General features: G+C 48.8%; 3 protein-coding genes across 5 annotated transcripts in view; 1 reads left to right on the top strand and 2 right to left on the bottom strand.

The window, feature by feature from the left end:
- Positions 1-7,026, bottom strand: part of hsd20b2 (hydroxysteroid (20-beta) dehydrogenase 2) — a 39,923-nt gene extending 32,897 nt beyond the window's left edge. The window contains exon 1 of one of the 3 annotated variants that reach the window (XM_038786793.1): positions 6,909-7,026. Coding sequence is in view for 1 of the 3 variants with exons in the window: in XM_038786794.1 (XP_038642722.1) it covers positions 86-254 (169 nt within the window). In the remaining 2 variants the exon portion in view is untranslated. Of the gene's footprint in view, positions 1-85; positions 300-6,908 lie in introns of those variants that run through there. The other 2 variants (XM_038786794.1, XM_038786792.1) reach the window with 2 other exon arrangements.
- On the top strand, positions 6,788-25,887 carry LOC119958346 (eukaryotic translation initiation factor 4E type 2-like). Its single transcript, XM_038786795.1, has 7 exons — positions 6,788-6,978; positions 12,334-12,448; positions 20,009-20,143; positions 22,269-22,373; positions 22,463-22,615; positions 24,274-24,410; positions 25,130-25,887. Exons 1-7 carry the CDS (start codon positions 6,959-6,961, stop codon positions 25,167-25,169), a joined length of 705 nt encoding a protein of 234 aa, XP_038642723.1. The 5' UTR covers positions 6,788-6,958; the 3' UTR covers positions 25,170-25,887.
- A 10,069-nt stretch (positions 25,888-35,956) lies between these two features.
- chrne (cholinergic receptor, nicotinic, epsilon) lies at positions 35,957-70,822 on the bottom strand. Its single transcript, XM_038787023.1, has 12 exons — positions 70,651-70,822; positions 63,480-63,613; positions 62,183-62,227; positions 61,838-61,947; positions 60,690-60,845; positions 50,842-50,939; positions 49,030-49,230; positions 46,548-46,662; positions 43,038-43,152; positions 40,284-40,491; positions 37,942-38,075; positions 35,957-36,351 (listed from the first exon to the last, which is right to left on the bottom strand). Exons 1-12 carry the CDS (start codon positions 70,691-70,693, stop codon positions 36,184-36,186), a joined length of 1,527 nt encoding a protein of 508 aa, XP_038642951.1. The 5' UTR covers positions 70,694-70,822; the 3' UTR covers positions 35,957-36,183.
- Between the last annotated feature and the right edge of the window lie 214 nt (positions 70,823-71,036).

The raw sequence follows: 71,036 nt of genomic DNA, 5'->3' as shown, positions 1-71,036 counted from the left end.
AGGTGAGCTAGTGAGACAGCGACAAGTTCATAACACAGAAAATAATCGACAGCAATACCTGACCAGAAAACAAACCACAACTTACCAGCCCATTCCCCATAAGACACCAAGTTTATCCTCCAAAATCTGGCCAGGACATAAGTCCTGATGCCACTCAGGAGCTCCCAAATGTACTTAACAAAGTAGTAGAGGCATGTCACTGCGCCAATCAGTGCCAGAACACCATTCTGCTCAATGTCTTCAAATAGCAGCATTGTTCTGTAAGGTTTAATGGTCACAGTCTTCTCTGGTTCTTTTTGTACTGGAGTGAGCCCTGCCTCTTTCACTTCAGCTAATTGGACATCTCAAAGTGATTGGCATGTCAGTTCTGCTTTCCTTCCCTTCACTCACTGATTACGTCAGCTCTGAGATAAAAGCCACTAAATTTGGATCATAGATTTCTCCACACTTCCTAAACAGCAGCACCTTCCAATTAAATATACTTGAACTAAGGCCCTGTGAACTACATTTATAGTCAATCTCAATGTTTAATTGTCTGACTGCTTCACTAATGTGTTTTCAGTTGGTTCAACTGTGGAAGTGTTTAAAGCTTGAAGTGGTGCAAATTCAGTTGATGTAACTGAAGAGAGTCAAAGATAATAGACTCACTCACGTTACTTCTGGTAACGCAAGCAATGCGTTAACTTCTATAACGAGGTCAGCTATAGCACTACATGTACACTACACTGTACACTACACTGATATTTCTAAAGCTGACAATCCCTCTCCAATTGAATCTTTAAGTTGGCACTAGATTACTCCAATGTCATCAACACAAATTGTAAAAAGCCTAAAGTACCCTCTCTGTAGGGGGGGGAGACCCAACTGATTAACACCCAAATCATACAAAAGACATGAATCAGCTTAATAATGGTTTGTCAGGACTGTGCTGCAGAATAGTACCCATCCCAACCCTCAATGGTCGCCCCACCCCTTCCTCTAGAGGCCTTCTTTGGAAACTACCCCCTCCTTAACTTAAAGTGATTAGGTTAGTCAATCAGTCTGGTAAATCAGCAATTCATTGGTGAGGGGGCTATGCAGGGTAAAGTCACTTGGAGCTTAATTGTTTTTCCAGCTGCCAAACAGAACCGAAAATAAAAAGTCTGTCCTTTTATGAAGGGAAATGTTTGTGGCCATGATTCAAGTTACGTGCTGCATCACCTCTTATTCCTGTGTTAATGAGCTGCTGATTCATTCTTCACTCTGCCTAATGGATGTCACTGTTACAATCTGAGTTAGATGTTTCAGTGGAAGTCTCGTTGTTAAAACACAAGCTAGAGACTGACACACTGGTGCAATACTTTGGGAGTGTGTGGCTGCACAGTTAGGAGGTGTCCTCCTGTGTTTGAAACATTTTAAACAAGCCCGATACACAGAATGTGAAACGGCCCTTGGCCCTTATTTCAAGTGTGAGAAACAGCTCAGGGAGAGGCGGCAATGGAGAGTTCAGACAGTGGGAAAAGGGAGATTCAGAGAGAGAAACAGTGCAGAGCGAGGCAGACACAGAGTTAAACAGTGGGAAAAGGGAGATTCAGAGAGAAACAGCGCAGAGCGAGGCAGACACAGAGTTAAACAGTGGGAAAAGGGAGATTCAGAGAGAAACAGTGCAGAGCGAGGCAGACACAGAGTTAAACAGTGGGAAAGGGGAGATTCAGAGAAACAGCGCAGAGAGAGGCAGACACAGAGTTAAACAGTGGGGAAAGGGCGATTCAGAGAGAGAAACAATGCAGAGAGAGGCAGACACAGAGTTAAACAGTGGGAAAAGGGAGATTCAGAGAGAGAAACAGTGCAGAGAGAGGCAAACACAGAGTTAAACTGGGAAAAGGGAGATTCAGAGAGAGAAACAGCGCAGAGAAAACCATGCGCAGAGAGTTAAAACAGCAGGGGAAGATGCGCAGGTTAGTGATGAGGCTGATAGTTACCAGAAAATAAAAGGAAGGGTCCGAACCCGTGAACATCGTATGGCACCAAGGAATCAGACCAGAGCTGGGAAGTTTGACAATAGAATAAACTTAAAGGCTTGTATCTGAATGCACAAGACATTCAGAAAAAAATAATGAGTTAACAGCACAAATAGAGACAAAAGGGGTTGAGTTGGCGACGATTACTGTGACTTGGTTACAAAGAGACCAGTTCTGGGAGTTGAAGATCCAAGGCTGCTCAGTATTTTGGAAGGCTAGGCAGGAAGGAAAAGGAGGTGGTGTAGCTTTGCGAGTACAGGAAGGGATCAGCGCTGTAGTGTGAAATGATATGGGCAGCACTGGAGATCAACACGTGGAATCAGCCGGGGAAGAAATAGCAACGGAAAAACTCCCTGGTGGGAGTAATCCAAAGGTCCTCAAACAGTAGCTCCGCAGTGGGGCACAATATCAACCAGGAATACTGGGCGCTTGTAAGAAAGGTACGGCAATAATCTTTGTTTTAAATTTAAAGTACCCAATTCATTTTTTTCCAATTAAGGGGCAATTTATCGTGGCCAATCCACCTACGATAGAATTTCAAATTCAGTTTGAGGACGAGAAAGTGGAGTCCCACACTCATGTTCTGGATGTTCTTCAACAAAGGTAATTACATAGGCATGAGGACAGATTTGGCTCTAGTGGACTGGGCAGGAAGACTGAAAGGTAGGTTCTGTATATTCAATGAGACTTTGAGTTGATGAGCAGTGCCTGATGTTTAAGGAGATATTCAATTCTTCCCAACAAAAATATATTCCAGAAAGGACGAAAGATTGTAAGACAGGGAAAAAGCATCCAAAGATGTGCAGGTTAGGTGAACTGGCCTTGTCAAATTGTCCAACAGTTAGGTGGAGTTACCAGGATTGGGCGGAGGGACTGGGTAACCTAGGTAGGTTGCTATGGTGTCCTTGCCCAGTGGGCCCTGGAGAGGGAGCATGTGGTGTCCTTGTCCAATGGGCCCTGGAGAGGGAGCATGTGGTGTCCTTGCCCAGTGGGCCCTGGAGAGGGAGCATGTGGTGTCCTTGTCCAGTGGGCCCTGGAGAGGGAGCATGTGGTGTCCTTGCCCAGTGGGCCCTGGAGAGGGAGCATGTGGTTTCCTTGCCCAGTGGGCCCTGGAGCGGGAGCATGTGGTGTCCTTGCCCAGTGGGCCCTGGAGAGGGAGCATGTGGTGTCCTTGTCCAGTGGGCCCTGGAGAGGGAGCATGTGGTGTCCTTGCCCAGTGGGCCCTGGAGAGGGAGCATGTGGTGTCCTTGCCCAGTGGGCCCTGGAGAGGGAGTATGTGGTGTCCTTGCCCAGTGGGCCCTGGAGAGGGAGCATGTGGTGTCCTTGCCCAGTGGGCCCTGGAGAGGGAACATGTGGTGTCCTTGCCCAGTGGGCCCTGGAGAGGGAGCATGTGGTGTCCTTGCCCAGTGGGCCCTGGAGAGGGAGTATGTGGTGTCCTTGCCCAGTGGGCCCTGGAGAGGGAGCATGTGATTTCCTTGCCCAGTGGGCCCTGGAGAGGGAGCATGTGGTGTCCTTGCCCAGTGGGCCCTGGAGAGGGAACATGTGGTTTCCTTGTCCAATGGGCCCTGGAGAGGGAGCATGTGGTGTCCTTGCCCAGTGGGCCCTGGAGAGGGAACATGTGGTTTCCTTGTCCAATGGGCCCTGGAGAGGGAGCATGTGGTGTCCTTGCCCAGTGGGCCCTGGAGAGGAAGCATGTGGTGTCCTTGCCCAGTGGGCCCTGGAGAGGGAGCATGTGGTGTCCTTGTCCAATGGGCCCTGGAGAGGGAGTATGTGGTGTCCTTGCCCAGTGGGCCCTGGAGAGGGAGCATGTGGTGTCCTTGCCCAGTGGGCCCTGGAGAGGGAACATGTGGTTTCCTTGTCCAATGGGCCCTGGAGAGGGAGCATGTGGTGTCCTTGCCCAGTGGGCCCTGGAGAGGGAACATGTGGTTTCCTTGTCCAATGGGCCCTGGAGAGGGAGCATGTGGTATCCTTGTCCAGTGGGCCCTGGAGAGGGAGCATGTGGTTTCCTTGCCCAGTGGGCCCTGGAGAGGGAACATGTGGTGTCCTTGTCCAATGGGCCCTGGAGAGGGAGCATGTGGTTTCCTTGCCTAGTGGGCCCTGCAGAGTCTGGGGGGTTTTGTGGACCCTTTAAATCACATTTTGGTATGATGGTTTAAGTTTCATTTGCTCTTTGTTTATAAGGGGCTTCCCCTTTTATTTTGTCCCTAAGTTTGTGTAATTTAGTTTACTTATTTTCCATTAAAATAGTTGAATTCAGACAAGTCCCCAGGGCCTGGTGGCCTACATCCTAGGGTCTTAAAGGAAGCGGCAGTGGATCCATTGGTTATTGTAAGCGTCCTTCCTGTTGAATCCCTTATTTCTCTTTTATTTTTGTTGTTATCATTTTGATCCATGGATGCTTAATGGACATAACCTTTAAGCTGAGCAGGGGAAGAAGGGAATTCAAAAGTTACAACATTGTACACTCTGCTAGCTTTGTAAAACAGAACTGAGACTTTGTGGCACCCAGTGTGCCATGGGGGGCACTTGGTTCAATTGATTGGTTGGTGGCCAACAAATCAGTGGGCCAAATTTGGTAGATGGAGTTTAACGTGGAGACGAGTGAGGTTATCCATTTTGGTCGGAAAAAAAGAAAGGCAACTTATCTAAAGGGGAGAAAAACTTCAAGACTGCCTCGGTGCAGAGGGACCTGTGTGCCCTGAATCACAGAAAACTAGTATGCGGGTACAGTAGGTAACAGGGAAGACAAATGGAATTTTGGCATTTATTGCTAAAGGAATAGGGTATAAAAGTAGAGAGGTGTTGCTGCAACTGTCCACGGTCTTGGTGAGACCGCACCTGGAGGACGGTGTACAGTTTGCATCCCCTATTGGAGGAGGGATGTAGTTCCATTGCAGGCAGTTCGGTTCAATAGATTGAGTCCAGACATGAGGGGTTTATCTTATGAAGAGAGATTGAGCAGTTTAGACCTAGAACGAGACGAGAACTAATTGAGGTATAGATTGACAAAGTGGACATAGAGCGGATGCTTCCTCTTGAGGGCCAATCCAAAACAAGATGTTATTGTTTTAAGATAATGGGTAGTAGATTTTTAACAAAAATAAGGAGAAATTACTTCTCTCTAAGGCTGTGAATCTGTGGAATTCACTACCCCAGAGTGCGGTGGATGCTGGGACAATGAGTAAATTTATGGAGGAGAGTCAGATTTTTAATTAGTCATGGGTTGAAGGGTTAAAGAGAACAGGCAGGAAAGTGGAGCTGAGGCCGTGATGAGATCAGCCATGATTGTATTGAATGGCGGAGCGGACTCAAGGGTTTTGGGCTCTGTTATCGAAAAGAAATCAGTGTGGAAGGAATGCAATATATTTTTTATCTTAACAGACCGAACGATTAAATATGAGGGGAACCATGGAGTGAGCAGACAAACTGAATGTGGAAGATTTAACGAATTTTAAAATGTTACAGAATTAAACATTTCCCTCATTGGCGCTGTGAAGCAACAGTGCTAACCACTATGCTACAGTGCCACCCCCACTACACTGACGCTTATACATTTTTTTTAAAACGTTTTTCGCCCTGTCACCCCTGGTTTATTGTTCCATTCCATGGGGGCGGGTTCAGCTCAATTGGCCAGGCAGCTGGTTCGTGATGCAGAGCGAGGCCAGCAGCGCGGGTTCAATTCCCGTACCAGCCGAGGTTATTCATGAAGGCCCCGCCTACTCAACCTTGCCCCTCGCCTGAGGTGTGGTGATCCTCAGGTTAAATCACCACCAGTCAGCTCTCCCCCCTCAAAGGGGAAAGCAGCCTGTGATCATCTGGGACTATGGCAACTTTACCTTTTTTACCTGTTGTTCCATTATAACTACTCGATCCTATGAGCGGCACGGTAGCAGCAGTTAGCACTGTTGCTTCACAGCGCCAGGGTCCCAGGTTCAATTCCCGGCTTGGGTCACTGTCTGGGTGGAGTTTGCACGTTCTCCCCGTGTTTGTGTGTTTCCTCCGGTTTCCTCCCACAATTCCCGAAAGACGTGCTGTTAGGTGAATTCTCCCTCTGTGACCCGAACAGGCGCCGGAATGTGGCGACTAGGGGATTTTCACAGTAACTTCACTGCAGTGTTAATGTAAGCCTACTTGTGACAATAATAAAGATTATTATTATGTCCTCCAGTTGACTTTTTTTAATAAACATTTTATTGAGGTATTTATGGTTTTACAACAACAAGATAAACAATGTACATGAATTTTATAAACATCGTGCAAAAGCCATCTTCCTCCCTTACAGGTCCCACCTTTATTAACCCTCTACTCTGAACTAAGCTAACCTCCCTTATCCTCCAGTTGACTTGTGCCATTCCCGTTGCAACATTGGTACCTTATCCTCTTCCTCTACTGTCTGTAAACTGTGGCAGTGTTTCTAAATCTGTTCCCATTTAAGGGTCCTGCCGCAAGATGGGTGAAAGGCGAGAGAGGATATCGGCCAACATACAAAAAGGGAACAGGAAGATTGACACTGGGAGTGCGGAGGCAAAAGACTTCAAGCCAAGGGTCCCATATGTGAATAATATATGTGGGCCCAGATTTGGCTGGGTTTTTGTTTTCCTGGCCACTTTTAAAACAAAATGGAGATTTGCACTGATGTTTTTCATTTGCCCTCGCGTGTGGTTAAAACTCTGCAGCTGGAAGCAGAATCCTGATTCTTTGTTCTGCACCCAGAAGAGTTGGCCAGTTTTGAAATCGACATCTGGGTCCCTCCCAGGTTTGTCCCCAAGGGCTCGCCGTGGCGCATGCGCAGCACAGGGCCGGCCTCCTCGCTCCGAGTCGGGCAGATTGTTTTTTGGTGGGGGGGGGGAAATAATCCAATTCTTTGAAAATAAAGACCGCCGCTGACCGCAGAACCCGGGATTTTACCGAATACTCCTTTCCGGCGCCCCTTCCATCCCGGGGAGCTCCTCGGAGAGATGAACAATAAATTCCAGGCGTAAGTCCACCACCGTTTATTTTTCCTCAGCCGTCTGGAGGCGGTTGGCGGCTCGAGCCGGGCGGGCGGCCGGAAGTCCCGCCTCCTGCCCCGCCGCCGATTGGTGGATGGGCACAAGGGCGGGCGGTCGGACCCATTGATTGGCCGCCCGCACGTCAATCAGAAGCAAGGTTGCTTGTCACCAGACTGCCGGCCAGGTTTGGTTGAGGCACAGCAGGTGGCCCTAAGTTGTCGTCATCTTAAAGAGTCCCTCATGGAGAGTCGCAGGGACTGGACACTTAACTCTCTCTGTCTCTGCTGAGTACATCTGGAATTTTCTGTTTTTATATCACATTTCCAGCATCTGCTTTTTGTTACATGTGGGGAAGGATGTGCTGGGTCTTGGAAAGGGTCCAGAGGAGGTTCACAAGAATGATCCCTGGAATGAAGAACTTGTCACATGAGGAACGGTTGAGGGCTCTGGGTCTGTACTCGGAGTTTAGAAGGATGAGGGGGGATCTTATTGAAACTTACAGCATACTGCGAGGCCCGATAGAGTGGATGTGGAGAAGATGATTCCACTTGTAGGAAAAACTAGAAGCAGAGGATTCACCATCTCAGACTTAAAGGACGATCCTTTAAAACCAAGATGAGGAGGAATTTCTTCAGCCAGAGGGTGCTGAATCTGTGGAACTTTTTGCCGCAGAAGGCTGTGGAGGCAAAATCACTGAGTGTCTTTAAGACAGAGATAGATAGGCTCTTGATTAATATGGGGAGAAGGCAGGAGAATGAGGATGAGAAGAATATCAGTCATGATTGAATGGCGGAGCAGACTTGATGGGCTGAGTGGCCAATTCTGCTCCTACGGTTTATGGTGTTCTGGGATATATATATTTCATAATCGTAGACTCCCTACAGAGCAGAAGGAGGCTGTTCGGCCCATCGAGTCCGTACCGACGCTTTGAATGAGCATTCTGCCCACGCCCAATCCCCGTAACCCCATAATCTAACCTGTATATCCCTGGACACTAAAAGGGAAATTGATCACGGCCAGTCCGCCTAACCCGCGTAACTTTTGGACTCTGGGAGGAAACCAGAGCTCCCAGAGGAAACCCACGCAGACACTGGGAGAACGTGCAGACTCCACACAGTTTCCCTCCAAGTCACTCACCACCCCGACTTGGAAATATATCGGCTAGCACTGTGGCTTCACAGCGCCAGGGTCCCATTTTTGATTCCCCGCTGTGTCACTGTCTGTGCGGAGTCTGCACGTTCTCCCCGTGTCTGTGGGTTTCCTCCGGGTGCTCCGGTTTCTTACCACAGTCCACAGACATGCAGCTGGATAGATTGGTCATGATAAATTGCCCTTAGTGACCAAAAAGGTTAGGAGGGGTTATTGGATAACGTGGATAGGGTGGAAGTGAGGGCTTAAGTGGGTCGGTGCAGACTCGATGGGCTGAATGGCCTCCTTCTGCACTGTGTTCTATGAAAGGCACCATAATAATCATGGACAATTTTAATCTAAATTGGGCAAATCAGATTGGCAAAGGTAGCTTGGAAAATGAGTTCATAAAGCGTATTTGGACAGTTCCTCTGAGCAGTATGTTCTCGACGTTTCTGATAGTTGACTACTCAAACCGGGTGACACATACTTTTTCTAAAAGAGAGAGAAGGAGAGAGTGCAGCTTTTCAGCCTCTTTCCTCTGCTGAAAACTTTTTAGACATTCCCTGTGTCACTTGCAATCTCTCTGCAGTGACTGCAGCTTGACCTATTATACTTTTCCCATGGTGTATTCACGTGTGGCTTTGGGCGGGTCTCTCTGTGGCAGCCATTGTGTCAATAGCCAGCAGTTTGAAATTTAATATCTCGACCCTCGACGGTGATAAGTTCCAATGGGTTTGAGGTGTGATAATTTTCCACCTTCACCTTAGAAGGTGGCCCTACATTGTCAAGTAGTTTGTTCTGACTCATTTCAAACTGCAGAATCTCCAATCAGTTGAAAAATTGTGTTTTCAAAATTAAAGGGGATGTATGAATCACAAAGTTAGTATGCAAGTACAGCAGCTGGTCAGGAAGGCAGACCACAGAATCATAGAATTTACATTGCCGAAGGAGGCCATTCGGCCCATCGAGTCTACACCGGCCCTTGGAACGAGCACCCTACCAAAGCCCACACCTCCACCCTATCCCTGTAACCCACCTAACCTTTTTTTTGGACGCTAAGGGCAATTTAACATAGCCAATCCACCTAACCTGCACATCTTTGGACTGTAGGAGGAAACCGGAGCACCCGGAGGAAACCCACGCAGACACGGGGAGAATGTGCAGACTCTGCACAGACAGTGACCCAAGCTGGGAATTGAACCTGGGACCCTGGAGCTATGAAGCAACTGTGCTAACCACTGTGCTACCGTGCTGCCCCGTGGAGTATTGGCATTTATAGGAAGGGGAATTGAATACGGCAGTGGCAACGTTTAACTGCAGCTATCCAGGGTCTTGACGAGACCTTATCAAGAGAACTGTGTATTGGTGGTTTTATTTGAAAAGTTAAATCCATCACATTAGAAGCAGATCAGAGAAGGTTCACTCAACCCATTCCTGGCATAAAGGAAGGTTTAACAGGTTGGTCTTTACACACTAGAGTTTAGAAGAATTAGAGGTGTTCTCATTGAGGGGATTCAATAGGGTGCATACCTGGAGGATGGTTCCACTTGTGGGAGAGAGTAGAATGAGGGGACACAGTTTGAGAATAAACGGTCTCCCTTTTAAGGCAGAGATGACGTGATTTGTATTTTCTCAGAGGCTTGTTAGTCTGTGGAATTATCTTCCCCAGAGAACAGTGGAGGCTACGGCTCATTGAATATAATCAAAAGCTGAGTTAGAGAGATTTGTGATGCACTTGAGCCAAGGGGATCGACAAGTAAGTGGAGTTGAGACCACATCCAGATCAGTCATGATCTTATCAAATGGTGGAGCAGGCTTGAAGGGCAGAATGGCCTCCTCCTCCTAAGTCCGATGGTCGTAAGTGACTATAGCTATAGGGGCGGCACGGTAGCACAGTGGTTAGCTTCACAGAGTCCCGGGTTCGATTCCTGGCTTGGATCACTGTTTGTATGGAATCTGCACGTTCTCCCCGTGCCTGCGGGGGTTTCCTCCGGGTGCTCCGGTTTCCTCCCACAAGTTCAGAAGGACGTGCTCTTTAGGTGAATTGGACATTCTGAATTCTCCCTCTGTGTACCCGAACAGGCGCCGGCTTGTGACGACTAGGGGCTTTTCGCAGTAACTTCATTGCAGTGTTAATGGAAGCCTACTTGTGACAATAATAAAGATTATTATTATAGTTTTGTTTGTCACGATAATTGGCGTTTTGTCACACCCGACCATAATCCTGCACCTCGTGTGCTTTAGATATGTTTCCTATTTTCTACTCCGAAAATACAATGGTGTTTGTTTCAACCATTCCCTGTGGCAAAACATTCCACCATCCAGCAACTCTCGAAGAAATTTCTACCACCCCAGTCCTGACTTCAGTTTTGAATTGATCATCCCCTGTTCCATACTCTCCAACCTATTCTCCCGATCAGAAGTCATCATCATTTTAAAAGCCTCTACTAAATCTCCCAGCCTAGCTTGCTGTGGTGGATATAGTCCTTGTATCTTAGATCTTTCCTCATGACTATAGCTTCCTACCCCTGGTATTATCTGAGTGGACCTAACCTGTACATTCTCTGTGACTTTAATGTTCCTTCTATAATGGGGCATCAAAACTACATACAGTACTCTATAACTGGTCTAACAAAATGTTTTGTTCAAATTTATCATTAATTTTGTACTCTGTGCCCCTATTTATAAAGATCAGAATGTCTTTGGACATTTTTATGACTTCATGCAGCTCCACTCACGCTTTGAAGGAATGAGATATTTGAACCCCTACTGATTCTGTTAATCCACACCCTTCATTGTCTTTACCTTAAATGTGAGATCCAAGTATTTTACCAGCTTCATCTGCTTCTTCGGTATTTGGGTTCATAAATATCTCCAACTGTTGCCTATCTTGCCCAACTCCATCCTCATCTAAATAGCTAGTGCCAGCAGGCAATTTGCACCTCAGGCCTGGTGACACAGCCTGCTGTTAAATTATTGTTATCTGTCATGGTACAGACTTTCCAGCTCATGGATAATGGTTAGGAGCAGGTCCCTGGGTGGTTTGAATGTTTGTACAGTAGGGGAGAAGGTTGCAGGGATTCAGCTCAAGGTTCCCATGGCAGATCACCATCCGGGGATGCTACTAGAGAGCATACATTTACAGGCTGAGAGATCCCAGGTGGAAGCCAATGGCCATGGAACTGTATCGCACAATAAAACAATCAGATTAGTGCCTAAACATAACAGGCTGTTATCACAGCATCATTTGATCCTGTTAAAGAAGCAAATCCCCAATTGTTTCTGACTCTGGTGTGTATTTATTTCTGTTCTGACTTTCCTTGTGTGGGTCCACCTCAGTTTTATGTGTTCTGAATGTTTTGTGTGACTGCTAGGTTGTGGCGGCAATTTCATTTGTAACATCCTGCTACACTTGTCTCTGGCCATCCTCAGCTCTGTGCATCCTTTTCAGCCCGCTCCCTCACTTTGAACTCGAGCCTTCCCAATTCAGCTGCCTCCTTTCTTGCCAATCATCTTTGCTGCTTTTATCCCTCTCCTGTTTATCTGCCCCTCTCCTGAATACAGAAATGCTGACTGGGGTGCAGCTGACAGCCCTTTGGCATCTGCACCCACAAGACTATCAACAACTTGCAGTATAATGCAGATTTGCTCAGACTGTGTTTGGTGGCAAGAGATCCCAAGTAATCTTAGTGCCAGCACAGTTCAGCTGGCAGAGCTCTCTCCTCCGAGTCAAAAAGGTAGTGCGTTCAATCTCCATTCTAGGATCTGAGTTGAGACTCTAGTACTGAGGGAGCGCCATCTTTGAGAAGTGACGACATTCTGGAAAGACATCATGCTGAGGTCACAAATGATTGTTCAGGTGGCTATAGATGAATCTGGTGTCCTTGCCAACATTTGTCTCAATATGCACTTCCCAAATCAGATAGTGCAGTCATTTGTTGTGTGTGAGGCCATGCTGCAGGCAAATTTGTTGCTCCGTTTGCCAAGAAGCCAGTGACTCCACTTCGAAAGGCAATGCGTTGGGTGTGAACCACTTTCTGAGAACCCTGAGACAGTGATAAGGTGCCAATTAAACACAATTGTTTTCTTCAACCACAACAATTGTATTTAGATAACACTTCTAACAGCAAAAAAAACTCCAAAGTTCCATCACAGGAGTGTGATCGTAACAAGATGTGATACTGAGCCCTTTGTATGTTCTGTCTTTGTAGCCTGAAAGATGATGATAGTGGAGACCATGAACACAGTGAAGAGAGTGAGGCATTGAAAGAGAAAGATGTCGAAATATGTGACCAGGAAAAGACACAAAACACAGCTAAACGAAAGGTAATCATTGGCATTTCCTTAAACAGCCTATAGCCCGCATTGTTGCTCCAGTATTCAAAGGATACATTGGTATCATTGCTTATAGACTGGCAAAATTACCGGGCAGGATCTTTTGCAATGCCGCTGGCTGCTAGGTGTTGACTTCGAAACACTCAGGGCAGGTTATACCTGCAATTGTGAGGCTGGGAGCATATCGGAGAATCTGCTGGCCCCAATTCCTGAAGTTCATAGAATCCCTACAATGCAGAAGGAGACCGCTCGGCCCATCGAGTCTGCATCAACCCACCCAAGCCCTCACTTCCAACCTATCCCCGTAACCCAATAACCCCTCCTAACCTTTTTGGTCACCAAGGGCAACTTAACATGGCCAATCCACCTAACCTGCACGTCTTTGGACTGGGGGAGAAAATCGGAGCACCCGGAGGACCCACGCAGACACGGGGAGAACGTGCAAACTCCGCACAGACAGTCACCCAGCGGGGAATCGAACCTGGGACCCTGGCACTGTGACGCCACAATGATATCCACTTGTACTACCATGCTGCCCACAAAAAAAAACACTTCATCCAGGGGTGGGATAACACTTCGTCGCTGGGTGGGATTGAACCACTAACTTTTCGGTTAACAGCCGAACGCGCTAACCGATTGCGCGTTAGATGGATGAAAACCAGTGGAGTGTGGTAACCCTGCGCGTGGGCAACAATCAGCAAAATGTCTGGTGGGCCGCACTCAGAACCCAGATGGGCCCCCGGGCCGCAGTTTCCCACCACTGGATTAGATAATTGATCTGAATCCTAACACCCATTCTGGTTCCATATCCCTCAGCACCCTTGGCTGGCAAAATCTATTGATCTCAGATTTGAAAATAACTTGAGCTAACATCCATTTTTCATGGGAGAGAGTTACACACTTCTACCACCAATTGTGTAAAGAAGTGTTTCACAATTGCTCCCCTAAATGGCTCAGCTCTGATATACCGTTGTCCTGGACTCCTCACCAGTGGGAAATATTTCTCTCCAGCTTCTCAATTCATTTTAAAATTGTAAAAACCTCAAATAAATCACCGCATTAACTTTCTGTATTCTGGGGATTGTAAGTTTAGTTTATGTAAACTCTCCTCAGTATAAACCTTAGAGCTCTGGGAATTCCTGTACTGCTGGGGGGGGGGGGGGGGGGGGGGGGGGGGGGGGGTGAAACGCTTGGAGGCCTCCTGCAGACTTGACCTTTCTTTATGGAGCTTTAAAGGAGGATGAGAACTTTAATATCTGAGGAACAGAGAGCCAGTGCAGCTTAGCGACGTGATGACGGTGCGATTTAGTGCAGATGAGAAAGAAAGGCGTGCATTTTTACAGTGCTTTTAACAACTTCATCACATCCCAAAACACTTTATAGCCAATACCTTTTGAGTGTAGTACCTGTTATAATGCAGAAGATGTGGCACCCAATTTATTGAAGGCAAGTTCCAGGACAGCAATCTGGTCATCAGAAATTAGTTTTTTGGCGATGGTGTTTGAGGGAGAGGTATTGGCTCGGGGCTTCATGGTGGCACAGCGGTTAGCACTGCTGCCTCACAACACCAATGACCCGGGATCAATCCCGGCCTCGGATGACTATCTGTGTGGAATTTGCACTTTCTCCCCATGTCTGCGTGGGTTTCTTCCACAGTGCAAAGTTGTGCAGGTTGGGTAGATTGGCCACGCTAAAATGCCCCTTCGTGTCCAAAGGTTGGGTGCGGTTACGGGAATGGGACGGGGGAGTGGGCCTAGGTAGGTCTGTGTAGACTCGATCGACCGATTGGCCTTCTCCTGCACTGTAGGGATTCTATGAAACAAGGGAGAACTGTCCTGCTCTTCACAAACTGCTACGTGCTTTTGTGTCCATCCAGCTAATAGGGGCCTCATCTGAAAAATGCTCGCAGGCTTATCTGTTTTGACTGAATTGAACATTTTGGAGACTTTATGTGGAAAGACACTGGAGAATTCAAAACCTTGTGGTGATTTGATATATCAAGATAATTATGTCATGGTAAATGGGTTCCATATCATCGACCCCCTCATTCTCCTCTTATTTTGTTTCAAATTCAGTACAGTTTGTGACTAGGTTAATCATTCACTTGAATTTATTTAAATCAACCAACAGCTGGTTCACCTACAAATCTGTGCCAAAGTTCTAACAAAATAGATCGGTCTGTACAAATCGGGAACATTGACATTTACAAAAGATATTGGCCTTGAAAATCTTTGACCATTTGGCATACTGCCACTGTCGTCACACGGTGGTGGGAGGGGGTTTAAATGTTAGATGTTGAGCTGAGAGAGAGGTCTCTCTGAACGTTAGATTTCCCATGACCCAGACCTTCATTATATCCCAGCATGTGGCTAGATGCTGCAGATATGTCATGGGAGACCTGGAATCCTAGCAGTAGATGTAGAATATGATCAGGCCCCTGCAGAACTAAAAACTGTTTTTTTTTATAAAGGATACCCATACAAAAGGGAATACCCACATTTTGCTTGCAGTCTCCAACACCCACTCCCTTACTCTTCCCCCCCCAAAACACCACCACTTGCCCCAGCTGGGCCACCTCTACTGAGCAGTCCAGAGCTGCTGCAATAGCAGATAGACCATAAGTCATAGAACATTACAGTGCAGTACAGGCCCTTCGGCCCACGATGTTGCACCGTCCTGTGAAACCCTTCTAAAGTCCCTCTACACTATTCCCTTATCGTCCATATGCGTATCCAATGACCATTTGAATGCGTTTAGTGTTGGCGAGTCCACTACTGTTGCAGGCAGGGCATTCCACGCCCTTACTACTCTCTGAGTAAAGAACCTACCTCTGACATCTGTCCTATATCTATCTCCCCTCAATTTAAAGCTATGTCCCCTCGTGCTGGACATCACCATCCGAGGAAAAAGGCTCTCGATGTCCACCCTATCTAATCCTCTGATCATCTTGTATGCCTCAATTAAGTCCCCTCTTAACCTTCTTCTCTCTAACAAAAACAGCCTCAAGTCCTTCAGCCTTTCCTCATATGATCTTCCCTCCATACCAGGCAACATTCTTGTAAATCTCCTCTGTACCCTTTCCAATGCTTCCACATCCTTCCTATAATGTGCCGACCAGAACTGCACACAATACTCCAAATGCGGCCGCACCAGAGTTTCGTACAACTGCAACATGACCTCATGGCTCCGAAACTCAATTCCTCAACCAATAAAAGCTAACACACCGTACGCCTTCTTAACAACCCTCTCAACCTGGGTGGCAACTTTCAGGGATCTATGGACATGGACACCGAGATCTCTCTGCTCGTCCACACTACCAAGAATCTTACCATTAGCCCAGTACTCTGCCTTTCTGTTATTCCGTGCAGAATTAGGCCACTCGGCCCATCGAGTCTGCTCCGCCATTCAATCATGGCTGATATTTTTCCATCCCTATTCTCCTGCCTTCTCCCCATAACCCCTGATCCCCTTATTAATCAAGAACCAATCTATCTCTATCTCAAAGAATTGAATTCAGTGAATTGGCCTCCACAGCCTTCTGCGGCAAAGAGTTCCACAGATTCACCACCCTCTGGCTGAAGAAATTCCTCCTCATCTCTGTTTTAAAGGATCGTCCCTTTAGTCTGAGGCTGCGCCCTCTGATTCTAGTTTTTCCTACAAGTGGAACCATCCTCTCCATGTCCACTCTATCCAGGCCTCGCAGTATCCTGTAGGTTTCAATAAGGTCCCCTCACATCCTTCTAAACTCCAACGAGTACAGACCCAGAGTCCTCAACCGTTTCTCATATGACAAGTTCTTCATTCCAGGGATCATTCTTGTGAACCTCCTCTGGACCCTTTCCAAAGCCAGCACATCCTTCCTTAGATACGGGGCCCAAAACTTGGGTCCCTTCCTTAGATATAGGGCCCAGGTGCACACTTGGTGTCATGTGTGTTTCCCATTTTTGAGCATTCTGCTCTCTGGAGTTCAGTAGGTTATGGGTTCAGGCGCCACTGCAGAGAGTTGAGGACATGAGCTAACAGTGCGAGTGCAGTCCTGAGAGAATGCTGCACTGCCTGAGGTACCATTGTTCAGGTGAGATTCACGTCTCCCCTCACAGATGGATGTAAAAGGTCCAATGTTGTTGTTATGGGAGCTTTCTATGCACAAATTGGCTGGCAAACACATTTTCTACATTATGAAATGAAAATGGCTTATTGTCACGAGTAGGCTTCAATGAAGTTACTGTGAAAAGCCACTAGTCGCCACATTCCTGCGCCTGTTCGGGGAGGCTGGTACGGGAATTGAACCGTGCTGCTGGCCTGCCTTGGTCTGCTTTAAAAGCCAGCGATTTAGCCCAGTGTGCTAAACCAGCCCCTAACAGTGACTACACTTGAAAATGTAAACCCAGGCAGCTTGACTCTGAGGAATGAACCAGTGAATGGCTCTCAATTATTTTGTTTAGCTGAAACAGGCACAATCTGTGTATGTCCTATCTGTCTGCAAAGAACAGGACCCTGTGCATTAATATATGTGGCTTCCAGTACATGTAAATCCACGGCTTGCACTATGATGTATTTGCGTGTACTGGAAGCCACATATATTAATACACAGGGCACTGTTCTTTGCAGACAGAAAGAAAGTGTATGTAGATTGATTCAGCTACGCAAAATTAGTGAGAGCCATTCATCAGTTGATTCCACGGGCAATGCCTTGACCAGTCAGAGTCAAGCTGCCTGATTTAAATTTTCAAACAGCAGTTAGCTGTCAGTCAGTTACCATCAACTGGTGCATTCTCCATGGTCAGAGTCCACTTGCCAACCAATCAGCTCTCTTGTCTCATTCAGTATAGAGTTGTTGCTTCCCTGACGTTCGTATTCTGGTGACTAGACGGAAAGCCCTGACAAAATGTCTTTTTCAGCAGTGTTCATGTCCTGTGCTACCAAGAACAATTTATCACAGTGGTGTGCAGCCTGCAGCCCACGAGATGCTTTGATGACTATTGCCCATGTGCAGAGTTGCCACATTCCACTGGTTTCCAGTAACTTTTTTCCTACTGGTTTAACTGAAGGGATTGGCAAATAAAGCAAAGGCAAGTGAATGAGGTGCGTGCTGATTGCTCACAACACTGACAGTGAGGGCCGTGCGCTGCCTCTGCACCCAATTAAGTGCAACTATTGATTTTGTTTTTACCACTTGAAGTTGATGATAGTTCTATTAATAAATGAATGATTAAGCATTTCTATAATGTTATGAAACAGTTGGCGTGTATTCAATATTGTTCAAAGGTCACCATCAGCGAATGTGCCTGGTTTCAATCTCTGGTTCTGCTCATCTTGTAATCCTGGTGCACATTTTATATTTGCTTTTTATTGGAATACTGGAGAATCCTGATTGACGTTTTGCAAAAGAGGTTCGATGCATGAGAGGCCTTCGAGCCCCGGGGTTGGTTTGGCCCGCCCCACTGCTGCTTCCCTCGTCCCTCTGCTGCCCCTCTACCCCCGCTGCTCTCCTCTCTCCCCGCTGCTGCTCCTCTCCCCACGCTGCTGCTCCTCTCCTCCCGCTGCTGCTCCTCTCTCCCCGCTGCTGCTCCTCTCCTCCCGTTGCTGCTCCTCTCCCCCCGCTGCTGCTCCTCTTCCCCGCTGCTGCTCCTCTTCCCCGCTGCTGCTCCTCTCCCCCCGCTGCTGCTCCTCTCTCCCCGCTGCTGCTCCTCTCCTCCCGTTGCTGCTCCTCTCCCCCCGCTGCTGCTCCTCTCTCCCCGCTGCTGCTCCTCTCTCCCCGCTGCTGCTCCTCTCCCCCCGCTGCTGCTCCTCTCCCCCCGCTGCTGCTCCTTTCCCCCCACTGCATCTCCTCTCCTCCCGTTGCTGCTCCTCTCCCCCCGCTGCTGCTCCTCTCTCCCCGCTGCTGCTCCTCTCCCCCCACTGCATCTCCTCTCCTCCCGTTGCTGCTCCTCTCCCCCCGCTGCTGCTCCTCTCTCCCCGCTGCTGCTCCTCTCCCCCCGCTGCTGCTCCTCTCCCCCCGCTGCTGCTCCTTTCCCCCCGCTGCTGCCCCTCTCCCCCGCTACTGCCCCTCTCCCCCCACTGCATCTCCTCTCCCCCCGCTGCTGCTCCTCTCCCCCCGCTGCTGCTCCTCTCCCCCCGCTGCTGCTCCTCTCCCCCCGCTGCTGCTCCTCTCCCCCGCTGCTGCTCCTCTCCCCCCGCTGCTGCTCCTCTCCCCCCGCTGCTGCTCCTCTCCCCCGCTGCTGCTCCTCTCTCCCCGCTGCTGCTCCTCTCCCCCCGCTGCTGCTCCTCTCCCCCGCTGCTGCTCCTCTCCCCCCCCGCTGCTGCCCCTCTCCCCCCGCTACTGCCCCTCTCCCCCCACTGCTGCTCCTCTCCCCCCGCTGCTGCTCCTCACCCCCCGCTGCTGCTCCTCTCCCCCCGCTGCTGCTCCTCTCCCCCCGCTGCTGCTCCTCTCCCCCCGCTGCTGCTCCTCTCCCCCCGCTGCTGCTCCTCCCCCCGCTGCTGCTCCTCTCCCCCCGCTGCTGCTCCTCTCCCCCCCGCTGCTGCTCCTCTCCCCCCCGCTGCTGCTCCTCTCCCCCCGCTGCTGCTCCTCTCCCCCCGCTGCTGCTCCTCTCCCCCCCGCTGCTGCTCCTCTCCCGCCGCTGCTGCTCCTCTCCCCCCCGCTGCTGCTCCTCTCCCCCGCTGCTGCTCCTCTCCCCCCGCTGCTGCTCCTCTCCCCCCGCTGCTGCTCCTCTCCCCCCGCTGCTGCGCCTCTCCCCCCGCTGCTGCGCCTCTCCCCCCGCTGCTGCTCCTCTCCCCCCGCTGCTGCTCCTCTCCCCCCGCTGCTGCGCCTCTCCCCCGCTGCTGCGCCTCTCCCCCCGCTGCTGCGCCTCTCCCCCCGCTGCTGCGCCTCTCCCCCCCGCTGCTGCGCCTCTCCCCCCCGCTGCTGCGCCTCTCCCCCCCGCTGCTGCGCCTCTCCCCCCGCTGCTGCTCCCCTCACCCCGCTGCTGCTCCTCTCCCCCCACTGCTGCTCCTCTCTCCCAACCGCTGCTCCTCCGCCTGCTTGCGGGATGGGATTAGTTATGGCCCAAGAGGCGATGTGTTAGGTGCCTCAGGGTAAAGTCCATGCATTTGAAAGGGGTGCAAGTGTTTGTGTACATGGGAGCTCGCGCAGCAGACCAATGGATCTTAATATAAACCATCACCCTATGTGTACACTGACCCCAGCCTTCCATCGTTTCACTATCAATAGCTGTGCCTTAAAGTGTTTGCACCCAGAGCTCTGGAAATTTCCTTTCTATCATTCTTTCAGATGCGTCGTATGTTTCTCTTTGACTAATCGTTTGGTTAACTGCCCAGATATTTGCTTCTGTATCTCAAATCTTTAATTTGATAATGCTCCTGTAAAGCTCCTTGGGTATTTTATTCTTTATTTATTTATTTGAAAATATTTTTATCTGGTTTTTAACATTTTATACAGAAACCAATGCACACCTCAAGCCCCTTCAAAGTCAACGAGCAGGAGAACTGTGAAGAGGTGGAATAGATTTGCAAAGTGCTGTTGGTTAATTTTACTGATTGTGGTTTACGCAGGTAGTGTCACCTGGAGCTGGCGAGCACCCTCTGCAGTATAACTACACCTTCTGGTACTCCAGGCGGACACCAAGCAGACCAGCCAACACCCAGAGCTATGAACAGAACATTAAACAGATTGGAACAGTGGCATCAGTAAGTCAACTGCCCAAGTGATGGAAGGATGGATTTTTGACTTTACAAGTGCAGCATTGCAACAGCTAGTAATAGGGAGAGAACATCAACACAATCACCTCAAGTGAATTAACAAAAACCTATGCCAAATTTGATTATCTCGGGTTAATTTCCGGATTTGATTTTGATATTCATAGAGTCATAGAATTTACAGTGCAGAAGGAGGCCATTCGACCCATCGAGTCTGCACCGGCTCTTCGGAAAGAGCACCCTACCCAAGCCCACACCCCCTTCCCATCCCCATAACTCAGTAACCCCACCCAACACTAAGGGCAATTTTAGACACTAAGGGCAATTTAGCACGGCCAATCCACCCTAACCTGCACATCTTTGGACTGTGGGAGGAAACCGGAGCACCCGGAGGAAACCCACGCACACACGGGGAGAGCGTGCAGACTCCACACAGACAGTGACCCAAGCCGGGAATCGAACCTGGGACCCTGGAGCTGTGAAGCAAATTGTGCTAACCACTATGCTACCGTGCTGCCCAATAGAAAATAACAACTCATATTGAGTAAGATGTTTTTGAACTAAGAGAAATACTCATGGGATCACTCAATCAGCAACAACACATGGCAATATCTATAAGTGCAGATATTCCACTATATCCAACACAGGACACTAGCATAGTGATGTTGAATTGCCTGCTGAACCTCAGGGCCCAGACTTGTAAATAGGTTTCAAGCGCAGAAAGGATGGGAGAAAAGATCTTGGCCTTTTTAAAGACAAAACGGAAAAGCCATAGGGAAACATGAAACAGATAAGGCAAGGGAACAACTTGTTCCCGTTATTTTCATTCGCGAAAAAATATTTTTTCGCTCTCTACTGCTGCCAGAAATTATTTAGATTAATGTCCCATTTCAAAAAGATTTGCAGATTGTTAATCTTGTTCTTCCGCCTGCTTGGGAGATGGAATTGGTTGTGGCCCGAGAGACAACGGGTGGGGACCTAAGGGTAAAGTCCATGCATTTGAATGGGGTGCAAGTGTTTGTGTATATGGGAGCTCGTGCAGCAGACCAATGGATCTTAATATAAACCATCACCCTATGTGTACACTGACCCCAGCCTTCCATCACTTCCCCATCGAGACCTGTGCCTTAAAGTGTTTGCACCCAGAGCTCTGGAAATTTCCTCTCTGTCATTCTTTCAGATACGTCGTACGTTTCTCTTTGACGTTTCTCTTTGACTAATCTTTTGGTTAACTGCCCAGATATTTGCTTCTGTAGCTCAGGTCTTTAATTTGAAAATGCTCCTGCCAAGCACCTCGGGGTATTTTATTATTTTAACAGCACTGGTGGACAACATTAAGGGCAGCACGGTAGCATAGTGGTTAGCACCGTTGCTTCACAGCTCCAGGGTCCCAGGTTCGATTCCCGGCTTGGGTCACTGTCTGTGCGGAGTCTGCACGTTCCCCTCGTGTGTGCGTGGGTTTCCTCCGGGTGCTCCGGTTTCCTCCCACAGTCCAAAGATGTGCAGGTTAGGTGGATTGGCTGTGATAAATTGTCCTTAGTGTTCAAAAAAGTTGGGTGGGGTTACTGGGTTACGGAGAGGGTGGGGGTGTGACCTTGGGTAGAGTGCTCTTTCTAAGGGCCGGTGCAGACTTAATGGGCCGAATAGCCTCCTTCTGCACTGTAAATTCTATGAAATTATATGGGGCCGAAATAGTGTTGACAGAAAAGACTTGTTTCCCCTGGCTGAGAGGTCAGTTACCATCGGGAAGAGATTGAAGGTGATTGGTCGAAGGATTAGAGGGGACATTAGGAAAATCCTTTTCACTCAGAGAGTGGTGGGCGTCTGGAATTCACGGCCTGAGTTGGAGGTTGAGGCTGAAACACTCAACTCACTAACAGGATACCCGGATCGGCTGTAATCTGTGAGGCTACGGACAAGGTGCTGCAAAGTGGGATTAAAATGAGCGGCTAGTTTTATTTTCCTCTTTCTTTTTGGGCCGGCACAGATACGATGGGCTGAATAGCCTCGTTCTGCACGGTAACTTTTCTCTGGTTCGCTGTATAAATGAAATTGCTGTGTCGGTTTAGCTGTTCTTGGCTGTGTAAATGCAACTTACTGTTGTTTCCTCCTCCAGGTAGAACAGTTCTGGAGGTTCTACAGTCACTTGGTACGGCCGGGTGACTTGACAGGACATAGTGATTTCCATCTCTTCAAAGAGGGTATCAAACCCATGTGGGAGGTACGTGGGGAGGACACTGTACTAGTGAGAACCATTGGCTTTGCTTCATTGATTTCCAGCTAACCCTGATCTGATTTCTCTCACTGTAGGACGAGGCCAACAAGAATGGTGGTAAATGGATAATACGCTTGCGCAAAGGCCTGGCCTCCCGATTCTGGGAGAATATCATCCTCGCCATGTTGGGAGAGCAGTTTATGGTTGGAGAGGAGATCTGTGGTGTTGTGGTGTCGATTCGCTTTCAAGTATGTCCTTGGCGGGAGCTGGGAATAAAGCATCGGGGGGGGGGGGGGGGGGGGCGGGTAGCTATCACAGAATCCTATAGTGTAGGAGGAGGCCATTAGGTCCATCAGGTCTGCGCCAACCCTCTGAAAGAGCACCCTACCTAGGCCCACCTCCCCGGCCCTATCCCTGGAACCCCACCCAATCTTTGGCCAATCCACCTAACCTGCACATCTTTGGACTGTGGGAGGAAAACAGCACCCGGAGGAAACCCACGCACACACGGCGAGAACGTGCAGACTCCGCACAGACAGTGACCCGAGGTCCCTGCGCTATGAGGCAGCAGTGCTAACCACTGTACCACCCCTCAGATGTCATCATTTGAGAAGCTTGTCAATCTGCACCAAAAATACATACATTTCTGACTAAATGGCTTAGTACCATAGCTGGCAGTTTGCAAAAGACATTTTACATGGGTCTTAGCCACTATCTGCAACATATTTGTCATGAAACCTAAAAATATATATTGGATAAAGACAAGAATCAAGCTCAAGAATTTGCTTTCCTGTGATAGGTTTGTACAGCGCTGGAGGAAGCCAATCAGCTCATATTGCTGGGTCTTTGAAAGAATTACCTAACTCTATTTCTCTATAAATCCTTTGTCTTTCTAACAGCCATTAACTTGCCCCGCTATCTTCAAAGTTTTGTGTATAGCACACCCTGGGTCTCTCTGTCCCAGCAATCACTTAAAAGGCCTCATTTGATACAAAATCCCAAGGGGCTTCAGAGAGAGCAGGGGAATGGATACCGAGGTCATAGCAGGAGAGATTCAAAGGAGTGGCCAAAAACCTTTCAGGAAAGAAAGAAAGACTTTTGGTGCACTGTTGCAAGATGAGAGAATGTGGAGGGGATGATAGGAAAGTGGATGGGAGTTCCGGTCAGTAGGACCAATGGTGGGATGAAGGCGAAGGAATGCACAAATAGCCATAGCCGAAACAGCAGGGAGTGCTGGGAAGTATAGAAACCAACACCACCGTACAGATAAACTGGGCGTAACCAACACCACCGTACAGATATACTGGGCATTACCAACACCACCATACAGATAAAATGGTCATTACCACTGTGCCGTCCTTGGGACCTTGCGCAAATTGTCTATCTCCCTTCCTCCACTGCAGCAGCGATTAAACTTCAAACGGCACTTAATTGGCCATAAAGCAGCACGGTAGCATTGTGGATAGCATAATCGCTTCACAGCTCCAGGGTCCCAGGTTTGATTCCGGCTTGGGTCACTGTCTGTGCGGAGTCTGCACATCCTCCCCATGTGTGCGTGGGTTTCCGCCGGGTGCTCCGGTTTCCTCCCACAGTCCAAAGATGTGCAGGTTAGGGTGGATTGGCCGTGATAAATTGCCCTTAGTGTTCAAAATTGCCCTTAGTGTTGAGTGGGGTTACTGGGTAATGGGGATAGGGTGGAGGTGTTGACCTTGGGTAGGGTGCTCTTTCCAAGAGCCGGAGCAGACTCGATGGGCTGAATGGCCTCCTTCTGCACTGTAAATTCTATGTAATCTAAAGCACTTTGGAACATCCTACAGCTGTGAAAGGCAGTTTTTGTAGTTTGTGGGACCTGTTTCAAAAATTATCTGCTGTGTGAAAGATTCTCCTTTCTAATTTCCGCTTGCAGGAAGATATCATTTCAGTGTGGAACAAAACCGCCAGCGATCAAGCAACTACCGCTCGGATACGTGACACTTTGCGCCGGGTGTTGAACCTACCGCCCAGCACCATTATGGAGTACAAGACACATACAGACAGTATCAAGTAAGATTGGCTCACCGTGAATTCTTACTGAGATTTAAATGATGGGTCACTGGTCAAAAGCTCCCCGCAGCTGTGAGTAAAGTTAATGTACAAGAAGCAGAGCCTGGCTGCTTAGAAAGGTCCCAGGTACCATTCCCAGTCTGTGATGGGTTCGACCTCTCTCATCCAGAATGTTTCAGTGAAAGGGAACATCATCCAGAGTTTTCATTTAAAATTCCTCCCTCTTCCCCCCTCCCCCCCCAGCCCAGGACATCAAATGGACTTGAAGCAATGTTTTAACATAGTCACCTCATTAACAAGGGATTATAGCGAACCTAATTTGCTCGCCTGAAATGGACATGTAATGGATTACGGTTCAGTCTGTTTTAGATTATTGTTAACCCGGTTCAGAACCCATGTTACTAAGGTTACTGCTTGTCACCAGCATCACCTATCTGTAATGTGCTAATGTCTCCCAGTTCTCACCTGCCGCTTGGTAGGATTTTCGCCTCGTGCTCCGCAGGCTGGAGCTTTGTGAACAATGCCTAGTGAGTAATTGTTCCCAGTATTCTGTGGCCGCCTGCTTCTCGCTGGCCCGTTCTGCACGAGCCACCACTGCGTGGATGCTTTCTGAGCAATTACTCCAGCCACCACACTTTAAAGTAATTGACATCACGATTGATCACTGTATGAATCCATTTATTGTCTGTGTTGAACTACTGGTTCCTCTATCATTTCAGGGACAATTCGAGCTTTCGGAACACGAAGATTGCTGTGTAATGTGTAAATCCTCGGAGCGCAGCGCCTCAGTGTGGCAAGACATCCGAACTGCAGCAGCGGAGTGTCAAAAGGCAGAGAAACGACAGATTGGTGTTAGACACCAGTCACTTTGAATTTATTTATTGCCCATCGGGCAATTACAAGTCCAAATGAAAGCCATTTTATTTCTGTGGAGGTTTTTTTTCCCTCTGTTGAGGGTGGCGGTTTATTGTGGAACCTTTCACGGTTCCCTGTCAACCATATTAAAGTGGGCAGCTGAATCTTGAGAGTGGTTCTTTGTACAGGACCTAGCCTATCATTATCCATTCTGCTCTGCCCCACTGGTAGGCCTTGACCTCACTACAAGATCTGAATAGATTTGCCATCTCAATCCTTCAATTGCTGGGCAAAAACATCCTTCGTGCTAGAATTTTCTGTTTCTGTGACGGAATGGGGACTAAAATAAACATATTCTTTTAGAAACAATTTTTCTAAAGTGCTTGAAATGGCACTATGTAGATATTGTGAAAAAGCTTAACATGTTAGTATGAAACTCCTTAGCCCTGGAGAGCTGCTGACCCATCTAAAATATATAAGTAATAATTTCATCGAAAATGGTGCACAAAAGGAATTGCATATTACCAAGTTAAGCTTTTATTTTCTTAAATAATTTCAACGCCACTGTTCCCCCATAAATAACAATTATTGTATTGTCACAATAAAAGAAAGTAACATTTTTGTCAGACTGTGTTATTTCTAACGGTGTTTGTCTCGGGCACTAGTCTTCAGTAGCTTTGGATGAGAGCGCCATCCTAGTCTTGCTCTCGGCCACTCTCTGGAGCATTCCTCTCCATGCCACAGAGCACTGGGAGCCGAGCCTGAGCTCTCGCTTTCAAAGTTTCCATCTTGCACAATTGCCAAGTGGAGGCCAGCTTGTTCTTTGTAACATCCCCCTGCTGCCTTTAGCTGGAAGGTGACTGGGAGGGCGGTAGAGGTGGGTTGCCTCACATCCTGTAGAAAGTACCTGAATGAGCACTTGGCACATCACAACATTCAAGACTATGGACCACGCGCTGGCCAATGGGACTAGGTAGGCAGGTCAGGTGCCGGAGCAGGCTCAAAGGGCCTCTTCGGAACTGTATTACTCTGTGACGGCAAGGAAAAGGTTGTTATCGGGAAAGGAACAGCATTGAATCTTGGCTCTGCCGACATGTGAATGGAATGCCAAAGGCGCTACAGAGCAGCAAACGTGCTGAGAGCCATGTGAAAGTCACAAGTGACACCTGGGCCACACTATGATGATGTATGTTCTCCAGAGGTAAGGGTGCCCATGTACCTGACTGTTTATGGTTCAGTAAACCATAGAGTTAGGCACATCCTCCATCCTTGGGCCCCCTCCAGTTCATTATTTGCTCCTTTTCTTTGACCTGGGGATGGACAGTGCCAGCAAGACAGGCATTTCCTACCGATCCATTGTCCTGAGAAAGTGGTAGTGAACTTTCACATTGAACTGCTGTCAACTTGCTCGGATATTGTTCCAAGCTTTGTGACTTGACACCAAACTTGGGAGATGATGATGTTCCCATGACTTTGCTGGTCTTGTCCTTTTAGGCCAGCAGTGGGCATCCTAGGCTGGTGAGTGGGGAGCTTGAGTGACCGTCCTTCATCTCAGTGGGCAGCAAGATTGGAATCGGGGCTTGTTCACTAACCGTAACCCCATGAATAAGATTAAATACATTTAATATTTCACAATGAGCTATAGAAAATCCTTCATCACTTATATAGTCATCAAAATGGGGCAGCATGGTAGCACAGTGGTTAACACTGTGGCTTTACAGCTCCAGGGACCCGGGTTTGATTCCAGCCTCGGGTCACTGTGCGGAGTCTGCACGTTCCCCCCCCCCCCCCCCCCCCCCGTGTCTGCGTGGGTTTCCTCCAGTTTCCTTCCACAGTCCAAAGATGAGCAGGTTAGGTGGATTGGCCATGATAAATTGCCCTTAGTGTCCAAAAAGGTTAGGTTGGGTTACGAGGATAGGGTGGAAATGAGGGCTTAAAGTGGGTCGGTGCAGACTCGATGGACCGAATGGCCCCCGACTGCATTGTAGTGCAGGGCTCTCACAGAGTTGTGAGCGATCAGCACGCACCTCACTTCACTGTCCCCGCTTTACGTGTGGATCACTTCAGTCAATAAACAACAACGCAGATGGGAGTCAGCGGAACGTGATAACCCAGCACAACGGTGAGCAGAATGTCTGGTGTGGCGCACTCAGAACTCAGATGGGCCACAAATGGCCCCTGGGCTACAAGTTGGCCACCACTGTTCCAGAAGGTGGTAATCAAAGGGGAGGGAAGGGCTGTTGGTGTAACTTTGGTGAGTTGCTGCAGTGCATCCTGTAGATGAGAGTCACTATGGCACAGGAGGAGACCATTCAGCCTGTCCATTTTACAGAGAGGTGCAGCCTGTCTGTTTTACAGAGAGGTGCAGCCTGTCTGTTTTACAGAGAGGTGCAGACCGTCCCAGTCCCCTGCTTTGTCCCTATTGCTGTAAAAGTTTATTTTCCTCAAATACCTATTTAATTACTTTCTGAAGTGATTGATTGTCTCCACCTCCACCACCCTTGCAGGCATTAAGTTCTGGGTTATCACCACACAGCATTAAAAAAAAGTTCTTTGCATTCCACCCTCAGCCCTCCCTTAATAATAATAAGTGTCACAAGTAGGTTTGCATTACCACTATAATGAAGTTACTGTGAAAATCCCCTAGTGGCCACAATCCGTCACTTGTTCGGGTACACAGAGGGAGAATTCAGAATGTCCAATTCACCTAACAGCACGACTTTCGGGACTTCTGGGAGGAAACCGGAGCACCCGGAGGAAACCCACGCAGACACCAGGAGAACTTGCAGACTCTGCCCAGAAAGTGACCCAGCGGGGAATCGAACCTGGGACCCTGGCGCTGTGAAGCCACAGTGCTATCCACTGGTGCTACTGTGCTGCCCATAGTTAAGATCAACCAGCTCAGCGCAGAGCTGGAATAAACCTTGGCACTCGGAACTCTGTGCTAATCAGCGCTACACCTCCCAGCTCATTTACCGACCTTGGAAAGAGCTACTTTGCATGGACTGCTGAAAAAAAAGGAATGTAGGAATTAGGAGCAAAAATTGGCAATCCAGCCCTTCGAGCCTGCTCCACCATTCAATCAGATCATGGCTGATCTCTTCCTGGTCTCAAATCCACCTTCCTCCCTGTCCTCATATCCCTTTAACCTGTTCCTTAAATCAGAAATATACTGTTCCTTAAATCAGAAATATATCTATTTCCCTCTTGAAACCATTTAATGATTCAGACTCCACCGCTCTATGGGGAAGTGAGTTCCACAAACTCACCACCCTCTACGAGAAATTCAGTATTAAATCTACCATCTCACAACCTATATCCGTGAGCTTGCATTCTAGATTTCACCACAAGGGGGTGCATTTGGTCTACGTTTATCAATCCCTTTTAGTATTTTATACACCTCGATCAGATCCCCTCTCATTCTTCTAAACTCCAACGAGAGAGAGACACTTTGTCAAAACTTTTTGCCTTACACCAGACAGCTGGCTTGTAATGCAGGACAAGACCAGCAGCATGGGTTCAATTCCCGTTCCAGCCTCTCCGAACAGGCGTGCGCTCAAATGTGGTGACTAGGGGCTTTTCACAGTAACTTCATTGAAGCCTGCTCGTGACAATAAGTGATTATTATTATTTGCAAACTTTTTTTCCCAGGACCCACTTTTACCAACTGGCTAACCTTCGGGACCCATGCCAGCCGACCTTCGGGACCCATGCCAACTAACCTTCACGACCAATGCTGGTTGACCTTCGCAACCCAAGCCAGGCGTGTACCCGACTTCAGTTTTTTCTTTGTTGGGTGTTCACCAGAAGCCCTCAAGCTCAACATAGAGCTCGCACTGGCTCTGCTTTGTCCTTGGACTCTCCTGTGCAGCTCTCTCCAGGCAGATTCAGTTGTGAGATCCTGGTCTGTTTGAGCCTCTGGCTCTCTCTTATTACAAAATGAACCCTCTTCAGTTTTTCACACAGTCCTGTTGCTTGGCAGCTACAAATGGCGGAATATCTCCTTCATGTTTTGTGCCCAAAATGCAGGGCACGTGGCGACAGTGTACGTGCCGCGCTCGTGACTTGCCCTCTGCCACCTCATCTGGCGGGAAGACGCCATCATTTGTATTTAAAGGCCAGTCACGGCCAGCATTCTTAAAAGCCGATTGTGGCCATTGGACGCTTCTCCCACGATCGGGAATACCGCAACTGATCGGGAATACCGCGACTGATCGCTCTACGATCTTCCTCGCGACCCACCACCGGGTGGCGACCCTGAGTTTGAAAAATCATGCCTTCGCAAGTAGAACAATGTAAAGGAAAACAACAACTTTATATCGTGTGAGAAGAGAGGTGCTGAGAGTTCAAGCTCTGTACCAGCAGGCAACTATTGACCTTGTGTGTTGAAATTTTGATGATGGATAGATGTTACATGTTCAATCGAGTTTCCCCCCTCAGACGAACGTGGAACATTCAACGGACACGATTTCAGATAAGAACAGGAAAACCCCCTCTGAGACAATGCAGCAACGTGACCGTGAAATGCTGTTAGTGAGATTTGGCTGTGTACAAATCCCCTGTTGCACTTAAATTACTGCTCTGAAGCCCTTTAGAAAATCACAAAAGCAGCTATATCGACACAAGTTATTTCAGTAAATCTGCTCTGGGGAATAGATTTTTAAAAATTTATCGTCAAGACTTGGATAGGATGCTGTTTTTATTTAGTATCCTATTCTTTTTTTTCCCAATTAAGGGGCAATTTAGTGTGGCCAATCCACCTACCCAGCACATCTTTGTGTTGTGGGGATAGGCCCAACGCAGACACGGGGAGAATGTGCAAACCCCACACGGACAGTGACCCAGAGTCGGGACCTAACTCAGGTCATCGACGCCGTGAGGCAGCAGTGCTAACCACTGCGCCACCGTGCTGTCCCCTGGATAGGATGCTTTTAGCACTTTTGCCTCAATGGTACTCAAATGCTAAGTCCGGGCACTGAGTCCTGAAGATTTAGATCATTATAAATAAATGGGAACATGGAGTTAAATTGTATACAGGCCTGCAAGGCTTTGCAATACCCACCTAAAATCCCTACAAAGAAAGAAAACATAGAGGCTCTCAGATGGGGAGGGGGCTGGCAGGCAGCGCGATTGATTCATTCAATGGTTATGATTTACAGCTGGCGCGAGACATCGAGTCAGAGAGTTTTACAGCACGGAAAGAGGCCACTTGGCCCATCGTCTCTGTTCCGGCCATTTCCCAGCACTTGGTCTGTCGCCTTGTTTGCTGTGGAGTTTCTCCTGCCCCTGACCTTAAATCTATGCCCCTGCTTATTGACCACTCTACTTAAAGGAAAAGTTCCTTCCTAACTATCTTATCTATGCCCCTCCTAATATTGTCCACCTCGATCAGGTCCCCCCTCGGCCTTCTCTGCTCCAAGGAAGACAACCCCGGCCTATCCAGCCTCTCCCCATAGCTGAGACGCTCCAACCCAGGCAGCATCCTGGTGAATCTCCTCTGCTCCCTCTCCAGCGCAACCACATCCTTCCTGTAGAGTGGCGACGAGAACTGCACACAGTACTCTAGCTGTAGCCTAACCAGCGTTCTATACAGCTCCACTGTAATCTCCCCGCTCTGATATTCGATGTCTCAGCTAACATAGAACACAGAACATAGAAAATACAGCACAGAACAGGCCCTTCGGCCCACAATGTCGTGCCGAATTTTTGTCCGAGATTAAGAACAAATTAATCTACACCCCATCATTCTACCATATCCATGTACCAATCCAATAGCCGCTTGAAGGTCCCTAATGTTTTTGACTCAACTACTTCCACAGGCAGTGCATTCCATGCCCTCACTACTCTCTGGGTAAAGAACCTATCCCTGACATCCCCCCTATATCTTCCACCATTCACTTTAAATTTATGTCCCCTTGTAATGGTTTGCTCGACCCGGGGAAAAAGTCTCTGACTGTCTACTCTATCTATTCCCCATATCATCTTATCAACCTCTATCAAGTCGCCCCTCATCCTTCTCCGTTCTAATGAGAAAAGGCCTCGCACCCTCAACCTTTCCTCGTATGACCTACTCTCCATTCCAGGCAACATCCTGGAAAATCTCCTTTGCACCTTTTCCAAAGCTTCCACATCCTTCCTAAAATGAGGTGACCAGAACTGCACACAGTACTCCAAATGTGGCCTGACCAGAGGGCGCGATTCTCCGCTGCCCACGACGGGTTGGAGAATAGCGGGAGGGCCTTCCCGACATTTTTCCCGACCTCCCGCTATTCTCCCCCCCCCCCCCCCACCACGGCCGCCCCACGACACGAATCGCTGCTCGCCGATTTTTACGGCGAACAGCGATTCTCCCCTGGCCGATGGGCCGAGTTCCCAGGCCTTTATGGCCGATTTCACGAACGCAAACACACCTGCTCTCACCGTTCGTGAAAACGGCCGCAAAGTGCCGTCCCGGACAACCATGGCACCGATTGGCACCAAGGGTGGCATGGGCCCGTGATCGGTGGGCACCGATCGCGGACAGCGGGTCCGATACCCGCGCACTCTTTGTTCCTCCGCCGCGGCTGAGGGGCATGACGGCCCGCGCATGCGCGGGTTTGACACATATGCGTGATGACGTCATCCGCGCATGCGCGGGTTGGAGCCGTCCAACCCACGCATGCGCGGCTGACGTCATCGTGCGCGTCAGCCGCCATGACGCTTGGCGCGCGGGCTTAGCGACGGTCGCTAAGCCCGCGATGCCGTTTTTCATGGGGCCGCGCTGCTAGCCCCGCCCGGGGGGGGAGAATCGGGTCCCGGGAGGGGGCGCGGAGGCTGCCGTGAAACACGGCCAGTTTCACGGCAGCCTTTACGACTCTCTGCATTTGCCGAGAATCGCGCCCAAGGTTTTGTACAGCTGCATCATCACCTCACGGCTCTTAAATTCAATCCCTCTGCTAATGAACGCTAGCACACCATAGGCCTTCTTCACAGCTCTATCCACTTGAGTGGCAACTTTCAAAGATCTATGAACATAGACCCCAAGATCTCTCTGCTCCTCCACATTGCCAAGAACCCTACCGTTAACCCTGTATTCCACATTCATATTAAAACGGACAATGGAAAGTGTCCCACCCGGATCCGGCTCTCCTGCACTCTCTACAATATAACTACAACATCTACTACCCGAGGCGCACACTGCGATGACCAGTCAACACCCAGGACTATGAAGAGGACAGTAAACAGAAATGAAGCCAGGACAAGCTGGGGAAAGCTCCGCTGGCCTAGCAGCAGCTGTGCGGAGAAAGGCAGAGTTAACGTGTTGAGTCCACATGACTCTCCAGCACTTTCTGTTTTAATTTCCCATTTCCATTATCCGTAGTATTTTGTTTTTAGAACATTAGACAGATTGGGACAGTAAGTCTACATCACTGATAGAAAAATGGAACTTTTTGTAAATACAATCTAACACTGATTAATGATGGATGGAAAGAGGAAATAATGCTCTCATCTCTACTGAAATGTGTAATAAGAGCTGTGCCAAATCTATTTTTATATCGGGTTAATATGCTTGTGAGCCTTTTGATATCCAAATAGAAAACAAGACCGTACATAGAGATAAGCAGGTGTCCCTGATTAAAGGAACAATCTTTAGCTTGGAATCAAAAACTCCTGATCAGCAGTAGGAGGCCATTCGGCCCATCAAGTCTGCCTCCGAAAGAGCACCCTACCCACGTCCAATCCCTTACCCTGTCCCCATAACCCCATCTAACCGTTGGACACGAAGGGGCAATTTAGCACGGCCAATCCACCTCACCGGCACATCTTTGGACTGTGGGAGGAAACCGGAGCACCCGGAGGAAACCCACACACACACACACGGGGAGAACGTGCAGACTCCGCACAGTGACCGTCACCCGAGGCCGGAATCGAACCTGGGTCTCTGGCGCTGTGTGGCAGCAGTGCCAACCACTGTGCCGCCCCAAGAAGTGAGATTTCAATGAAATGCTCATATAATATGATTTCTTTTGAAGAAATATGTTCATCTTAAGTTTCGCGACTTACTGGGATGCTTGGGGCAGACATTGCAATGTAGACTGTGTCACATTTCGCTGTGTGGTGGTGTCTATATAAGTTTCAACTTACGCCCGAGAACCCGGAGAAGATTTGCCGATGGTGGGGGTGGGGAGAGGGGGGGGAACTGAAAATGTCGGACTGCATTTTGGATTGTCTCAAACCACCTGTTACACCACTGGATTCAGAAGCTTATGTGCAAGACAGCAATGTTGTGAGTTCAAATCCAACTATACCTGTGAGATGGCATCACAAAGAATTTGGGGAAACCGCGGGGCTAAGGGAGGACCCAAACTGACTCACTAATATTCTCAAAGTAGGGCATCTGCCAGCCAGACTCCAGTCCCAACATACATGGTGAATTGCAATGCCCAATGGGCAGCCAAGATTCTTTTTTAAACTTCCCCTTATCAGGCTCATATGGCACAGAAGAGGCCATTCAGCCCATCACTGCCTATCCTGTTGTTTGACAAGCCCACTCCCCACGGAAATACAAACCTTCCTTATTCAATTCCCTTCTGGAAGTAACTATTGAATCTACTTCCACCAGCCTGTCAGACGGCGCAATTCACTTCACAGCAACTTACCCTGTGAAAAAAAAACTTATGCTTACCTCCCTGAAGTTCTCTCGTCAATTATCTTAAATCTGTATCTTCTGGCCGCCAACCCATCAAAGAGTGGAAATAGTTTCTCACTATCGACTCCATGGAAACCCTTCCTGTTTTCGATCACGTTATAATCGGGTAAATAATTAAAAGGGGCGATTTGACAAAAGCTTTATTACAAATAATACATAGAATTTACAGTGCAGAAGGAGGCCATTCGGCCCATCGAGTCTGCACCGGCTCTTGGAAAGAGCATCCTACCCAAGGTCAACACCTCCACCCTATCCCCATAACCCAGTAGCCCCACCCAGCACGAAGGGCAATTTTGGACACTAAGGGCAATTTAGCACGGCCAATCCACCCTAACCTGCACATCTTTGGACTGTGGGAGGAAACCGGAGCACCCGGAGGAAACCCACGCACACACGGGGAGGATGTGCAGACTCCGCACAGACAGTGACCCAAGCCGGAATCAAACCTGGGACCCTGGAGCTGTGAAGCGATTGTGCTATCCACAATGCTATCGTGCATTGCTACATAATGTGACTTGTCTTTGAACAAAATTCAGTCACCTGGACCTCCCAGTAAAACTACACAGCACAGTGCTTTCCTGGGGATTGTAGTAATACTGGGTGTACAGAATCTTCAGACTAAGTCCACTTGAGCTGCCGGCTCCCCCGTGCCTATTTGGGTCCTGTTGAAGTTAGAAACTATCTCACTGACCTTTTATTTCTCAGGTATGGAGACTCACGCGGATGTGGGACTCACAAACCTCAGCTTTCAGCCCATTACTGCTGAGCACTTGGTCTGAACATTCTGGAAGACTGCTATCGTCAGCTACCTGGAGCCACCAGGACACCATTAGCCCTTCTTGTCAAGAAAACAGCCAGCAAAAAATCATTCTGCTGATCCAAACAAAGCAATTTTTTCAGCTGAATGTTGGAGCACAGAAGGAGGCCCATCGTGCCCGTGGCAGCTCTTCCTATCCTTTCCCCAGCAGCACTGAAAATTCCTCTTCAAATGTATGTCCAGTCCCACCCCCTGAAAATTACTATTGTAATACCCACCGGCCTTTCTCACTGTGCACCAGGTTGTAACAGCTTGACGCCTTTTCAGAAAAAAACTAATTCCCGTCTCCTGCCCTCTAGTTCTTCTGCTAGTTACCTAAAATTTGTTCCGGTCTGGTTACCAACCAGGGCGGCACAGTGGCAGCACGTTGGCACAATGGTCAGCACTGCTGCCTCGCAGCACTAGTGACCCGGGTTCGATTCCCGGCTTGGGTCACTGTCTGTGCGGAGTCTGCACGTTCTCCCCGTGTCTGCCTGGGTTTCCTCCGGGTGCTCCGGTTTCCTCCCACACTCCAAAGATGTGCAGTTCAGGTGGATTGGCCGTGATAAATTGCCCTTAGTGTTAGCTCACTCGGCTAAATCGCTGGCTTTTAAAGCAGACCCAGGCAGGCCAGCAGCACGGTTCGATTCCCGTACCAGCCTCCCCGGACAAGCGCCGGAATGTGGCGACTAGGGGCTTTTCACAGTAACTTCATTTGAAGCCTACTCGTGACAATAAGCGATTTTTATTTTTTCATTTTCAAAAGGTTAGGTGGGGTCACTGGGTTATGGGAAAAGGGTGAGGGAATGGGCCTAGGTAAGAGTGGGGGAAGGGTCTCTTTCAGAGGATCGGTGCAGACTCAATGGACCGAATGGCCTCTTTCTGCTTTGTAGTAACTATAACCCTCCTAACAGTGGAAATACTTTACATACTGATATATTTACTCGTCCGCTGTCTCTTTGATGAGGCAAAGTGGAGATAGTAGTTGCGATGGAAACTAAGTTGCAATTATCTCGAGAGTGAGAGAATGATCACTTTACACCCAGTGAGTCCAGCGAAGGCCCTTTCCATGTGGAACAGCTGGAAACCTCCCGAGGTTAACAGATGAACAAAAAAAACCTGATTTGGCAACAGAACCGCAACGCAAGCATCTGCTCTCTGCACGGCGACCCACGACTAACTCAGAATTAAAGTGCTCAACACAAGTGGACAAGTGTAAATCAACTCATTGGTTTTATTTTCGCGAGGTGGGTTGAGGGGCCTCCTAAGTGCGGGGAGGGCTTTCAAAATGTGAAGAATCAAGGAAGGCAGCGCTAATCCGCCAGCCCGACATCTCTGCCACGTTCATACGTTCAGACACGTTGCTGTTTCTGCCATTAGAAAGAAAACAAGACCCCCTGGAGGAAGAGGAGGGGCTTGATGGGGTACGCAGGCTAATCTGGCGCATATTTCCTGGGGTCCCCTGCGAAAGGGAAGTCTGGTGCTTGATTGAAGTGTCCGGTGAGAAAGATTGTCACGGTGCCAATGAAAAAGAGGAGTAGTGCGACCCAAAAACAAGCCTTGTCGATAACTTTCCCAATCAGAATCCAGTTTTCATTCTCCTGAAAGAACAGCAGGAATATTGTGTGATTGTAAATTCAACAGTGCCATGGACTTCAATTCAGCTGAATCTGGGGCTGTTTAGCACACTGGGCTAAATCGCTGGCTTTGAAAGCAGACCAAGGCAGGCCGGTAGCACGGTTCAATTCCCGTACCAGCCTCTCTGAACAGGTGCCGGAATGTGGCGACTAGGGGCTTTTCACAGTAACTTCATTTGAAGCCTACTCGTGACAGTAAGCGATTTTCATTTCATTTCATAATGCAAGTGATCTATTTACGCGGAATGTCGGCTTATATACACATCTGGAAAGGCTAACCGTGACTTTTATAGGGCCACAAAGGAGTCCACACTAGTGGTTCAAAGAAACTTTGTTTATTTACAATAACTATTATATACGTCGCTCACTAAATCCCAACTGAGTTACCTTGCTCCTGCCAAACTGGCCGTTTTTGTATCCTTTCCAACTACATGGTTTAGAAGTCCCTGCCCCCCCCTCCCCCCCTTCAACCCCTCCCCCCCTCAACCCCTCCCCCCTCCCCCCTCCCCCCTTCCCTCCCCCCTCCCCTCCCCCCCTTCCCCTCCCCCTCCCCTCCCCCCTCCTCCCCTCCCCCTCCCCTCCCCCCCTTCCCCCCCCTCCCTCCCCCCTCCCCCCCCTCCCCAGTGCAGAAGGAGGCCATTCGGCCCATCGAGTCTGCACTGGCTCTTGGAAAGAGCACCCTACCCAAGCCCATACCTCCACCCTATCCCCATAACCCAGTAACCCCACCCAACAATAAGGGCAATTTTGGACACTAAGGGCAATTTTGGACACTAAGGGCAATTTATCACGGCCAATCCACCTAACCTGCACATCTTTGGACTGTGGGAGGAAACCGGAGCACCCGGAGGAAACCCACGCATACACGGGGGAGAACGTGCAGACTCCGCACAGACAGTGACCCAAGCCGGGAATCGAACCTGGGACCCCGGAGCTGTGAAGAAACGGTGCTAACCACTATGCTACCGTGCTGCCCACTACAATAAAAGGTAATTATTAATAATAAAAATAATGATTTTATTTTTTTCTTAAAAAGAAATTTCCAATTAAGGGGCAATTTAGCGAGGCCAATCCACCTACCCTGTTCATCTTTGGGTTGTGGGGGGCAGAACCCACGCAGACACGGGGAGAATGTGCAAACTCCACATGGACAGTGACCCGGGGTCGGGATCGAACCCGGGTCCTTGGTGCTATGAGGCAGCAGTGCTAACCACTGCGCCACCCTGCCAGCCTGACCCTTCTTCAGAACTAAAGAGAGGGGAAAATGTGATTGTATATAAGAGTTGGAAGAGCCGGAAGAGTGATCACTGAGAGCTGGGGGTGTTTGCAACAACGATATGGCAAAAAGCAAAGAACAATTGACAGGTGTCTAAGTGGGGGGAGGTACTGCAGATGTGTGAATCTTTAACAGCTGACCTGAAAGATGGTACGTCCAACACTACAGCACCCCTCAGTCAGTGTATTGAAATCACCAGTCTAGATTTCCTTTCTGGAATAGAACTTGAACCCACAATTACAATCCTGTATCCCATTCCCAACCCCACATATACTCACAGAACCAAAATCATTCTGTTCCTTTGTGCTTTTGGCAATAAAGTTGCAGGCATCGACGCAGGTTTTTATATCCGGGGCAAAGTGAGCCAGATTTCTGTACAGGTCAACCGTAGTCCCGATATCAATCTCTGCGCCTGAGTCACACGGAAATATGAGGATCGTAATTTGTTCAAAATTACAGATGAAAACTCAAATTCTTCCCCTCTTGTTCAATCGTCCCCCACCCCCAAACGTTGCCCCAAGAGTGACAGTGGAAGGGCAGCACGGTGGCCTAGTGGTTAGCACAACCGCCTCACGGCGCTGAGGTCCCAGGTTCGATCCCGGCTCTGGGTCGCTGTCCGTGTGGAGTTTGCACATTCCCCCCCGTGTCTGCGTGGGTTTCGCCCCCACAACCCAAAAATGTGCAGAGTAGGTGGATTGGCCACGCTAAATTGCCCCTTAATTGGAAAAAATAATTGGGTACTCTAAATTTATAAAAAAAATAAAAATAAAAAATAAAAAATAAAAAGAGTGACAGTGGTCCAGCAAAATGTTGGGAAATACCAACTCACGTTCAGAGCAACTGATGGCCCCTAGAGGGCATCGTCACGGGATAGGGATGCCCATTTCCGACGGATTTGAGGAAGAATATCTTCTCTCAAAGAGTGGTGAATCTTTGGAATTCTTTACCCCGGGATGTAGTGGAGACCAGGTGCTTGGGCATTTTCAAGGCCTCGATCAATAGGTTTTTAATCAATAGGGCAATTCAGGGTTACTCAGAGAAGGCAGCAGGAAAGTGGGCTTAGTGACTGTTAGATCAGCCATTATCATATTAAATGGCGGAGCAGGCTCGAAGGGCTGAATGGCCTCCTCCTGTCCCTATTTCTGATGGTCTTCTAACACCTAAACTAACACCTGTAACTAACTCAACACTGACCAGCAATCGAAGCTTTGTAGTCTATAGAACATAGACATAGAACAGTACAGCACAGAACAGGCCCTTCGGCCCTCGATGTTGTGCCGAGCAATGATCACCCTACTTAAACCCACATACCCGTAACCCAACAATCCCCCCCATTAACCTTACACTACGGGCAATTTAGCATGGCCAATCCACCTAACCCGCACATCTTTGGACTGTGGGAGGAAACCGGAGCACCCGGAGGAAACCCACGCACACACGGGGAGGACGTGCAGACTCCACACAGACAGTGACCCAGCCGGGAATCGAACCTGGGACCCTGGAGCTGTGAAGCATTGATGCTAACCACCATGCTACCGTGAGGCCTGTCCGTGAGTTACACTCTATGTAACTCAACACTGCATTGCTAATCTATTGGGACAGCTCCTAATAACAGTGATTCAAACAATATTTACTGACGGGCCTGTGTAACAATTGACGTAAAAGTACGAACAGATTGATATCTTGATTATGTTTGAGAACAAGGAGAAATTTCCTAAAGTTCTCTCATCTTGGAAGTTTTCCATGTGAGTCCTTCACCTCTTACGTTAGATTGCAAACAGTAATATGCGATTTGTTTTAAAGAACGGACTACATGTGCTAAATTGACTTGACATATTTTCAAAGTTTCCAAAGCTGGTTTACCCAGAACATACAGAATCCCAGCAAGTCCCCAAAGGCAACAAACCTCTCTCCATCCCTCATCAGATTATTTCAATGCTGGCCTCCTCCCTCCATTCCGCTGGAAACTGTTCTCTGCCCTACATCTCCACTACATCTCGGGGTAAACACTGTCTCTGTCCCTTAAGTAGCTAACACTGTGCTTTGAAGAAGTCAGAGAATCTCCAAGAGTGTGTCAGTACTTAGAGGGAGGAGGTGGGTGGGTACGGGGTTCCCAGGGGCCCATCAGGATTTGCAGGGTTTACTCTGGGAGAATAATGATATTTTCAGTATGCCCCCAAGCGTGTGCTGATATTTTCGGAACGTCCCTGGGAGTTTATTGCTGTTTTTCAGAGGTCCCTGGCAATGCGTTGGTATTTACAGGAGGTCTCTGAGTGTTACGGTAATGCTCTCCGGGGGTCAGTCAATATTTGCAGTGGGACCCAGCAGTATGGCCAATCCACCTAACCTGCACATCTTTGGACTGTGGGAGGAAACCGGAGCACCCGGAGGAAACCCACGCAGACACGGGGAGGACGTGCAGACTCCGCACAGACAGTGACCCAGCCAGGAATCGAACCTGGGACCCTGGAGCTGTGAAGCATTAATGCTAACCACAATGCTACCATGCTGCCCCAGTGAAGGAATGTTCCTGACATCACTGATTGGTGGCATGGAAGGGCCTTTGTAACGTGCAGATCTGAGAATCTAAAAGCTGAAGCCTCACCGTCCAGCAACGTACCTGCAGTCGCCCTGTCCAGTCTCTTGAGCCCGTGCCTATCCCGCTGCCTTTCAAACATCAGTTCGCTCCGCGATTTTTTGAGGATGTATTCTTCCGCTTTCAACATAATCCCGAAGGAACTCCTGCGCCTCGGTTGGGGCGTGTCCCAGGAATCCTCAGAAGCCTCCAAGTGCATGCCCAGATACTGAGGCAGGAACTCCAGGAACACCTGCAAGCAGAGCCTGTAAATCACTGAGGGCCGTACGCGGTTCGCCATTGGCCCAGACAGCGCAGCCGAAAGCCTTTAAAGGCTTCCCCCCCTCAGCTTGACTCTCATTGACGTACTCTCCCAACATTCTCGTGACAAAACACCTTGCACACACCTCGATGAGTGAATATTTTGTCAGACTTTTCCAACCCTGACCTCACCAGATTCCCAAACACGTGGTTAGTGATCAGGAATGAGAACCTTGACTATTCCTAAACATGGAATCATCTGGATTTTTGGCCTACATCTGGGTCCTCTGGAGAACCCCAGTAAAATCGTCACATGGCCTTGCCTTGTAGCCAGCTGGCGATGCAGGGAGGGGGCACATTTGGTGCACAAATCATTTCTTTTGTTCTTTCGTGGGATGTGGACGTTGCTGGCCAGGCCCAGCATTTATTGTCCACCCCTAATTGTCCCAGGCAGTGATGAGCCGCCATCTTTTTTTTAATAAATTTAGATTGCCCAATTATTTTTTTCCAATTAAGGGGCAATTTAGCGTGGCCAATCCACCTACTTTGCACATTTTTGGGTTGTGGGGGCGAAACCCACGCAGACACGGGGAGAATGTGCAAACTCCACACGGACAGTGACCCAGAGCCGGGATCGAACCTGGGACCTCAGCGCCGTGAGGCAGCTGTGCTAACCACTAGGCCACCGCGCTGCCCTCATGAGCCGCCATCTTGAACTGCTGCATCCCCTGTGATGTAGGTGCACCCACAGTGTCGTTAGTTTAAGGTGGTGGATGGGGCATTAGTCAAGTGGGCTGTGTTTTAGGTGTTGATCTTCTTGAGCGTTGTTCGATCTGGACTCAGCCAGGCAATTGGACTGTATTCTGTATTCGGTCACACCCCTGACTTGATCCTTGTAGATGGTGGACAGGCTTTGGCGATTCAGGAGTCGAGTTAATTCCCACAGAATTCCCAGCCTCTGACCTGCTCTGGTAGCCACAGTATTTACGTGTCAATTATAACCCCCAAGATGTTGATAGTTTGAAGGAGATTGGAAATGTGAGAATGCAGTTCGAAAGCAGATGGGATTCTAGACTTTCTAATACAGAGGCCAATGGTGACATAGGGTAGCAGAAATTGGCATTAAGTTGGCACAGGGACTATGAAGAGCCATGGGTTGGGTGAAGGGGCATAAATTGGCATGAAGGGTATGAGGAGTCACGGGGGCGGGTGAGGGCATTAGTTGGCATGGATGGGCCATGAGGGCAGGTGAGGGGTGAGGGCTGTTTTTTTTTAAATTTTATTCATTATTTCGTATCTTCAACAAAGTGCCTGAGCACCGAGGCCTGCCTATTACCCAGCTGGCCTCCGACCCTGCCACCTTCCAAACCCTTCCCAGGGTCGCCCGCCACAACTCCCATTTTCACCACCCCTCTCCCCTCCCCTCCCCCCCCCCCCCCAGACCGAAAATCCAAACTTCCAGGATGTCGGGATGACGGAGTCAGGAATTGTCCGGCCTCTTCCCTCCTGACCCGGGCCGCACAGTTCAAAAGCAAACCAGCTGCACTGAACCTTGACGAAGCATTGGTCAGGTTCCAGCTTCAGTATTGTGTCAAAATTAGAGCACCATGTGGTCTGGGGTGGGGGGGGTCAATTATTCTCCTTAGAGCAGGGAGGGAGGGAATTTAAGAGCGGAGATCAGAATGAGGGAAGGGTAAAAAAAAGGCAGGTCAGCCGGTTACCTGAGAGCACAGATTTAAAATCATTGGCAAATTAAACAGTTAGGAGCTGAGCAGATTGATCGGTACACAGCGAGGTGTTGTGAGGAAGACGTTGCCTGAAATGGCAGGGGGAAGTAGATTCAACAGGAACTTTCAAAAGAGAGTGGAATAAATGGATGAAAGAAGCAGGGGTTGCAGGACTCCTTGGCAAAGATGGGCCGAATGACCTTAAAGTCCCTACAGTGTAGGAGGAGGCCATTCGGCCCATCAAGTCTGCACAGACCCTCTGAAAGAGCACTGTGCCTAACCCACTCCACCACCCTATCCCGTAACCCAACCTAACCGACGCAGCTTGGGACACAAGGGCCAATTTAGCACGGCCAATCCACCGAACCTGCACATCTTTGGACTGTGAGAGGAAACCGGAGCACCCGGAGGAAACCCACGCAGACACGGGGAGAACGTGCAGACTCCGCAAAGTTACCCGGGGCCGGAACTGAACCCGGCCCTCTGGCACTGTGAGGCAGCAGTGCTAACCACTGTGCCCCGCCACACCACCTTGTGTGCAATCAGCGCAGCTGACTTCCCTTGCTGCTGCTTTACGTGCCGATATCTTCAGTCAACCCGGTAGGACAAAAACTGGATGTAAACCAGAAAAATGTGGTAACCCTGCGCGTGGGCAACGGTTAACAAAATGTCTGGTGGGCCGCACTCAGAACCCAGATGGGCCGCATGTGGGCCACGGGGCGCAGGTTGTCCACCGCTGATTTAGATAGAAAGACATTTCAAAACCCCCATTTATAATACCGGAGGGAAAATGGTTACAAAAGTTCCTTACGTGTTTGATCTTCGCCGACATGCTGTGAGTGTTCGGCGTCCTCAGAGAAACGTTCAGGACGATCACGCAGTTTGTTACAATTGACGTACAGACAATCATCACAAATATTAAATACCTGCAACAATAAAAGCAAACTGGTGTGGGAGCTTGCTGTGAGCAAATTGGCTCCGCATTTCCCACATTACAACAGAGAGTGTGCTTCAGAAAGAACTGTCACGGCTGTGAACTGCGATGAGATGTCTGGCCATATTGAAAAGCGGCTCTTAAATGTCAGTCTTTCTTTTTCAACGAAATCAACTCCAATGGTCAATCTGTGAAACACTTTATAGATAGATAGAGAAATACAGCACAGAACAGGCCCTTCGGCCCACGATGTTGTGCCGAACTTTTGTCCTAGGTTAATCATAGAATTTTGGACACCAAGGGCAATTTATCATGGCCAATCCACCCAACCTGCACATCTTTGGACTGTGGGAGGAAACCGGAGCACCCGGAGGAAACCCACGCCGACACGGGGAGGATGTGCAGACTCCGCACAGACAGTGACCCAAGTCGAAATCGAACTTGGGACCCTGGAGCTGTGAAGCAATTGTGCTATCCACAATGCTACCGTGCTGCCCTTAAGAAGAAGTTAATCTACACCCCATTATTCTACCCTAATCCATGTACCTATCCAATAGCCGTTTGAAGGTCCCTAACGTTTCCGACTCAACTACTTCCACAGGCAGCGCATTCCATGCCCCCACTACTCTCTGGGTAAAGAACCTACCTCTGACATCCCCTCTATATCTTCCACCATTTATCTTAAATTTATGTCCCCTTGTAATGGTTTGTTCCACCCGGGGAAAAAGTCTCTGACTGTCTACTCTATCTATTCCCCTGATCATCTTATAAACCTCTATCAAGTCGCCCCTCATCCTTCTCCGTTCTAATGAGAAAAGGTCTAGCACCCTAAACCTTTCCTCGTATGACCTACTCTCCATTCCAGGCAACATCCTGGTAAATCTCCTTTGCACCTTTTCCAAAGCTTCCACATCCTTCCTAAAATGAGGCGACCAGAACTGCACACAGTACTCCAAATGTGGCCTGACCAAGGTTTTGTACAGCTGCATCATCACCTCACTTGTCAGCTATCTCTTCCTTTCTCCCCCAGAAGACAGAGCCAGCCTACAGGTAGGGGGCAGAGTGGGGAGAGTGCAGATACTCGGCAGACAGGAGGAGGACGTACATCTGTTGCTGGCTGTGGGTGACCCCGCTAACCACCCAGAGAGTGAATTCCCAAAATAATTCCAGTATTCCCCACGATCCCGGAAACCAGACACAGAGAGGCTCAGTCAATTCGCAAAGCCAGTTGTGAGTCGGTGGGTAATGATCTCACTACTGAGCCAGAAGGTTCTAGAATCTCCCGCACCATTACTGAGGAAGTGATGCTCTGTCTCTGGTGTTCAGCTGAGGCATCAGACAAAGTCACTGAATGTATAATTATATCAGGGTGTTGTATAGTGGTTAGCAACTGGACTAGAAAGCCACATAATATTAGTGGCATTTGGGAATTTTATTGCATTGCAATTTCAGCAGAGAAAGAGGCCATTCAGCCCTCCATACTAGCTTCCTCTTACTCCGCTCCTTCTCACCCAATCAGCATTTCCATCTACTTCCCTCTCTCTCATGTGTTCACCACGGCCACTCCCTGTGGGAGTGAGTCCCACATTCTCCCCCCTCCCCGTGGGAGCGAGTCCCACATTCTCCCCCTCCCCGTGGGAGCGAGCCCCACATTCTCCCCACTCCCCTTGGGAGCGAGTCCCACATTCTCCCCACTCCCCGTGGGAGCGAGTCCCGCATTCTCCCCACTCACCGTGGGAGCGAGTCCCACATTCTCCACCACTCCCTGTGAGAGCGAGTCTCACATTCGCCCCACTCCCTGTGAGAGTGAGTACCACATTCTCCCCACTCCCTGTGGGAGCGAGTCCCACATTCTCCCCACTCCCTGTGGGAGCCAGTCCCACATTCTCCCCACTCCCTGTGGGAGCGAGTCCCACATTCTCCCCACTCCCCATGGGAGCGAGTCCCACATTCTCCCCACTCCCCGTGGGAGCGAGTCCCCACTCCCTGGGTAAGGAAGCTTGATGTTGGTGAAAGGCTGAATATTGACCAGGACACTGGGAAGTTCTCCTCTGATCATCTTTGACACAATGCCCAGCAGCTCTTCCATCTACCAGAGAGGGCAGACGAGACGCTGGACAACGTACCCTCCAGCCCAGAGCTCCCTCAGTACCGCACACAGAAGTGTCTTCCTGAGTTTTGAGCTGAAGTCCCTGGAGTGGCACATGGACCCGCAATCTCCGGATTCACAGAGATGGTGCTACTGTTACAATAAACCCGGGTTCCCCGAGCTAGAACAGAAAATACTTAATACCAGGATGGTGAAGATTTAGAAGTTAGCTAGATTCTTGACTGGCAAGTGAGGCAAAGGATCTAGGGATATAGGGATATAGGTATATAGGGGACAAGCAGGAAAGGAGAGGCCACAATCAGATCAGCCTCAAATTCGAGGGGACGAATGGTCTACTGCTCCTAATTCATAGGTTCAAATGAATCTCAACCTCCTCCATCACTTCAGCTCTCTGCGCTCCTTCAATTCTGGAGAGTCAGAGAGGTCTACAGTACAGAAAAGGCCCTTCAGCCCATCGCCTCTGCACCGGTCTAAAACAACCACCTAAGTATTCTAATCCACGGCAGCACGGTGGCGCAGTGGGTTAGCCCTGTTGCCTCACGGCGCTGAGGTCCCAGGTTCGATCCCGGCTCTGGGTCACTGTCCGTGTGGAGTTTGCACATTCTCCCCGTGTCTGCGTGGGTTTCACCCCCACAACCCAAAAATGTGCAGGGTAGGTGGATCGGCCACGCTAAACTGCCCCTTAATTGGAAAAAATAATTGGGTACTCTAAATTTATTTTTAAAAAAGTATTCTAATCCCATTTTTTAGCACTTGGCCCTTGGTCTTGTATACTTTGGCATCTCTTGTGCGTTCTTGATTTTCATTGTACATTACTGGTGGCTGTAACTCCAGCTGCCTGGGGTTCTGGAATTCCCTCTCTAAACGTCTCTGACCTTCTCTCCCCCGTCATCGTATTCTTAGATTTGGGACGTGTGCCCTAATTCCTCCTTAACTGCCAAAATCTGAAGTGCCTTGGGATGTTTTACCACATTAGAGTTGCTACAGAAATGCAAGTTTACTGAACTGGAATTCCATCACCCAAAAGACTATGGATTTTGAGGGGAATGAGTGGGACTTTCAAAATTGGTTTTCCTCCTGCCGAAGTCAATGGCCATTTTCATTGCTCGCCACCGGCAGGACCGGAAGATCACACCGGCTGGAAGGGCTGGAAAATCCCAGCCTTTTGCTCTCTGGCCAAAAGAACTTTGGAGGAGGAAGCGGTGGTGGGCAAGAGGGCTGATCAGGAGTCCGATCCGAACAACTTTCTGGCTGAAGAGTAAGACCTTACCACTTACTTTCCAATGAGCGGAACATTCAAAGATGTTTCTGGAACCTTCTGTGCAATTAGAAACAGAAAGATGGTCTGGGCCAACAGGACGGATATGGAAAGCGTACATTTTTGACATCCAGCTGCAAATAAAGAAGAATAAGGGAAAATTGAATACTTTTTACTTATTATTTTTGAACCAGGATTTCATGCAAGTGCCCATTTCCTGCCTCCGTGGCCCTTTATCCTCCTTTTCTTCAGCCAATTCAATAATATTCTTAATTGTTGACACAGCATCTGCTTCTCTCACAGTGAATTCCACATCCTTGCAAATGCCTGTCTTAAATCGTTCCCCCTTCTCTCCACCGTAAATCACTAACATTCAAATGTATTTCTGAGTCCCGTTGTTCAACCAGGACTTTCAGTCGGGAAGGGAGGATGCATTGTTTAAGATAAGGATCTTCGAAATGCATGAGCATAACCCCTATCCTAAATGGTTGATCCCGCAACTGTCCCACTCACACCCTTTATCATTCCTTCCTCAAAATTATCGAGGCGCCATCTTGAAATCCGGACGGGCCAGTCCCAGGCTGGTCACTTTACTTTCAGGAGCTCATTGGCTCCCACACCAGAGCTCTGAAGGCCCAGTGAGGGGACAGTGAGTTAGAACATAGAACATAGAACACTACAGCGCAGTACGGGCCCTTCGGCCCTCGATGTTGCGCCAACCTGTGAAACCATCTGAAGCCTATCTGACCTACACTATTCCATTTTCATCCATATGTCTATCCAGTGACCACTTAAATGCCCTTAAAGTTGGCGAGTCTACTACTGTTGCAGGCAGGGCGTTCCACGCCCCTACTACTCTCTGAGTAAAGAAACTGCCTCTGACATCTGTCCTATATCTACCACCCCTCAATTTAAAGCTATGTCCCCTCGTGTTGGTCATCACCATCCAAGGAAAAAGACTCTCACTGTCCACCCTATCTAACCCTCTGACTATCTTATTTGTCTCTATTAAGTCACCTCTCAGCCTTCTCCTCTCTAACGAAAACAACCTCAATTCCCTGAGCCTTCCCTCGTAAGACCTTCCCTCCATACCAGACAACATCCTAGTAAATCTCCTCTGAACCCTTTCCAAAGCTTCCACATCCTTCCTATAATGTGGTGACCAGAACTGCACGCAGTACTCCAGGTGCGGCCGCACCAGAGTTATGTACAGCTGCAGCATGACCTTGTGGTTCCGAAACTCAATCCCCCTGCTGATAAAGGCTAGCACACCATATGCCTTCTTAACAGCCCTATTAACCTGGGTGGCAACTTTCAGGGATTAATGTACCTGGATGCCGAGATCTCTCTGTTCATCTACACTACCAAGAATCTTGCCATTAGCCCAGTAACTCTGCATTCCTGTTACTCCTTCCAAAGTGAACCACCTCACACTTTTCCGCATTAAACTCCATCTGCCACCTCTCAGCCCAGCTCTGCAGCTTATCTATGTCCCTCTGTTGCACGTCCTTCCACTAGAGGGAAACCTTTGCCATTTTGGATGGAGGGAGGGGTATTAACTGGGTTTATTCCACATTGTGCTCATGTAACTCTCCCTGGACAAATCAAGAACCGCCGTTGGATGAAGAACAAAGAAGAAAATGCAGAAAGGGATGGAAGTTTGGAACCCCCCCCCCCCCCGGATTTTAATGGATGAAAAGCTGAGATGGATAAATCTGAGATAAAGATCAACAATTAGTTTTTTACGCAGAGGGTGGTGGGTGCCTGGAACGCTTTACCACCAGAGGTGGTAGAGGCGGGAATGATAGCATCATTTAAGAGGCATCTGGACAGGTATATGAATGGGCGGGAACAGAGGGAAGTAGACCTTGGAAAATAGGAGACAGGTTTAGATAAAGGATCTGGATCGGCGCAGGCTGGGAGGGCTGAAGGGCCTGTTCCTGTGCTGTAATTTTCTTTGTTCTTATTAAGTGGCAGAATAGCCTAGAGGGGCTGAATGGCCTCTTGCCCGTTCCCTAAATGTTGACAATATCATTGGAGGAGAGTGGATGATTTCAGATGGGCCTGAATCATTGCTGTGTCTGTAATTATATTAATTCAGGCTCTCAATGGCACCCAATTATTCCTGATGGTGCCACCAACGTGAGTTGACTTTTTAAGAATAGTTTCTGAGGCAAAAAGATTTCTTCCCCTCACTCGATCTTCCCAGTTTTTTCTTCCAATTCCAAAGGCATTGTTTCAATGATGGAACACAGCAGCATACAGAAAACCAACCACTACAGTGCGGGAAGGGGGGGGGGGGGGGGGGGGGGGGGGGGCGAGCGGGTGGTTTGGGAGCGAATTTGGCTACTCCACCTTGGATGGAATCACATTTGAATCTGGGTGGTGGGATCTTCTCCAAAACCCACACACAGCCAGGCGGGATGAGCAGATGTGAGGCAGGTTTGAGCATTTCTTGACCAACAATCCTGTACATCCGTGTAAACTCTTTGACTCCTTACCTTGTGCAGGCAGGAAAAAGACCAGTACGACCAGTGACGAGATGAGGACACAGGGAATAATGATGTTAATGATATAGAACAATGGCTTCCTCTGAATGATCAGGAAGAAGATGATCTCCTGATACTCAATGTCATCCTCTGTGAACTGGCTGTTAATGTTCTTCTTTGCTGGTTTGTGTTTAATTGTCCATTCACCATTTTCTGTTAAAACATAACGGATACCTGGGAGTGAGTTATATACTGGATAACGGATATCTGGGAGTGAGTTATATACTGGATAACGGATATCTGGGAGTGGGTTATATACTGGATAAGGGATATCTGGGAGTGGGTTATATACTGGATAAGGGATATCTGGGAGTGGGTTATATACTGGATAAGGGATATCTGGGAGTGGGTTATATACTGGATAACGGATATCTGGGAGTGGGTTATATACTGGATAAGGGATATCTGGGAGTGGGTTATATACTGGATAAGGGATATCTGGGAGTGAGTTATATACTGGATAACGGATATCTGGGAGTGAGTTATATACTGGATAACGGATATCTGGGAGTGGGTTATATACTGGATAAGGGATATCTGGGAGTGGGTTATATACTGGATAAGGGATATCTGGGAGTGGGTTATATACTGGATAAGGGATATCTGGGAGTGAGTTATATACAGGATAACGGATATCTGGGAGTGGGTTATATACTGGATAAGGGATATCTGGGAGTGGGTTATAAACTGGATAAGGGATATCTGGGAGTGGGTTATATACAGGATAACGGATATCTGGGAGTGGGTTATATACTGGATAACGGATATCTGGGAGTGAGTTATATACTGGATAACGGATATCTGGGAGTGGGTTATATACTGGATAAGGGATATCTGGGAGTGGGTTATATACTGGATAAGGGATATCTGGGAGTGGGTTATATACTGGATAACGGATATCTGGGAGTAAGTTATATACTGGATAAGGGATATCTGGGAGTGGGTTATATACTGGATAACGGATATCTGGGAGTGGGTTATATACTGGATAAGGGATATCTGGGAGTGAGTTATATACTGGATAACGGATATCTGGGAGTGGGTTATATACTGGATAAGGGATATCTGGGAGTGGGTTATATACTGGATAACGGATATCTGGGAGTGGGTTATATACTGGATAACAGATATCTGGGAGTGGGTTATATACTGGATAAGGGATATCTGGGAGTGGGTTATATACTGGATAAGGGATATCTGGGAGTGGGTTATATACTGGATAAGGGATATCTGGGAGTGGGTTATATACTGGATAACGGATATCTGGGAGTGGGTTATATACTGGATAAGGGATATCTGGGAGTGGGTTATATACTGGATAACGGATATCTGGGAGTGGGTTTTACACTGGATAACGGATATCTGGGAGCGGGTTATATACTGGATAACGGATATCTGGGAGTGAGTTATATACTGGATAACGGATATCTGGGAGTGGGTTATATACTGGATAACGGATATCTGGGAGTGAGCGGTCATCCAATTGAAGCTGAAAATATGCTGGAGGGCCAGAGGAGAGTCAGGGGCAGAAAGATAGCCCACCGTTAGGAGCCCGTGGGAAGATCCCGGATAGGAAATCGAAGTGACAGGACAGTCTAGAATCACATGAGAGTGGCCACAGGACAGGAAAGGGGCAGGTGCTGTTCATCCTGGGAAAAAGGAGGTCATCTTTCTGGGTGATCAACAAGCAACATTGTCAGATCAAATCTGGATTCACTTCCCAAAGATAAAACCAAAAAAAATCCAAGTATCATTGAACTGTACCCGCGAAATCTTCAGGATCTATATGGATCCATTCAATCAACTGTCCTTCCTCTTCTGATAATTTCAAGTTAATTTCTCGGGCATTGTATGCTTGAGATCTGAAAGCCAAACAGAGTTAACGTCTTTTCTGATCCATCACTTACTCCTTTCCTGAATGCTTCATAACCCTAGATCACCACAGAGCGGACGCAGACCCACTAATCTCAGTCTCGTCACCGGGCAGATGAGATAGAATTCCCGCCCTCTGACTCGCTCGTCGATTGAGAATCTGATTAACTCCGTGGAATCATAGAATTCCTACAGTGCAGAAAGAGGCCACTCAGCCCATTGGGTCATCCACACAGTCACCTCAGGCCGGAATTGAACCCGGGGCCCGGGCGTTGTGAGGCAGCAGTGCTAACCGCTTTGCTGCCCCCATCAGCCTTAGAAACATTCAATGACCCCGCCTCCCGCACCCTCTGGGAAAGAAGGTTCCACAGGCTAACCACCCCCTGAGAGGAATAAGAATCTCCTCACCTCCGTCTTAAAAGAGAGACGTCTTGGGCAGGATTCTCCAATAATGGAGGGGCTGTTTAGCTCACTGAGCTAAATCGCTGGCTTTAAAACCAGGCCAGCAGCACGGTTCGATTCCCGTATCAGCCTCCCCGAACAGGTGCCGGAATGTGGCGACTAGGGGCTTTTCACAGTAACTTCATTTGAAGCCAATTTGTGACAATAAGCGATTTTCATTTAATTTCATTTTTTCATATGTCCCCACACAGTGTAAAAACGCTGGCGAATCACTCTGGACTTTCCTTAAGAAAGTCTTGGGGGGGGATTTTGTCAATGGCCCCCTACTCGTGCCGCCTAGATCACGCGTGAGAGACTGCCGAGCAATTCTCCATGGACCGGAGAATCGCGCGAGCAGCATCGGACCGGATTTTGGCGTAAACGCCCCTTCTCCGCCCCCGTGCAATTGCGATTTCGGCGCGGAGCCTCGGAGTATCCAACCCCATTATTTTCAAACCCTGTGCCCTGGTACTCACCTCTCCCACAAGCGGAAACATCCTCTCAGAATCCACCCGTTAAAATCCCCTCAGGATCTTAAGCGTTTTAGTAAGATCACCTCTCACTCTGCTAAACTCCAATGGAAACATGTCTAATCTTTCCTCGTAAAGCAACCCCTTCATCCCGGGAATGGGCAGCACGGTAGCATTGTGGATAGCACAATCGCTTCACAGCTCCAGGGTCCCAGGTTCGATTCCGGCTTGGGTCACTGTCTGTGTGGAGTCTGCACATCCTCCCCGTGTGTGCGTGGGTTTCCTCCGGGTGCTCCGGTTTCCTCCCACAGTCCAAAGATGTGCAGGTTAGGTGGATTGGCCATGATAAATTGCCCTTAGTGTCCAAAATTGCCCTCAGTGTTGGGTGGGGTTACTGGGTTATGGGGATAGGGTGGAGTTGTTGACTTTGGGTAGGGTGCTCTTTCCAAGAGCCGGTGCAGACTCGATGGGCTGAATGGCCTCCTTCTGCACTGTAAATTCTATGAAATCTATGAATCAGTCACTTGAACCTTCTCTGAACTTCTGGGAATGCAATGGGATCCTTTTGGAAGGCCAAAACTCTACACAGTATATCAGTCGTCCTTTTAGCTTAAACAGCTTTCATGGTAACATTTCGGGACCTGTGGCGCAGTGGGTCATGTCGCTGCCTCTGAGGCAGACATTCCGGGTCCATGGCCCACCCCAGGGTTATGGCGGTGGAAGGTACGCCCAGAACGTGTCGACCTGCAAATCTGTCGAACACACCAATGGCTGGCGGTATGAGCGAGAGAGACTCCTTGTCAGTCACCCATGGTGTGGAGTGGCGCATCTCACGCTATAAACCCCTGGTGACAGGTTAGCCACCTGTTCTGGAATCGCACTCATAGTCTCTGGATTTATAAATCCAAAACTCTGGATTGTAGGAATAAGACCACAGCGCTGCCATGCTCACTGGAATGAAATATTGGATATTCCAGGAAGAATGGTGAATGCAGATTTTATCACGCAGGATTGAGAATCTGCATCGGTCTCTGGTGTTCTGACATGGGGAACCCCACCTCCTGGAGGTTCCCCTCCAAGCCACGTACCACCCTGACTGGGAAATATATCGCCCGTCCCTTCACTGTCGCTGACTCAACTGACTATTGACTGGGTCGCCGAATCTCCCATGGCAACAGCACAACAGTCCGGAAAATCCCAGCCTCAGCCTCAATATCCTTTAAGCTTCTACATCGGAGCTCTGAGACCCACCCTCATGGCCCTGGTACCCTGAGGTGACAGAGGAATACAAATAGACCATTCAGCTTCACAAGTCTGTTCCACCATTCAATGAGATCCTGGCTAACACGTCTGGTTAAACAGTCCCTAGATTTCAGTTTGGGATAGGGTTTAGAAGCATTTGTGTCAAACGTTGATTTATCGACAAGCTACGATTTTATTGAATGGTATAATATGGATGAGGGGCTGAATGGCCTCCTCGTTTTCCTACTGTTGGCTTTAATACAGTGTTTATCTAAGACAATAAATACACACCTTTCGCACTGTGTGTACCTTCCTTATAAACATTCAGCTAACAGTGCGACGTCAGTGAAACGCGTAATAAACAGAAGAAGTAGAGATTGTTGGCATCTGCTTCCCCACTATCTGTCACTCTCAGTCAGACAGCTGTTCCACATGCTTCACGTCCTCTATGTAATTTGATTATTGCCTAAGGTTTGGCTCCCCATGTGCTAACTCACCCTAGTCCCAACGGTGCTCCCTGGCCGACATTGACCTTCGGGCACCAAAACGCCTCCATTTTAAAATCCTCACCCTCATTTGCAAATCCCCTCCAGGGCCTCACTCCCTCCCTATCTCTGGAGCAGAGCCCTCGGATATTTCTACGGCAGAGATTCTTGTCAAGCAGGGGTGTGGGCCCGGATAGGGGTTGGTGGGGTGGTGATAGATTAATGGGGGTGTAGGCGGGTACAGATTTGAGGTTACAATCAGGTCAGCCATGGTTTCATTAGATGGCGGAGCGGGTTCAAGGGGCCGAATGTCCTACTGCTGCTCCTTGTTCATATTTTCAGAACTTCCTTCAACTCCGAGATGTTTGCGCCCCATCCAATTTTTGTCTTGCCACCATTGGTGGCTGCGCCTTCAGCCGCCATTAACTCCAGAATTTCCCCTCACAACATCTTCACATCTCCACCTCTCTCTCTTCCTCTCAGACTCTCCACAATTAGTCACCGACCTTATTGTGCAATTCAGTGTTGATTTTGAACATTAAAAGGTGCTGTAGAGTTGTAAATTGTTACGGTCAATTGAAGCACAATCAATGGACACGGAACGTAGATGAAGTCCGAATGGAAGGCTTTAATCAGCAAGAAGTGAACCCGGCAGCAGACGTACAGAAGAATGGCTGGCTGCCGGGGCACACGGGTTCTTATACCCCGCCTCGTAGGCGGAGCTACCTTCCTCTTAGCCAATCGGGCTGAGAGGCACACGATACCTGGGCCAATGGGCAGCGGGTCCTCTGCACTAATGGCAGCTCACACTCCCAGGTACCGTAATACCCCTAGTCATACTACCACATGAATAATCTGGATTGATGGCCAAGTTGAAAGTTGAAACGAGTCTGCATTCCCCTAACTCCATACAGCGACTGAGAGGCCCTGGGCGGGATTCTCCATCAGCGAAATCCTCCGTTTCACCGGCAGCATACTCACACCTGCGGATTTCCCAACGGTGTGGGGGTGGCCGCATTCGGAAACCCCATTGGCCGGCTGCCAGGACAGAGGGTCCTGCTGCCGGTGGGGGCGGGCCGCACCAGAAAACGGATGCGGCGGGGCAGAGAATCCCGTCTCCTATTTCAATATTATATCCCCAGTGAAACATTGAAAAGCATGAAGCCATTGTTGCCTGGTATGGAGGGTGCTAGCTATGAAGAAAGGTTGAGTAGATTAGGATTGTTTTCATTGGAAAGACGGAGGTTGAGGGGGGACCTGATTGAGGCCTACAAAATTATGAGAGGTATGGACAGGGTGGATAGCAATAAGCTTTTCCCAAGAGTGGGGGTGTCAATTACAAGGGGTCACGATTTCAAGGTGAGAGGGGGAAAGTTTAAGGGAGATGTGCGTGGAAAGTTTTTTACGCAGAGGGTGGTGGGTGCCTGGAACGCTTTGCCAGCGGAGGTGGTAGAGGTGGGCACGATAGCATCATTTAAGATACATCTGGACAGATGTATGAACGGGCGGGAGCAGAGGGAAGTAGACCTTGGAAAATAGGCGACAGGTTTAGATAAAGGATCTGGATCGCGCAGGCTGGGAGGACCAAAGGGCCTGTTCCTGTGCTGTAATTTTCTTTGTTCTATTTGTTCATTGATCATCACCATACACTCCATTCACTAACCATCAATTGCATTCCTCTCCCTCGCTGTCTCAAAGAGGTCTTTACTTACTCCCATTGCTTCATCCAACTATAACCGTACGGCCACCTGAAAGAGGATTTGCCTGGATCCATGGCCCCATCTTCCCCCACATTGAGAACCTTGATTCCCTCTGGACAACCACAGCCTTAGTGAAACAACACCCGCACTTATGTAGCAATTATGTAGTCATGATTAAACAAAATATGACATTGAACCACGTAAAGAAACACTGGAGACAGATGACCAAACCCTCGGTCAAAAAGGTTAGTTTTAAGGAGCCTCTTAAAGAAGGAGAGAGAGAGAGAGAGACAGAGAGAGAAATGGAGAGGTTTGGGGAGGGAATCCCAGAGTTTAGGGCCCCAGGCAGCTGAGGGCGAGACCACCAATGTGGCCGATTAAAATTGTAATAATAATCTTTATTGTCACAAGTCGGCTTACATTCACACTGCAATGAAGTTACTGTGAAAATCCCCTAGTCGCCACACTCCGGCGCCTGTTCGGGTACACAGAGGGAGAATTCAGAATGTCCAATTCATCCAACAGCACGTCTTTCGGGACTTGTGGGAGGAAACCGGAGCACCCGGAGGAAACCCACGCAGACACGGGGAGAGCGTGCAGATTCCGCACAGAGAAGCCGGGAATCGAACCTGGGACCCTGGCGCTGTGACGCCACAGTGCTAACCACTGTGCTGCCCACATGTGGGGGCATCCAAGGGGGACGGAATTAGCAGGCAACAACCTTCCACATTTTTTTGAAAATCTTGTTCTTTCAGTGATATTCCTACATTTATATGTCAGATTGTGTGAAGTAAATCCGCACACAATGAACGCCCTGATGGTTCAGCCACTTAGACAAAGACCAGGAATGATCCCGCTCCAATCCCTGGCGAGCGAGCTGATCCCAGTGACGTTGGGAAGGGGGTGGGGGGGTTATGTTGAATTGCCTTGCTTTTCCTGGACGTAAGAAGTTCTTTGACGTGAAGAGTCGCACATTACTGAGGAAAGAATTAAACGTCCGCTGGCCCTTCCCTGTCAGCAGCAGCTGCCGGGACATCCAAAATGTTGGAAGGTTTCCAGTCACCAGCGCCCTATCTGTGACCTCGCCGAACTATCACAGAGTATACAGCACAGAAACAGCCCACTCAACAACTTGCATTTACATAGCATCTTCCCAGGTAATAAAGCGTGGCTTCACTGAAACATTAGGAAGCAGAGTTGGACCCCCGTGGCGCATGAGGGGGTACTAGGGACAGGCGACCGGAGGTTTGCACAAAGAGGGAGGTGTGAAGGAGCGTCTTAAAGGAGGAGAGGGAGAGGTGGAGAGAGAGAGAGAGAGGTGGAGAGATGTTGAGGGTAAAATCCCGGAGCTCAGGGTTTTAGCAGAGCTGCCAATTGAGGAACTGTTAAACATCGATGGGGTGCTCAAGAGGCCAAAGTTAGGTACCTCAGAGGGTTGTGGGGTTTAAAGAGGTTTTTGGGGGGGGGGCTGGGAGGAAGGGGGAAATGAGGCCATGGTGGGGTTTGAAAACAGGGGTGAAAATTTCAAAAGCGAGAGAGGTTGCTTCACTGGGAACTTGACTCCAGCGTTTATGCTCCACCAATCCTTCCTCAATGAACTGGGGCAGCGCGGTAGCATTGTGGATAGCACTGTGGCTTCACAGCGCCAGCGTCCCAGGTTCGATTCCCCGCTGGGTCACTGTCTGTGCGGAGTCTGCACATCCACCCCGTGTGTGCGTGGGTTTCCGCCGGGTGCTCCGGTTTCCTCCCACAGTCCAAAGACGTGCAGAGGTGGATTGGCCACGACAAACTGCCCTTAGTGACCAAACAAAGTTAGGAGGGGTTACGGAAATAGGGTGGAAGTGAGGGCTTAAATGGGTCGGTGCAGACTCGATGGGCCGAATGGCCTCATTCTGCACTGTATGTTCTATGTCTATGAACTCAATCAGCAAAATCCTGTATTCCTTTCTCCTTAAAGTGCTTATCCTGCAGGGGAGTCAGTGGCAATGCTATTGTGACTGGATTTGTAATTCAGGGACCCAGGCTAATGCACTGGGGGCCTGGGTTCAAATCCCACAAGGGGAGGTGGTGAAATCAATAAAAATCTGGAATTGAAAGGGTCCAATGAGAACCATTACCGTTCGTCACAAAAACCTATCTGGTTCACTAATGTCCTTTAGTGAAGGAAATCTGCTGTCTTTACCTGGTCTGGCCTACATGTGATTCACAGCAATGTCCGAGCAAACCACTCAGTTCAAGGGCAATTAGGGATGGTCAATAAATGCTGGCCCAGCCAGCGACGGCCGCATCCCCTGAATGAATAAGCAGAAAATCAAGCTGCCTCTTAAATTTAAATCCACGGCATTCTTCTGAAATTCCCAATTGAAATCGATGGTATTTTTTTCGACAAGTGGAAAACACTCTTTCAGGGTTTAACCTTCACCTTTCATAATCTTAAACACTCCCTCTGCACGATCACCCCTCAGTACTCTCTGTACAAGTCTGATCATCTCTGGCCCTGTAATTCTAGTAAGAAGTCTTACAACACCAGGTTAAAGTCCAACAGGTTTGTTTCAAACACGAGCTTTCGGAGCACGGCTCCTTCTTCAGGTGAATGAAGAAGGAGCCGTAAGAAGCCGTAAGAAGCCGTAAATTGTAAGACAGTAAGAAGTCTTACAACACCAGGTTAAAGTCCAACAGGTTTGTTTCAAACACGAGCTTTCGGAGCACGGCTCCTTCTTCAGGTGAATGGAAAGGCTTGTTCCAGAAATGTTTATATAGACACAGTCAGAGATGCCCCGGAATGCGAGCACCTGCAGGCAATCAAATCATCAAAGATGCAGAGAGAGAGGTAACTCCAGGTTAAAGAGGTGTGAATTGTCCCAAGCCAGTTCAGTCGGTAGGCCTCTGCAAGTCCAGGCTTGTTGGTGGGGGCCGAATGTAATGCGACATGAATCCCAGATCCCGGTTGAGTCCGCATTCATGCGTGCGGACATGAATCCCAGATCCCGGTTGAGTCCGCATTCATGCGTGCGGACATGAATCCCAGATCCCGGTTGAGTCCGCATTCATGCGTGCGGACATGAATCCCATTCACCTGAAGAAGGAGCCGTGCTCCGAAAGCTCGTGTTTGAAACAAACCTGTTGGACTTTAACCTGGTGTTGTAAGACTTCTTACTGTGCTCACCCCAGTCCAACGCCGGCATCTCCACATCATGGCCTGTAATTCTAGTATCATCTTTGTCAATCTTTATTGCATCTTCTCTAGATTCTAGATATCACTGATCTTCAAGTGCGGTCTAACCAAGTTTCTCATCCAGCGACCTGGCGATATATCTGGTAACCAGTATCAAAGACATTTATAGCAAGCTCACATACTTGGCTGCCCTCGACTGGAAGAAATTCAATTCCATTTTTCCCTAGCTTCCGTTTCAATACTCAGCCAGCCCAGGTCAGCTTTCAGTTCCGAGGGGGTTTAATAACAGCTCCTGGCCCCGTTGGAATTTCTAAAGGATGCGAACACATTCCTTCTTCACCCTGTTTATCGTCCTTGTGGCTCATTGCCAATATTATTGAGCTGCCAATATTATTGGGCCGGACTTTCCTCCCGTGCAAGGGAAAAGAATTGCGATTCATGCAGTGTGAATCGTAGAATCGAACAGCCATTAAGAACATAGAACATAGAACAGTACAGCACAGAACAGGCCCTTCGGCCCTCAATGTTGTGCCGAGCCATGATCACCCTACTCATACCCACGTATCCACCCTATACCCGTAACCCAACAACCCCCCCCCTTAACCTTACTTTTATTAGGACACTACGGGCAATTTAGCACGGCCAATCCACCTAACCCGCACATCTTTGGACTGTGGGAGGAAACCGGAGCACCCGGAGGAAACCCACGCACACACGGGGAGGACGTGCAGACTCCACACAGACAGTGACCCAGCCGGGAATCGAACCTGGGACCCTGGATCTGTGAAGAATTTATGCTAACCACCATGCTACCCTGCTGCCCCTTAGGGCCATTTGTCCCATCATGCTGCATTTGATTCTGTGAAGGAGCTATCGAATTAGTCCCACTTCCTCCTGCTCCATCCCCATAGCCCTGGAAAATGTTCCTTTTCAAGTATTTATCCAATTTCCTTTTGCTTTCACCCTCCTTTCAGGCAGAAAATACCAATCCCTGGTATATGGTGGGCAGCACAGTGGGTGAGCACTGCTGCCTCACAGCGCCAGGAAACTGGGTTCAATTCCCGGCTTGGGTGACTGTCTGTGCGGAGTCTGCATGTTCTCCCCGTGTCTGCGTGGGTTTCCTCCCTCAGTCCAAGATGTACAGGTTAGATGGATTGGGCGTGATAAACTCAAATCTTTTCCAATGAGTTGCTGTACAAAAGTATGGCTTTAATCAGCTAGATGTTAGCCCTGCGGTCGACTACAGTATAAGGACGACCGCCGGGAGTACTGGGTATTTATACCCCGCCCTGGAAGCGGGGTTAACTCAGCCTCTCGACCAATCGGGGAGCCGTCACATGACTGGTCTCAACCAATCGGTCGAGAGACACATGACCGACGAGGGCCAATGGTAAGGCGGTGTTCTGCACCAATGGCAGGCAGCTATGTTAATCATACCACCACACAGCTGTAGGCAGTATTCCCAGCAGCTGTAGGCAGTATTCCCAGCAGCTGTAGGCAGTATTCCCAGCAGCGGGGAGGCCAGCAGCTGTAGGCAGTATTCCCAGCAGCTGTAGGCAGTATTCCCAGCAGCTGTAGGCAGTATTCCCAGCAGCTGTAGGCAGTATTCCCAGCAGCCAGGAGGCCAGCAGCTGTAGGCAGTATTCCCAGCAGCTGTAGGCAGTATTCCCAGCAGCTGTAGGCAGTATTCCCAGCAGCTGTAGGCAGTATTCCCAGCAGCCAGGAGGCCAGCAGCTGTAGGCAGTATTCCCAGCAGCTGTAGGCAGTATTCCCAGCAGCTGTAGGCAGTATTCCCAGCAGCTGTAGGCAGTATTCCCAGCAGCCAGGAGGCCAGCAGCTGTAGGCAGTATTCCCAGCAGCTGTAGGCAGTATTCCCAGCAGCTGTCGGCAGTATTCCCAGCAGCGGGGAGGCCAGCAGCTGTAGGCAGTATTCCCAGCAGCTGTAGGCAGTATTCCCAGTAGCTGTAGGCAGTATTCCCAGCAGCTGTAGGCAGTATTCCCAGCAGCGGGGAGGCCAGCAGCTGTAGGCAGTATTCCCAGCAGCTGTAGGCAGTATTCCCAGCAGCTGTAGGCAGTATTCCCAGCAGCTGTAGGCAGTATTCCCAGCAGCTGTAGGCAGTATTCCCAGCAGCAATGAATATGGAAAGGGAAATCTATCTGCTGTTGCATGGGACCGTTAACTTGCTTCCTCTTTATTAGGAATCTAAACCTGGCCTTCGGCACCTACCTGAAGATGAGGGAACAGTTTTGCCAGTCAAATGGGAAATACGTCACAGCAATTGGACAGGCGCTACGATATATTGCAGGCGGCAGCCAATATACACTGCCATCATTGGAGACAAGAACGTTAGCATAGTAAGCGATTTCAAACTGGCCGTCAACACTACAGAGAGAGAGAAAGTAAACTTAACACTCAACGTTACTAAATGCTACATCATACATATAGTAGCACATGTTAATAGTGAGCAGGTTATGTGTTACACTCAGGGTAATAGTGAGCAGGTTATGTATTACACTCGGGGTAATAGTGAGCTGGGACTGTGTTACACTCAGGACGATATGAGCTGGGACTGTTACACTCAGGGTAATAGTGAGCTGGAAGTGTGTTATGCCCAGGGTAATAGTGAGCTGGGACTGTGTTACACTCAGGGTAATAGTGAGCTGGGACTGTGTTGCACTCAGGGTAATAGTGAGTTGGGACTGTGTTACACTCAGGGTAATAGTGAGCAGGTTATGTGTTACACTCAGGACAATATGAGCTGGGACTGTTACACTCAGGACAATAGTGAGCTGGAAGTGTGTTATGCCCAGGGTAATAGTGAGCTGGGACTGTGTTACACTCAGGGTAATAGTGAGCCGGGACTGTGTTACACTCGGGGTAATAGTGAGCCGGGACTGTGTTACACTCAGGGTAATAGTGAGTTGGGACTGTGTTACACTCAGGGTAATAGTGAGCCGAGACTGTGTTACACTCAGTATTAAAGTGAGCTGGGACTGCATTATACTTAGGATAACAGTGAGTTGGGACTGTGTTACACTCTGGAGAATAGTGAGCTGGGGCTGTGTTGTATTCAGGGCAATAGTGAGCTGGAACTGTGTTATACTCAGGATAATAGTAAGCTATGGGTGTAACACTCAGGGTAATAGTGAGTTGGGTGTGTGTTACCCTTAGGGTTATAGTGAGCTGGGACTGTGTTACACTCAGGGTAATAGTGAGCTGGAACTGTGTTATACTCAGGATAATAGTAAGCTATGGGTGTAACACTCAGGGTAATAGTGAGTTGGGTGTGTGTTACACTAAGAGTAATGGTGAGCTAGATGCATTTCACGATAATAGTGAGCTGTAAAGTGGAAGAAAATAATGAAGATACTCGCTTGTTCTCGAGGACAATCTCTGGCAGCCAGACCATAGAGGAAGGAATTCTGACCAGTTCAATGCCTTCATAATGAGACTTGTTCCACGATAAGCGATAATCGTGCCATTGCTGTTAAAAATAGGAGATAGAGAGCAATATTTATCCTGCTTTCCTGCTCCAATATCTCAAAGCTGCCAAGTAAATAAAGAACAAGAATGAATTCTCTGCCCTTTATTGGATCAGCAAAATCATTTCACTTTTGAGTTAGTCCCACGTTAGTCTTGTTTCTCCAAAGTTTACACAACAGGCACAGTCAGTGGACTCTACTGCCTTACTACCACAGAGCTGGCCCAATAATACTTACAATTTCAATCCATACATTTGTTGCAAGTGTCTCTTCCTTTTCATTCTGTTTAAGAGTTAAAAAAAATAGATGTCACTGTGCGTGTTAGCTTACGTTTTGGCAAGAGACTTTAATGTCAGGCGATTTGCACATTTGGAAACTGAGAACATTGAGTCATGTTTTCTTAATAGTGTCGTGGTCCTCATGTATCATCTTTACACTGACAGGAGATTCCAACACAATTTATTGCTTTGACCATTCCAGTATTCAGTGAAAGGGGCAAAATGGCTGGATTGAATTGTTACGAACGGTCCACCCCTTCAGCCTGCTCACCCATTCAATAAGGACATGGCTGGTCTGATCGTAAACTCAAATCTGCATCCTGCATCCTTCCCTCCAATAACGGCATGGCAGCACAGTGGTTAGCACTGTTGCTTCACAGCGCCAGGGACCCGGATTCGAACCTCGGCTTGGGTCACTGTCTGTGTGCAGTCTGCACGTTCTCCCCGTGTCTGCGTGGGTTTCCTCCGGGTGCTCCGGTTTCCTCCCACGAGTCCCGAAAGACGTGCTGTTAGGTGAATTGGACATTCTGATTTCTCCCTCTGTGTACCCGAACAGGCGCCGGAATGTGGCGACTAGGGGATTTTCACAGTAACTTCATTGCAGTGTTAATGTAAGCCTACTTGTGACACTAATAAAGATTATTATTCTGAACAGTGACCCTTGAACATAGAACAGTACAGCACAGAACAGGCCCTTCGGCCCTCGATGTTGTGCCGAGCAATGATCACCCTACTCAAACCAATGTATCCACCCTATACCCGTAACCCAACAACCCCCCCCTTAACCTTACTTTTTAGGACACTACGGGCAATTTAGCATGGCCAATCCACCTAACCCGCACATCTTTGGACTGTGGGAGGAAACCGGAGCACCCGGAGGAAACCCACGCACACACGGGGAGGACGTGCAGACTCCGCACAGACAGTGACCCAGCCGGGAATCGAACCTGGGACCCTGGAGCTGTGAAGCATTTATGCTAACCACCATGCTACCGTGCTGCCTCGTGCCTTGCTACCGTGCCTTGGTGCAAGGTTCTCGGACAAGAGGAAACATCCTCTCCATGTCCACCCAGGATCTTATTGTTGTTGTGACTGAGCCAACCACAATGAATGGGTTGAGTGAGTTGACTGTGTACAGAGGTCTCAAGTGGCCTCCTGGTGATGACACAATCTCAGCAGTCTCAAACTTCATTCACACACACACACACAAAAAAAAATTGGTAACGTTGACACGCATTTGTAAAGTGTTTCCTTACCAATGAGATGAGATTGGTTAGTGTTAGTTTCAGCGTCACATTAATAATATCGCCGTAGAACATGGCTGGACAGATTCTCTTATCGTAGTTGGCCATCAACTTATTCAGAAGCTTTTCTTCTCCATTGGACCTCACTGCAGATGAATTGGAGATGAATTTATTTCAGATTTCCAGCATGTTTTATTGATACTTTCAAAGAACAAAGAACAAAGAAAAATTACAGCACAGGAACAGGCCCTTCGGCCCTCCCAGCCTGCGCCGATCCAGATCCTTTATCTAAACCTGTCTCCTATTTTCCAAGGTCTACTTCCCTCTGTTCCCACCCATTCATGTATTTGTCTCGATACATCTTAAATTACGCTATCGTGCCCGCCTCTACCACCTCCGCCGGCAATGCATTCCAGGCACCCACCACCCTCTGCGTAAAGAACTTTCCACACACATCTCCCTTAAACTTTCCCCCTCTCACCTTGAAATCGTGACCCCAAGTAATTGAGCCCCCCACTCTAGGAAAAAGCTTGTTGCTATCCACCCTGTCCATACCTCTCATGATTTTGTAGACCTCAATGAGGTTTCCCCTCAACCTCCATCTTTGTAATGAAAATAATCCTAATCTATTCAACCTGTCTTCATAGCTAGCACCCTCCATACCAGGCAACATCCTGGTGAACCTCCTCTGCACCCTCTCTAAAGCATCCACATCCTTCTGGTAATGTGGCGACCAGAACTGCACGCAGTATTCTAAATGTGGCCTAACCAAAGTCCTATACAACTGTAACATGACCTGCCAACTCTTGTATTCAATACCCCGTCCGATGAAGGCAAGCATGCTGTATGCCTTCCTGACCACCTTCAGGGTACAATGGACCTGAACTCCCAGATCTCTCTGTACATCAATTTTCCCCAGGGCTTTTTCATTCACCGTATAGTTCGCTCTTGAATTAGATCTTCCAAAATGCATCACCTCGCATTTGCCCGGATTGAACTCCATCTGCCATTTCTCCGCCCAACTCTCCAATCTATCTATATTCTGCTGTATTCTCTGACAGTCCCCTTCACTATCTGCTACTCCACCAATCTTAGTGTCATCTGCAAACTTGCATATCAGACCACCTGTACCTTCCTCCAAATCATTTATGTATATCACAAACAACAGTGGTCCGAGCACGGATCCCTGTGGAACACCACTAGTCACCTTTCTCCATTTTGAGACACTCCCTTCCACTACTACTCTCTGTCTCCTGTTGCCCAGCCAGTTCTTTATCCATCTAGCTAGTACACCCTAGATCCCATGAAACTTCACTTTGTACATCAGCCTACCATGGGGAACCTCATCAAACGCCTTACTGAAGTCCATGTATATGACATCTACAGCCATTCCCTCATCAATCAACTTTGTCACTTCCTGCACAAAACCATGTTGCCTATCACTGATAAGCCCATTTTCTTTCAAATGGGAATAGATCCTATCCCTCAGTATCTTCTCCAGCAGCTTCCCTACCACTTTCCTGGGGTGTGGACATCACTGCAAGGCCGCTTTTGGCTTCCCATTCCTATTTGCCCTTGAACAGAGGAGCTCGTGTTAGATTTTCACATTGCTGAGGGTCTGGAGTCACATGTAGGCCAGACCGGGTAAGGACGGCAGATTTCCTTCCCTAAAGGACATTAGTGAACCAGATGGGTTTTACAATTGTTCCACGACAAGCAGGGGCTGGTTTAGCACACTGGGATAAATCGCTGGCTTTGAAAGCAGACCAAGGCAGGTCAGCAGCACGGTTCGATTCCTGTAACAGCCTCCCCGAACGGGCGCCGGAATGTGGCGACTAGGGGCTTTTCACAGTAACTTCATTTGAAGCCTACTCGTGACAATAAGCGATTTTCATTTTTCATTATTGAGACCAGCTTTTTAAAAAACAAATCCCAATGAAGGGGCAATTTAACGTGGCCAATCCACCTCCCCTGCACATCTTTGGGTTGTGGGGGTGAGACCCACGCAGACACGGGGAGAATGTACAAACTCCACACGGACAATTGGGCAGCACGGTAGCATTGTGGATAGCACAATGGCTTCACAGCTCCAGGGTCCCAGGTTCGATTCCGGCTTGGGTCACTGTCTGTGCGGAGTCTGCACGTTCTCCCCGTGTCTGTGTGGGTTTCCTCCGGGTGCTCCGGTTTCCTCCCACGGTCCAAAGATGTGCAGGTTAGGGTGGATTGGCCGTGATAAATTGCCCTTAGTGTCCAAAATTGGCCTTAGTGTTGGGTGGGGTTACTGGGTTATGGGGATAGGGTGGAGATGTTAACCTTGGGTAGGGCGCTCTTTCCAGGAGCCGGTGCAGACTCGATGGGCCGAATGGCCTCCTTCTGCACTGTAAATTCTATGAACACAATGACCCGGGGCTGGGATCGAACCTGGTTCTCACCGTCACAAGGCAGCAGTGATAACCACTGCGCCACCGTGCCTCCGGAGACCAGCTTTTAGTTACAGATTTATCAGCTATGGTGGGATGTTTAGGGGCTGGTTTAGCTCTCTCAGCTAAATCGCTGGCTTATAAAGCAGACCAAACAGGCCAGCAGCACGGTTCGATTCCCGTACCAGCCTCCCCGGACAGGCGCCGGAATGTGGCGACTAGGGGCTTTTCACAGTAACTTCATTGAAGCCTACTCATGACAATAAGCGATTTTCATTTTATGTGACGCCCTGTCACCAGAGCATTAGAGCTTCTGCACTAAGAGTCCAACAAAATTACCACTACACCACCATCTCCCCATATAAGAGGAGTATAAGCGACTGGCACATTGGGGATTAACGTAGGACTGAGTACAGTAGCATTGTGAGGGAATACGTGACCCATACCTACAGATCAGTGTAGTGCGAGACAGAGCTGTGTATAGAGGCAAGCACGGAGAAAGCACTTAACTTGAGCTCTTTACTATATATTTGTATCTAGATCTTGTAGTTAATAAATACCTCGTGTTGAACATCTAAAATGACGAAGATCTTATTAAGACCCACAGAACGATATCTAACACCTTAAAGTATGGGAAAGTGAAGAAACATTTAAAGAAGCATCTGACCTGAAGAAAAGCTCGAAAACCGAAGGCACAGAAGAAAATCAGCAGGAGGAAAGCTGCAAAGAAAGGCTTGGAAGCTGAAGACAGAATTAAAAATTTCTCACTGCAGCCATAAGATCCTGTGGAAGCCCATTTTCCATCCCCAGAGAGTGCAGAGTCAGCAGACCTGACATGGGTGAGCTAAAACTTCAAAGTTTCTGGACACAGCATGTCTTGAGAAACTTTCAAATACTGCAACGGTCAGATGTTGCCGTTCAAAATCACAGTCTCTAAAACCCGATTCCTGGGCCTCTGCCTGAACACATGGCACACAAGCTTGCACCAAACAAAGAAAGGAAAAATAATGAATTCAAAATGTAATTGTGGCCGAATAAACAGATTTTAACACCTAGAAGAAGTCAAATTTGACACTTGCACGACCCTAGAACAAAGCACTGAAGCAGAGAAGTATTTCATCACTTGCTCCAGGTAACCATTGTTTTAAAGTTTTTAAATGCGGAACACGAGCACCATTGCTGTTGAAGTCCCGGAAAGCAGGAAGCGCTGGAAAAAACCCTTAATCCCGAAACATACGACGGCGGCATCTTGGATTCCTGAAACCTCTTCAAGCTGAAACTACAATTTAAAAATTTTTAATCATGAATCAGAAATCCAATTTTCCAGAGCAATGTGGATTTATCAAAGACCCAAGTCAGTTGGGAGCATTGGAGAAAATTATTGCTTAGACACATGATTGCTTCAAGTCTGGATAAAAAGACAGAAGCTGGAGAAGTTAACACGCTGCTATATTTGGTCGGCCCAATCACTGATGACATAATTGCTAGACAAGGAATCAACAAATCAGTTTCAAAATCTGATGAATTACTACATTTTTAAAAATAAATTTAGTGTACCCAATCATTTTTCCAATTAAGGGGCAATTTAGCGTGGCCAATCCACCTAGCTTGCATGTTTTTGGGTTGTGGGGGTGAGACCCACGCAGACACAGGGAGAATGTGCAAACTCCACACGGACAGTGACCCAGAGCCGGGATCGAACCTGGGACCTCAGCGCCGTGAGGCGGTTGTGCTAACCACTAGGCCACCGTGCTGCCCTACTACATTTATTTTGATATCTATTTTAACCTCAGAAGTAACAAAAGCCTGGGGAAAAATGTAACAAATGTGTCTGGCAGTCAGGAGAACCATTAACGATCTGTGCGGAATGGCTGAAGGCTGTGAGTATGCAGGCCTGAGCTAATCAGAGATAGAATAGTTATAGGAGTGGCAGACGACAAGCTCTCAGTCATGTTTCAAGCAGAGGACGATCCAACCCTTGAGAAAGCCATCCAGATCGCCAAGCAATCTGAAGTCCATTTGCAGACAGATTCATATTAAGGAGAGATAGGAAATTTGGTTGGTGCAATAACATAGAAACGGGAATACTCCAGGCAAAGGGAAGCAACGCACTGCCCGACCAGTAGAGCGACCGTGTTGGCACTGTGGGAGGAAATCCACTGCAGGCGGGATCAATGTCCTGCAATTTCAACCCCACTCACCATCCTTGACTGGGAAATATATCGGCCGTTCCTTCACTGTCACTGGGGCAACTTCCTGGAGCTCCCTCCCTGACACACAGTGGGTACAACTCAGGGACGACAGCGGTTCAAGACGGTCATCACCATGGGCAGCACGGTGGCCTAGTGGTTAGCACAGCTGCCTCGTGGCGCTGAGGTCCCAGGTTCGATCCCGGCTCTGGGTCACTGTCCGTGTGGAGTTTGCACATTCTCCCCGTGTCTGCGTGGGTTTCCTCCGGGTGCTCCGGTTTCCTCCCACAGTCCAAAGATGTGCAGGTTAGGGTGGATTGGCCATGCTAAATTACCCCTAGTGTCCAAAAAAGGTTAGGAGGGGTTATTGGGTTATGGGGATAGGGTGGAAGTGAGGGCTTAAGTGGGTCGGTGCAGACTCGATGGGCCGAATGTATGTTCTATGTTTATGTCTATGAGCAACAAATGCTGGCCTTATCAGCGCGCTCACATCTCGTGAATTAATAACATAAAGAACTTCAAACTGAAGCAACGACTTATAGGTCAGAGCCAGGAAGAACTGCTGCCTCCAATGATCAACACTCGGAACGGTAGGGTGGCACGGTGGCCTAGTGGTTAGCACTGCAGCCTCACGGCGCCAACGTCCCGGGTTCGATCCCGGCTCTGGGTCACTGTCCGTGTGGAGTTTGCACATTCTACCAGTGTCTGTGTGGGTTTCACCCCCACAACCCGAAGATGTGCAGAGTAGGTGGATTGGCCAGGCTAAATTGCCCCTTAACTGGAAAAGGAAAAGAATTGGGGGGCTCTAAATTTATTTTTTTTAAACCCTGGGAACGGCAGCTCAGTGAGGGTGTTAACCTGGGAGACATTTCTGGGTGTTTGGGGCGCAATGTGGAGACGGTTTGTTGAGAGAGTTGAGCTGAGATTTGGCCGTCAGAAACTGCCTTAAATCTGTGATCTGATGTAAGGTGACACTCACTTGTTAATGCTTACAGATCTATATTTGTTGAGTGTTCTTTGCGAGATTTAAATAGAACTGAAGTATTACTGTAAGAATAGCCCTCCAATATTAACGTAAACAGGTCAATGCAAAATAGCCCGTCCCCCACAACTAAAAAGACTTTGTTTCTGAGTTCACAGAAAGAGGAAGACTCAGAGATCGCATTGTGCTATTCATGCAAGGATCCATTAAGGGTCCTCCCCAACCCTCCCTCAGCAGATCTGAATGGCCATGTCTGTTCCTTCGCCGGTTGTTCCTCCAACCTCCCTCTGGAGTTTCAGCACAGCTCCCGGGAAATCGAGGGAAAATGTCATCAAGCATGGCACGAGAAGGTGTGAAACAGCCAAGGAGATTCAGAAAGGAAGTTTATAAGAGGCCTCAGGCACCACCTGTTGAGTTTGTATCAAATGAAAACAGAACGTACAACTTTTGCGATAATTCTCGGCAGAGGCTGCGCAGATTCCTGGAGCAACAGCGATCACTTCAGTGCGTTACTGAGGGAGGATTGTCAGACGAGCGTCTTTCAACTGCAATTCTGTCTGTCCTCCAAGGTGGTGTCAAACACTTTGCCGCCATTATTTCGAGGATGGGTGGGGAGTATCGGGGGGAGGGGGAAGCTTAAGGGGGGGGGGGATTCCTCTCCAGTCTCCTGGCCAACATTCATCCCTCAACCAACATCACAAAAGCAGATGATCTGGTTATTATCGCACTGCTGTTTCAGCGAGCTGGCTGTGCGCAAACTGGGTGCCATCTTTCCCGCATTTCCACGGTGACGAGACTGCAAAGGGGACCTCCTTGGCTGATAAACGGTTTGGGTCTTTCTGGGGCTGTCAAAGGGGCTGCAGATACGCAACTCTTATTGACATGTGGCTGAGATCAAACCGTTGAGTGGAGAGCAACGCTTGGCGTGGGATCTGATCTGGATCCAGCGATGCAATTTCCCATTGGCTCTGGGAACAATGTCTGTCAGGCACAGAGCAACACGGCCGTTAACATTTACTTGCTGTAAGTCTGCTGCTAACATGCCAACTATAACAATGCAGCAATATAGTGGATAAGCCGGCACGTCTGGTGGTCCAATCCCACTGTGGTTGCTTCCAAAACCTTCCCTCTTTGTGAGCCACTTTCTAAAGAATATTTATCCCTTAGGAGGTGCGATGGTGCCCCCCCCCCCCCCCCCTCCCCCCGCCCTCGGCAAAGTTACAGCCCTCGTTGGAGGAACCAGAACGTCAAAGGGGAGCAGGCGATTTGTCTGCTTCAGACAGAGGGAAGGCTAATCGGTATCACCTGAAAAACCATTGATTTGTGTGGCCGTTATCACATTTGTCTATGCGGGATCTTGCTGTGCGCAGATTAAGCCCCTCCCGGTGGCCAACCTGGGCTCGCTCGCCGCAATTTCATCCCTGCTCTTTTGCGCCCTTTGGGTTAAAACTTCCAAATGCAAGACTGATAAAAACCCATCGCGGAAGCAACTCCCCAAATTCGGTGCGAATCATGAGGAGGAACATTAGAAGATAATTCACTTAAATCCTTCCGCTTCCCTTTCATTTCAACCGTTGGGCGATGCGCCTTACCTCCCAGCAGCAGACCGAAGATGAGGAGAAGCGGCAGGGCCATGGTGGATAGTCACTGCCCTTGGTGAGTGAGCTGCTCTGCTTGTGATCTCTGCACAGCGCTGCCTTCCGCCTCCCTTTTGGCTGAAGCCCCAGCTGTTAGACGGATCTCGAAAGGTTTCTGCCAGCTGGCAGTTTAACCCTATCCACCCTTGGTAACTCTATCCGGCTGGGAAACAGCTGGTCTCCCCGGGAATGCTGGGAAGAGTTCAGTTTACCCTTTCCCTAGTTCCCTGCAGTGACAGCGACACCAGCAGATCCGTTATCGCCAAAGCCCATTTCACCGCAATGAATATTAAAGGGGGTCCTGGAAGAGAGAGAACCCGGGGCTGAGGTACAGCAGAACT

This window comes from Scyliorhinus canicula, chromosome 29 (genome assembly GCF_902713615.1).
Source record: "Scyliorhinus canicula chromosome 29, sScyCan1.1, whole genome shotgun sequence".
In the NCBI taxonomy this organism is placed as follows: Eukaryota; Metazoa; Chordata; class Chondrichthyes; order Carcharhiniformes; family Scyliorhinidae; genus Scyliorhinus; species Scyliorhinus canicula.
The sequence above is the reverse complement of the archived record's forward strand: the minus strand, read 5'-3'. Positions and strand labels throughout refer to the sequence as shown.

What these genes read in the sequence shown, in the direction of transcription:
- LOC119958346 (XM_038786795.1), top strand. Translation starts at nt 6,959, where the DNA reads ATGAACAATAAATTCCAGGC. An exon ending in ATGAACAATAAATTCCAGGC is followed by an intron (nt 6,979 to 12,333) that starts GTAAGTCCACCA and finishes CTGTCTTTGTAG; the next exon opens with CCTGAAAGATGATGATAGTG. An exon ending in GTATCAAACCCATGTGGGAG is followed by an intron (nt 22,374 to 22,462) that starts GTACGTGGGGAG and finishes CTCTCACTGTAG; the next exon opens with GACGAGGCCAACAAGAATGG.
- chrne (XM_038787023.1), bottom strand. Translation starts at nt 70,693, where the DNA reads ATGGCCCTGCCGCTTCTCCTCATCTTCGGTCTGCTGCTGGGAG. An exon ending in AGATCCTGAAGATTTCGCGG is followed by an intron (nt 49,231 to 50,841) that starts GTACAGTTCAAT and finishes ATGTTTTAACAG; the next exon opens with AAAATGGTGAATGGACAATT. An exon ending in AATGTTCCGCTCATTGGAAA is followed by an intron (nt 43,153 to 46,547) that starts GTAAGTGGTAAG and finishes TTATTGTTGCAG; the next exon opens with GTATTTAATATTTGTGATGA.